This window comes from Copadichromis virginalis, linkage group LG4, assembly GCF_057382275.1.
Source record: "Copadichromis virginalis isolate Kocher_CV1m ecotype Utaka linkage group LG4, C_Virginalis_male_GT1.1, whole genome shotgun sequence".
Classification (NCBI taxonomy): domain Eukaryota; kingdom Metazoa; phylum Chordata; class Actinopteri; order Cichliformes; family Cichlidae; genus Copadichromis; species Copadichromis virginalis.
This window is the reverse complement of record NC_140621.1, coordinates 9,097,797-9,169,885: the sequence shown is the minus strand read 5'-3', so window position 1 is coordinate 9,169,885 and position 72,089 is coordinate 9,097,797. Positions and strand designations below refer to the sequence as shown.

At 42.7% G+C, this 72,089-nt stretch overlaps 2 protein-coding genes across 4 annotated transcripts; both read right to left on the bottom strand.

Annotated features, from left to right (window-relative positions):
• Window positions 1-14,520: 14,520 nt before the first annotated feature.
• Window positions 14,521-26,898, bottom strand: LOC146710769 (oxysterol-binding protein-related protein 7-like). 3 transcript variants are annotated; one of them, XM_085453370.1, is made up of 23 exons: window positions 26,694-26,898; window positions 24,896-25,115; window positions 24,547-24,690; window positions 24,376-24,429; window positions 24,177-24,290; window positions 23,926-24,084; window positions 23,488-23,629; window positions 23,216-23,334; window positions 22,671-22,760; window positions 22,421-22,565; window positions 22,139-22,272; window positions 20,940-21,032; window positions 20,361-20,541; window positions 20,179-20,253; window positions 18,657-18,871; window positions 18,405-18,542; window positions 18,264-18,327; window positions 18,088-18,166; window positions 17,283-17,427; window positions 17,036-17,186; window positions 16,692-16,818; window positions 16,467-16,589; window positions 14,521-15,582 (listed from the first exon to the last, which is right to left on the bottom strand). In XM_085453370.1, exons 2-23 carry the CDS (start codon window positions 25,061-25,063, stop codon window positions 15,474-15,476), a joined length of 2,769 nt encoding a protein of 922 aa, XP_085309496.1. In that variant the 5' UTR covers window positions 25,064-25,115; window positions 26,694-26,898; the 3' UTR covers window positions 14,521-15,473. The 3 variants fall into 3 exon arrangements, with proteins under 3 accessions (XP_085309496.1, XP_085309498.1, XP_085309499.1); XM_085453372.1 differs by having other exon boundaries at window positions 22,421-22,562; XM_085453373.1 differs by lacking the exon at window positions 20,940-21,032.
• Window positions 26,899-46,397: 19,499 nt separating this feature from the next.
• Window positions 46,398-55,753, bottom strand: ube2z (ubiquitin-conjugating enzyme E2Z). The gene is made up of 7 exons (XM_085453369.1): window positions 54,815-55,753; window positions 52,797-52,869; window positions 52,070-52,257; window positions 50,772-50,883; window positions 50,578-50,690; window positions 50,372-50,462; window positions 46,398-50,184 (listed from the first exon to the last, which is right to left on the bottom strand). The coding sequence occupies exons 1-7, from the start codon at window positions 55,264-55,266 to the stop codon at window positions 50,002-50,004; spliced, it is 1,212 nt and encodes a 403-aa protein (XP_085309495.1). The 5' UTR covers window positions 55,267-55,753; the 3' UTR covers window positions 46,398-50,001.
• Window positions 55,754-72,089: the final 16,336 nt, after the last annotated feature.

Here is a 72,089-nt window from a genome sequence, read left to right as displayed (position 1 = left end):
CAGTGCGCCCCAGGGCAGCTGTGGCTACAATGTAGCTTGCTATCGCCAGTGTGTGAATGTGTGTGTGAATGGGTGGATGACTGAATGTAGTGTAAAGCGCTTTGGGGTCCTATGGACTAGAAAAGCGCTATACAAATGCAGGCCATTTACAAATGCAGGCCATTTAAAAGTAACGCAATAATTACTTTTCAAGTAATTAATTACTTTTAGAATAGGGGAGAGTGAGGTAAGATGAGCCAGTGGGTAAGTTGAACCACCCCTTGTATCTAGGTAACTGTGTACATGTTTTGTTATGTGACCATAAATCCAGGAAGCACTCATCATTTCCATCCTGCTATATTAAAGAGGAGCACATTGGAGAAGGGGTAAGTCTGTATTACACAAAAAAATGTTTTCTGCTTGTCAAAGTAAAATTTCTGCATATCAGGTAAATTGACTGTAATATTAAAACAAATGTATCTGTGTCTAAAATGATATATTATACATGTTGGTGGGTTTCTAAAATATAATATCATCTGAAGAAGTTTTCTAAAGATTAGCCTAAATTGCTAAGCTAGCCCGTTTTTTTCAAAGTGGTGGCTATGGGGCAAAGTGAGCCAAAGGCTATGGGGTAAATTGATCCAATGGTTCAACCTACCCCACCATAAGGCACTGAAATTTATTTAAGGCTCTGACTTATTAAATAGTATTTTAGTTCAGTATACTGAACCCTTTTGTTGTATTTGTCATATGTTAACTATTATAGAAAAGATGCCAAGGACCTACAGACGGAAGACCAGCTGGGGCTCAACACCCCTGGAGGAGATTGAAAGGGCAGCGAGTGAAGTCAAGGGAGGAAAGTCCATAAGATCAGTGGCTAAAGAAAGACAAATTGACAGGTCAACCCTCAGGAGATATATTAAAAAGAGGGACACACAGGAGGTCAAATCGGTTGGCTATAGTGGAACAGCTTCAGCAAAGAGAGTCTTCTCTGAGGAGGTGGAGAAGGAGCTAGCAGAGCATATCAAGAAGCTTGCAGAGCAGTTCCATGGCATTTCCCCAAAGAAATGCCGTGAACTGGCATTAGAATTGGCAGGCAGAAACAACATTCCTACTCCCAGCAACTGGACAGAGAAAGGTTTAGCCGGTAGGAAGTGCAAGCAACAACATTTCAGTAGGTTGGCACAGACTAATGTATTTTGTGTAGTTTACTACTTTACCATTACATTTTTTTAGGTAAAGAATGGTTCAAGAATTTTTTAGGCACGCCACCATCTCTCTTGTCGTATGCCTGAGGCAACATCTTTGGGAAGAGCTACAGCCTTCAATAAGACTACAGTTGGGGAGTTCTTTGACAATCTGGCTAAAGTGATCGACAGGTAACAGAATCCAGGAGCCACCATTACATTGGCCTGGTTGACAGGTTTGCAGACAACGAAGTGAGTGCCAGATTTCTCAGAAGAATCCGAGGGATCACTAGCAGTAAGAAACCCACGTTTGTGTTCAAGGAAAATGATGAGGCATCTTTCCCACGCAAGGATGTGCTGAAGAAGCTACCTCAACCTCAACAGGCTGGAGGAACTGCAAGGAGGGAGCAACAGTTCATATTCCCCTGCAACCTTGATCATTGGAATATTGAATAGTTCTTTTGAATAAATGGTTTTGAACTGGTGGTTTGTTTAGAAACCACCAGTTTCCAGGTTTGTTCTCACAGGTTTACAACTGTTAAAATGGTTTGTTTTCACAATATGATCAGTTTTACATTTTAAAAACTACATGGTCAGTTTGCCCCAAGATGGCTCAGTTTACCCACTGACTAGGTTCAATTTACCCCTAATCTGGGGCAAGTTGAGCCAAAGGAGCATTTTTTTTTAATAGGTCATTATTTTGGGCAGCGTCATCAGACATAGATTCTGATCATTACATTTGAAAGGAGACATCCTGAAATAAAGGAATATGTTATCATTCTATTTCTGTGTCATTTTTTTCTCACATCCAGGGCAACATGAGTAAAAAGTGGCTCATCTTACCTCACTCTCCCCTATTGTAACTCAGTTACTAATTCAGTAAATTAGTAACTGAGTTATCCCTTTGGTAAATTTCACAACAAGCTACCCTATATTGCAACCGCAAGCCAAGATGGCAGCAGCATGTCTCCTTGTTGAATGTCTGCTTTGAATTTTTGGGGTATTTTTTTGTTTTTTACTATCTTAAATGGATTTTAGTTTTTTCTAACAAGCTTTTTAAGAGTATTTTAAACTATTCTGTAAATTCTTGGAAAGTGGTCTTTTTTGGGGGGGACCTCTGCTACTACCAGAGGTTGTCTGCACTACACCAGGGCCTGTGCTGCTAGCATAAACCAACTGAGCCTCAACCAGGGCCTGTGCTGTTTTCTGAGGCCATCTCACTGCACCGGGGCCTGTGCTGCCAGCTAGATCCATCGGCACCATCCCAGGACCTGTGCTGCTGGCTGAGGCCATCTGCACCGCACCAGGGCCTAGCTGGACCCATAGGCACCACACCAGGGCCTGTTCTGCTAGCATAAACCAACTGAGCCTCACCAGGGCCTGCACTGCCGGCTGGACCCATAGGCACCACACCAGGGCCTGTGCTGCTAAACCAACTGAGCCTCACCAGGGCTTGTGCTGCCAGCTGGACCCATAGGCACCACATCAGGGCCTGTGCTGCTAGCATAAACCAACTGAGCCTCACCAGGGCCTGTGCTGCTGGCTGGGGCCTAGTGATGGTGAGATGAAGCCTCATGATGAACTGAAGCTTTCCATCCAATTGGTCGACTCATGGTTCGAAGCATTGTGATGATTCATTTGCTCTACTGCGCCATCAAGTGGACAATTCAAGTGAAGCGGGCTCTTTGATTATAATGATGTGTAAACCTTATGTACATCTGGATAATGATGTACTAAAGGTGCTTCACTTTTTAATAAACTAAAAGACAGAAATCAGATTATAGGATGTGTAGTGTTGTTTATTTATATTTTGGTGTTTATCATTTGTGATATTTATTACTGTGTGCATACTTTATTAGGAGAGACAAAATTTAAAAAAAAAAAACATCTCTTCCTTGCTGGTTCCATCGAAGAAGAAATGCACAAGTAACTATGTAGCACGTACGTAATCCAATTCCACAACACGGTGTGATGGGGAATCAGCTGTTTTCCTGCCCATGTTATTTCGAATCTGGCGCGAACCGGTGAACCAGTCCCTGAATCAGTCACGTGGTACGGACTGCCCGCGAGGCCTCGAACGTCACTGCATACGTAATCAAAGCAAGCCTCGATACGCGCTTCAGAAAAACGCCCCCGCGATTACCCGACGCACGATTCGAAGCTTCGACACACAGGACACATCACTACTGGGGCCGTCTGCAGCACACCAGGGCCTTTGCTGCCGGCTGAACAAACTGCATCTGTGTTGCTAGTGGAAGACATCAGCACCACACCAAGGCCTGTGCTGCTCGAAAAGCTTATCTGCAATACATCGGGCGCTGTGCTGTTGATTGAAGCCTTCTACACCACATTGGTGAATGTGCTAGCAGAAGCCCTCTGCTAGCAAGCCACCAGGACCCGAACTTTTGGCTGGAGCCTTACTTGCCATCCTAGGTTTGTGCAGCCTATTTAATTCAGCATCAACAATCATTGTGTTTTGGATAATGGCTTTTTTAATAACTTTACTTTGCTTATTGGCCGTGGGGGACTTTTGGACACTCAATTTTTCTAAAATGAGAACATTTAACAGTGACCCCATTCTGCGAGACATGGTTCCCAGATCTACATGTGTCACTGCTGCTATACATCCTGTACAATTTCCAATGTATTTGGAACAGGACATTAATCATTTTGAACTACAGAAAGATTTACCTCATCTTCAAAACCTTCTTGCTTTGTACAATTACAAAATTAGTTACGAAAAATCCTGCTTTGTGTCAACATTTCACACGTCAAAATCAATAAGTACAAAGCAGAGACTTCTGATCATCTTACTACTGCTCTTATCTGGTAATGTGCAACCTAACCCAGGCCCTGAGCTGCAATGTAGCCAGACACCATCTGAATTTAAATCCTCACCTGGGCTGAAGATAGTTCATCTTAATGTGCGCAGTTTGTTACCCAAGATGGATATGATCAAGATCTGGGTTCAATCAACAGATGCAGATATTGTCCTCATTTCTGAAACTTGGTTGTATAAATATATATCTGATGAACATGTTAGCATGGCTGGCTACAATATCTATCGCACCGATAGACTTAAGAAAGGTGGTGGTGTTGCTGCTTATGTTAAGTCAAAATTTGATGCTACAATAGTTCTATCAGGATCAATTTGCAAACAATTGGAATTTTTGGCTCTGAATGTGAATGTTGCAAAGGGTCTTTGCATAACAGTTGCTTGTTGCTATCAACCCCCTTCTGCTTCCACAGAAGCTCTGCATTCTTTAAACCTTTTGCTGTCCAGACTAAATTATGGGGAGCTTTTTCTAGCTGGTGACTTTAACTGGGATTGGCTCAAAACTGTTTCAGATGATTTTAAATCTTTTTGTGATTTTATCAGTCTTACCCAGCTGGTCAATTTACCCACTCGGCCGAATCTCAAAAGCCCCGAAAAGTCTACCTTGATTGACTTGATTTTGACAAATGTTCCTCATAAATTTTCATCTTTGGGTGTCTTTTGTAACGACTTAAGTGACCACTGTGTTGTTGCTGCTATTAGAAATACTAAAGTGGCCAAGTCACAACATCGTATTATTTTTAAAAGAACTCTTAAACATTTTAATGAGCAAGCATTTTATCATGATTTGTCAAATTATGACTGGAAGAAAATAGGATTGATCCCTGATGTAGAATTAGCGTGGGCATTCTTTAAGGATGGGTTTATGCAAATTGTGAATAAACATGCTCCATTAAGAAGATATAGGATAAAAGGTCGTGAAAACCCCTGGTTCTCCCAAGAGCTGGCAGATATCATTCATGAGCGTAACCTGGCTTGGGCCAAAGTGAGGAAAACAGGCTACCCCAGTGATTGGCTTCTTTTCAGACAACTAAGAAACAGATGTACTTCCTCTATTAAGAAAGCTAAAACAGAATATTATCTGTTTGTCACCACTGAGAACCTAAATAATCCACAGAAGTTCTGGAAAATCATTAAGTCTCTTTCAGTGAGTAAAAGCTCCCACGCTCTACCCACCTATGTTTTTAAGGATTCTGTTCCTGTTTATGATAGGAAGGAGATTATGAATTGTTTTAACAAGCACTTTATATCTTCTGGCTCTTTGACTCTCTGAACCCAGTCTCTGTAAAATCTGGCACAAACCTTCTGGTGTACACTGGTCAGCCATTTAACTTTGTTCCTTTCTCTGTGCAGGAGGTCTGTAAAGCTCTTAAACTGTTAGATCCTAGAAAATCTCCAGGGCCAGACTTACTAGATCCTTACTTCTTGAAACTGGCAGCTGATTTTGTAGCAGAGCCTCTCACAACACTTTTCAACCTCACACTGGATACGAATAAAATACCCTCAGTATGGAAATCAGCTTTTGTTGTTCCTCTATTAAAAGGGGGCGACCCAGCAGTGTTAACTAATTACAGACCAATATCTAATCTATCTGTGCTGGCCAAAGTTCTTGAAGCTCTTGTGTGTGAGCAGTTAAAGGAGTTTTTGCACACAATGCCATTTTATCTGAATATCAATCAGGCTTTAGGAAGAATCACAGTTACTATCACAGCTGCAATTAGAGTGGTAAATGATATTACTATTGCACTTGATAAAAAACAACACTGTGCATCCCTTTTTATTGATTTGTCAAAAGCATTTGACACTGTTGATCATTGTATTTTAAAACTTAGACTCTTCCAGTCAGGACTCTCTGAGAGAGCAGTGGCATGGTTCTCAAACTACCTCAGTAACAGGACTGAGGTAGTAAATCTGACGGTCTATGTTCTGACTCATTTATGTAAACAATCTTAGTCTACATGTGCCAGATGCAAACTTGCACTTCTATGCTGATGATACAGTTATTTACAGCTGTGGTTCAACTCTTGTCCAAGCCATCGACTCCTTGCTGAAAGCCTTTTCTGCTGTCCAGCACTCATTACATCAGCTTAAACTTGTTCTCAACGCAGACAAAACAAAGCTCATGTTGTTTTCTAAATCAAGGAGACGAGCCCAAACAATCCCATCAGTAACCACTCTTGAAGGTAATAAAATAGAGTTGGTTCACACCTATAAATATCTGGGAATCTTAATTGATGACTCGCTTACCTTCAAACCACATGTAGAGAATCTTGTGAAAAACCTGAAGTTAAAACTGAGATTTTATTTTCAAAATAAGTTGTGTTTCTCTTAGAGATGGCACGATACCACTTTTTTATGTCCGATACCGATATCATAAATTTGGATATCTGCCGATACCGATATGAATCCGATATAGTGTTTTTTAATCAACAAAACTGTTTTTTAAATATCTTGCTGCATTTTGTATAAGTTCATACTCAAGTTTAAAACAACAACTACACTAAAGCTATTCTGTTATACCTGTATGCAAAAAAAAATATTTCATAGTTCAGCAATACTGATCAATCTAATAAACTTAAACCTACACCATCCTCCCTATTCTGGTATTTTAAAGAGTACTTAGCATAAATATTAAGCAACCTAACTAATAGGGTTCCAACTCCCAGCAACAACAAAAATAAATAAATAAAAAATAGGGAACCACCCCTCACGCGCCACCTCATGATGCTTAATCAACGTAATCAACCTTAATTTGATGCAGTGTGAAAAAAAATGCACAGAAATCAATTATTTTTCAAGAAATATTAAATAGATTCAACATCTTTCTTCAACAAAATTGCAGACTGCACAGATGGTACCTTCCCAAAGGAAAAAGTACTATAGCTTACTAGGGTATATATATTAGACTTAATAGTTACTATATACAGTAATTGACTTCTATTCATTTTACATCAAATTGAAACTTTGGGTGTCAGATAATTATTTATTAAAAGCTAGACATTTTAAATGAGAATAAGAAAGAAAAGTATGTCTTTGTGCCCCCTTTTCCCTGTTAATGCCCTATCGGCCCCCCTGGCTAAACTTTGCTAGATCCGCCCCTGCACAGTTACCAGCGTCAGCTACGTAGAAAAAGATCCTGGTGTAGAAAGTAATATTAAATACATTCTAACAACAGCTGATCAAGCTTAAACGTGCTGCTGTTGTTCAGCCCCTGGTTTCCTCTTTCTGGTGCAAAGTGGGCCAAAAGCAAACAAGAGACACGGACTCCACAGAAAAGCCGATCAGCTGATCGTTAAGCAGTTTCATGATTGAAGTAGCAGCAGGAGAGGCAGTCGCTTGTTAAGCTTAACGCAGGAATGCTTTACAAACATTCAGAGATGGACTTACACACTTGCTTTACTTCTCTCGGGATAACTTTGTCGGAGATGAAATGCCGGGTTGCTAGCGAAGCTCCAAATGCTATCCAGACCACCGACAGGTCCCGCATGCCACAGCCTCTCTATCACGTGATGCATACTGCTCCGACGTGCTAACGTTCTGAGGTGAGTTACTGCGTGTTGCAAGTTTTGTGAGGTGCTTTCGTGATATTTAATGGATCGGATTACATTTTTTATTTTTCTCCGATATCCGATCCAGTAATTTAGGTCAGTATCGGACCAATACCGATACGTAATATCGGATCGGTCCATCTCTAGTTTCTCTTTTAATACAAAGAAGCGGCTTGTTGCTGCAACATTCTTGCCTGTTCTGGATTATGGTGATATTCTATATATGAATGCTTCTGCTCAATGTTTAGATTAGATTAGATTAGATAGAACTTTATTAATCCCTCGGGTGGGTTCCTCTGGGAAATTCGATTTCCAAAAAAAGCACAGCACCGACAGAAGTTACAGAGTTACAGAATATTATATATATATATATATATATATATATATATATATATACATATATATATATATATACACACACACACACACACACACACACACACACACACACACACACACACACACATATATATAAATACAGAGACAATATAAATAAAATATACAAAGGGGATAAATAGAATAAATAGGAATAAAAAATAAAAATACAAGTGAATTGCACATTTCAAGTATTGAGTCTATTGCACCGTTGACTATTTACAAAAGTATTGCACAAAAGGTATTGCACAGTGAGGTGAAGAGGCACTACAGCTTAGTTGTTCCCCCCTCCTTTGTCCTCCTGTTTCCCCTCCCTCTCCCCTCCAGGGAGGAGTTAAACAGTCTGATGGCGTGTGGGACAAAGGAGTTTTTAAGTCTGTTAGTTCTTGTCTTTGGGAGAAGCAACCTGTCACTGAACAGACTCTTCTGGTTGTTAATGGCCGTGTGCAGAGGATGTCTGGCATTGTCCATAATGTCCATCAGTTTCTTTAATGTCCTTTTCTCTGCCACTGTCACCAGAGTGTCCAGCTTCATGCCGACCACAGAGCTAGCCCTCCTGATCAGTTTCTCCAGCCTGGATGAGTCCTTCTTTGCTGTGCTGCTCCCCCAGCACACCACAGCATAGAAAAGTACTCCAGCTTACCTGCTGCTCTCTGGCAGGTAGCTCCAAGCCCTCCTGGGTTTTAAATGCACCTTAGAACACACATACATCAACATTACAATGAGCGGGTGGAGGGAGGTTCGGAGTCTTCTCTCACCCCCGTTCTCTGCGACCTGCTGGAGCAGGGGGGCTAGGACTAGGAGGAGGAGTTGGCCGTCCGACTGCGGTCTGGAGTGTGGAGCCTTCCTGCTGCTGCGGAGTCGGGGCGGTCTGCCTCCCCCCACCGCAGGGAAAAGGGAAACACCACCTGGGTCTGGGTGCAGTTCCCCCCTCCAGGGGCGGGGGCACCTAGACCCGGTTTGTAGAGTACGCTTGGGGAGTGTGATCGTGTGTACAACGTCTCTTTATGTCTGTCTCCACGTTGGTTGAGTGTGGAGTAAGTGCATATGAGAGCATGAGGGTGGGAATGGATGTTTGTATCTGTGTGTGCCTGTATGTCTGTGTCTATATGTCAGGTTGGGTGTCAGGCGTCACCTCTCTGGGGACATCTCAGGCCCTCCAAGGTTTGGAGGCCTATCTCCCCCTACCACCACTTCCCCTGCCAGTGGCGGACCCCCTCAGAAATCGGTGCGTTGGTGGTTCTTTGTGTCCGGGGATGGGCGTCCAGGTACACACCGGCTCACTCCTTGGCGGCCGCTTATCGGGGCCTGGAGCCTGGGGCTCGCTCGGGCCACTTCGGAGGTGGGGTGCCCCCGGCCTCTCGGCCTGGGGCTCGGTCACTCAGGCGCAGCTGGCTGCCGGCGGAGCTCACGGGCGCGTCACTGCAACTCCCCCTGGCTTCTGCTCCGCGGCTGCTGAGTGAGCCCTCATCTGGGACTCTCCTCAGCTCTTTCCGGGACAGTGGCGCAGCTGCCCCTCTGTTGGTCTTCCTTGGTCTCTTGTGTTCCTGGGGGCCTCTGGATGTCTGGAGTTTTGATCTCCTCCACACCTGCTTCACGCCCTGGAGGACGGGGCTGTGGCCCCCCCACACCCTCTAGCAGATTATTACATGAAGGAACCTTTTAAAAAAACAAAAAACAAGCGCGTCCATGCTCACAGGTGTACACACGGGTGATCACACCCACAAACTACACCCTTTTTGGCTCCTACCTCAAAGCACACTGTGTTCTGTTGATCTTATGTGCTGCACAATAATGTTTAACATTTAGTATTTACTGTCATATTCCCATATATCATTGTGATGTTGTTTATTCTATTACTCTTGTTCTCTTCTGCTTGCTTTCTTTTTTCTTTCTCAGCAGGTGATCCAGGTGATTGATATATGCATTTTTTTTTCTCTGCCCGTTCTGTTGGTTTTTGTCTTTTGCCCTTCTCCCCCGTCCCTCTTCTCAGCTGTTTCTCTTTCCCTCTTTCTTTCTCCCCTTCTTTCCCCCAGTCAAGTCTGTCCCGTATTCAGTAAGTGAAAATAAAATAAACAATAAAAGGTGAATCAAATGGACCATTACGGCAAGGCTGGGATGGTCAGTTTGGTAAAGTAAATCCGTTGGGCATCTTTCTTTGCCTTTAGACAACAATTCTGATGGCAAAAGAGCCAAACGGGACAGGCCAAAAAAAAAAAAAAAAAAAAAAAAAAAAAGAAAAGTACTCCAGCAACCACCGACTGGTAAAACATCCTCAGGAGCTTCCTGCAGATGTTAAAAGACCTCAGCCTCCTGAGGAAGTACAGTCGGCTTTGGGCTTTTTTATACAGGTGCTCTGTGTTGCATGACCAGTCCAGTTTATTGTCCACCCACAGCCCGAGGTACTTGTACTTGTTGACCACCTCCACCTCCTCCCCCTCTATCTGAACCGGCAGTGGACCTGCTCTAGACCTCCCGAAGTCCACAACCAGTTCCTTAGTCTTTGAGGTGTTGAGTTGCAGGTGGTTTGTGTGACTCCATGCGACAAAGTTCCTCACCAGACTTCTGTACTCCTCTTCCTGATCATCCCAGATACACCCCATGATGGCTGTGTCGTCTGCAAACTTCTGAATGTGGCATAATTCAGAGTTGTAGCAGAAGTCAGAGGTGTACAGGGTGAAGAGAAGAGGGGACAGCACAGTTCCCTGTGGTGCTCCTGTGCTGCTGACCACTGTGTCAGACGTGATGTCCTTCAGCCTGACGTACTGTGGTCTGTCGGTGAGGTAGTCAGAGATCCAAGCCACCAGGCAGGGGTCCACCTCCATCCTGTTCAGTTTTTCTTGAAGCATACAGGGCCGGATGGTATTAAAGGCACTGGAAAAGTCAAGAAACAGGATCCTGACCGTGCCTTTTCCCCCATCCAGGTGTGAGTGGGCTCTGTGTAGGAGGTACAGGATGGCATCCTCCACTCCGACACCCGCCTTGTATGCAAACTGTAGTGGGTCCTGGGCATGTTGTACCTGTGGTCGGAGGAGGTTGAGGAAGAGCCGCTCTAGAGTCTTCATAAGATGTGACGTCAGTGCCACCGGTCGGAAGTCATTCAGCTCATTGGGCCGGTTCTTTTTGGGGACCGGGAATGTCTTCGAATGGTTGATTCTGTGTATCATGCTTCTCTGAGGTTCATCACTAACCGTAAATTTCAGACTCACCACTGTGAGTTATACTCTCAGGTAGGATGGCCTGCTTTGGTAAGTCGGAGGAACTGTCATTTATACAGTTTTATATATAAGGCGATACTTGGGTTGCTGCCTTCTTATATATGTTCCCTGCTTGTAATGAAACATGCTGGTCGGTATTCTCTTCGTCCGCATGGTTACTTGTTGCTTTCTGTTCCATTTGCCTGAACTGAACTTGGTAAAAGAGCTTTTGTCCATTTAGCACCCTTGGCCTGGAACAAACTGCAGAAGGAATGGAAAATGACTGAATTCATTTCATTAAGTGATTTTAAATCTAAACTACGAATCCTTGAGGCCAAGTCCATAACATGCAACTGTTTCAATTAGATTGTCATTTTAACTGACTTTTTATTTTATTTGAATTTTATTTTTTATTTTATTTGTATTCTTTCACTTATTGTTGCATGTGTGTTGTTGCTGCCTGTGTTTGAGTAATTTCTGTAACTGTGAGACATCTGCTGCTGCCTATCTTGGCCAGGTCTCCCTTGAAAAAGAGGTTTTTAATCTCAATGGGATCTTCCTGGTTAAATAAAGGTTGATAAATAAATAACTTTTTTGAAGTAGTAACTAGTACTGTAATTAATTACTTTTTCAAAGTAACCTGCCCAACACTGGGGATGAGACAATATTATTTACTTGCACTTAATAGTTTCAATACCTGGGGCCCGTTCTTCGTACCTCGCTAAGTAAGTTAGCCGGATTTGACTGTTGACGATTTCGCGTGATCCTGGATCGTTCGGTTCTTCGAAGCCCATCCGGGACTTGCTGTCATAGCAACAGAGCCGTAAGCGTAAACCTGCTCGGGAGCAGGTTTACTTTATGTAAACAGGATTAGATCGCGGCCACTCAGGTATTTCCGCTTCATGTATACGAAAGCAACAGCGATATTCCACCACTGTTTCACCATAAATAAATATTATCAATGTAACTAAAGATAATGCAGCACTTGATCCTTTTATTGATGTCACACAGATACATACAGGTCATTTCCTAAAAAAGGGAAATGTACTATTAACATTCTATTACATGTATGTGATTATTACAGATGTAATTCAGATTTCAGAGTAGTAATTGCAATTTACTTCGTGTAATCAAGATGGGAGACCACGGCTATAAAAGCGAAGGTGGATTTGGGAAGCCTGTTGCAGCCATGTCCTGTCCGTATACGCGAGCCACCCATTGCGGAAGGTGCAAGATTGATAAGGAGAGTCCTCAGAATTCAGCGTATATTGCGGGACAGACAGGATCCTTTAGCTCAGCGCGACAGTGTGCTCATAGAGAGATATCGATTTTCCCGTGAGGGTATTATTCACTTAACCAACTTGTTGACGAGGGGGTGCAGGACCACCACCTGTCTTTTTTTGCGCTGCCCCTTTTCTTGGTTGCTGTTATAAACAAACAAACAGATTATTTCAGGGTCTCTGTCCAAGAGACGAAAAGCAATATAAGTGATCAATATTACCATTCTGTAGAATATTCTTATATTTCACTTTTACTTGTTCCCATGTTCTAGTGGGTCCTGTTGTGGCTCTAATGTGAAAGGGGATATAATATAACATAATGTAATATAATATAATGTAATATAATATTGGATAATATAGTGTGATATGATAAATCTACCCTACCACCTACTGGTGTTGGCCAGAGGGGCCGATGGCGCGATATGGCAGCCTGGCTTCTGTCCCAGGGCAGCTGTGACAGCTACCAGTGTGTGAATGTGAGAGTGACTGAATAGTGGCATTGTAAAACGCTTTGGGTGCCTTGAAGAGCGCTATATAGATCCACTCCATTATTATTGTTATTATTAAATTACTTACGAGTTTAATTTGTCAGCAACTTTCTGCCAGCCCTCTCTCCTTGCTTTTGCAGCCTTTGCAGTGTTCCCTTGTGTTTTAATTAGACTCTGAAACTCCTAAAATCCCTCACTCAAGAGTTCTTGCTCTGCTGCCGAAGAATACCGAGCGCGCTCCTTCGACATTTTCGCCGACCAATCAAAGGGTTGCCGATCAATGTTTCTACTATTGATGCGTAGCCCCTGTTGGGCCACCCAGTGATCTCACATTACTTCATCCAGCTATACTAATCGTCAACAACAGGTGTGTTCGGGGAACCGGAATAGCGAGCTCAGAGTTAGCGCGATGATTTGATCTTGGATGTGTCATTTGATCTTGGATGTAGTAAGCGACGTACGAAGAACGGGCCCCTGGTTGCGCACTCAGTGCCGTTTATCTCTATAGCTGCACATTACTGCTCTGAAACTTTAAACTGGATCAGTTTAAACAGAGCTTGCTGTTTCACAGCCCGATAGTCTGTTTGTCGCAGATCAAAGTGAAATTAATTTTATTGGCTGAACAGGTATTCTTGGTGTGTATTTGTCTTTCCAGCTGTGTAAAAACAGACAAATAGGCAGATTTTGGCCTTTTGGTCACTGCTATAGGGTCAATACTGTTTATTTTTCACCAGGCTAATAATCACAACAACATTTATAACAAACACATGGATATTCCATTAACAATGCAAGGCTTCATTCAGCAGTTTTAGTAAGGTGTGCCTTAACAAGCTGCACCAGCAGAGAATCCACGTTGCACTCAAAACATACTTTACATAAAAGAATCTATGAAAATGGAGTGCTTGATTTTAAACCCAAACTCTGAACATAACCTGCTGCCTTTAGTTTTTAATTCTCTCAGCAGCTTGAATAAAACAGTCATTGCATTGTTCACTGTCAAAAGGAAAAACAAAAAGACAAAACCAACAAAATTTTACACCCACACACAGGTCTGAGGAATCTTCCAGAAAATGGTGTCACATTTTCTGGAGATCTGCAGGTCAGGTCAGCAGGTGGTGACGGCATGTCTCTTGATTTCTAATCTGGAACCAAACCTGCTCTGGAGCAGATTACGTTCACAGTTTAAGTTACCATGGTGATTTACCCCGATAAGAAGTGAACCGCATTAGTACAAAAAAATTACCTGAATAAGCCAGAAGCCGGTTTTGTTGTAAAGACCTCTGGACAGGAGCAGGTCATGTGTTCAGCATAAGTTGTGATTTAGCCAGGTAAAAAGAAGTAGTTCACTTTCATGACAAAACTGACAAGGCCACATATCTTGCCAACTGTGTATAGTAAACCGCTTCGGTGGATGATAAGAGATTTAAATATGCTGCTACTCAAGAATATTAAGAGTTTCACTTCCTGGTGAATAAGGGAAAAAAAAAAACAAACAAATGTTACAACATGTACACCTGCTGTCTACGTGTTAGCATGCTTCAGTTGCTTGTGTGTGCAACATAATGACAGCCGTGAAAGATAACCAAACAGGAGCATGAGTCAGCACTGGAGGATTTCACAACAACCACAGTTGCAAATATTCACATCTTTATAAATACAAGTCCAGATTCTAGGCAGCAATTTTGTAGTGCAGTTTAGTAATGAACAGAAGTTTAATGTTGATCTAGAACCTTTTATTTGAAACTAAACCACTGAAAGAAAACATTCACAATGATTTAACAGCCATCTCTTTTCCTTATTAAAAAATCCACTATTGAAACATAAAAACCCTTCACTGATTCAACTCACAGTCTAAATGTCTAAGAGGTGTTTCAGCTCATCAAGGACAGAGAAATGAAGAATGCTGGGTTGAAATGGCGCTTGATTCATTCTGGTATATGGATTCACCAATGTGACCCAACACAACATGCATACAGACTTTGTTTAAACAGTAAGACCCACTGAGAACAGCACCAGTTCACCTGCAAAATACCACATAAGCCCCTCTACAAGAAAGCATTTAACACTTTGAGCCTGATATTAAAATTTACAAACACATGACAAAATGTTATAAATCAACTACTATTTACATCAAGAAAACATTTTACCCAATTTTTTCCTAAATGGCAGCAATTTAAAATAGAATTCAAGTTAAGCTTTGCTTCTTAAACATAAATGATAATATTTCAGATTTTCTTTATGGCAGAGAAAGGCAAAAAGGCAGGAAAGACATCTGGCTTCATCTAAATCAGTCTTCATTTGTACCTTAGTAGCATCTCATCTCTACACTGGAACCAAAATGAAACTAATGAGAGGTTCATTTATGCTTCTTAAAGCCCTTTCCCTCTATACCCTTGCACCACTGGTAGTAGTATTTTGGCCCTTTGGTCACCGCTGTTGGGTCAATACTGTTTATTCTTCACCAGGCTAATAATCACAAATAGTTATAGCTGATTACTTTTATTGACGACGTGTTCATTCTGCCATTATGTGTTCACATGAATCCGCTTTTATTCAGCCTCATGTTCAGGTGGGTGTAGATTTCTACCACAGATCCAGATTTTCAGTATTGGCAAAGCCAGGGTCTTTGCGGAGCATCCAGTATGTCCCATTGTACAGCCACACCTCTCTGCCAGCTTCATCCACCGATTTTCTGGGAAAACAGACCAATTAGTGACATGCAACACTGGAATGTCATTCAACCTGGAAACATTAATAAGCCTAAATAAATAAAAATACATAGATTTCTGTGGGAAACTACAGACTCTTAGAACACTAAAGAATGTGACGTTTATAATCACATCCAAGAACCTCTTCTGTTGACAGTATCAGTGAGGCAGCCGATCACCACAAAACAAAAAACAGAACAAGCTGCTGATACCCAACTATGTTAGGCATCAAACATTTTATTTAAGCTCTTATTAGTTTCAGTTTTATTTGTCATATGCAAGTTAGCACAGGGTCAACATTGCAATGAAATGTGTTTGACGAGCAGCAGTCACTCAGCAGCATGATACAGTAGAAGAAAATATAATAAAATAATAAAAAGATAGCCATTAGCCACTGACCTAACAGTTTAGTTAGGTCTTTAAAACCACCTTAAAATTAAGGCCATCCTATACCCTGTCTGGGAAACAATCCTGGATGGTTTTTTTTTTTTTTTTTTTTTTTTTTTTTTTTTTTTTAACTAAATGGGCCCCCCTCCCCCTCCTTTTAAACTGCCATCATGTTTATTATTTAGTGCTTTAAATACCAGCTTTTACCACCATTATTGGTTGGACAGAGTAATCTCTTTCCATCTTGTGGTCTTTGTTACATTCAAAATAATATCCAAATACTCCCATATTAAAAGGCATGCGCTTGAGCAAACCCCACATCTTGTAAACAGATTAGAAAATGACATTTATATACATTTCCTACAGAAAAAAGGCTGATACTGAAGAAAAGGACACCAGATGTGTTGCTGCTTGAATTATTAACTAGACTTTTGACAGTCCACCACAAAACCAGAACGAGGCAACGAGGAAAGCTTCTCACCTGAAGAACCTGGGGATGTGTTCCTCCCCTTTCTTGGCCATTTCTTTCCTCCTTTCCCTTTGGTTCTCCTCCACCTCATCCTTCCTTTTATCTGCTTCTGCTATTTTTCCCTCCTCCAGGAGCCTGATAGAGCAGACAAGAGTAAGGAATTGGAGCGCACAGAAGATGGTGCAGAAATGTCTGTCAGTCTACCATAGTTTAAATTAAACAAGATCTTGTGGATACCTCTGGTCCGGTCTGAAACGTGTGTCCGTAGGTGGAAGGACAGCCTTCAATTCTGAAGTCAGTTCATTAAGTTCCCTGGCATAACTTGAGAAGCCATAGAACTTGACATAGTCATCAGGCTGTACATCTGTATAGAAAAGGATATCGTGGATATTTAAAGATCTTTCATCTAAAACTTGAACATAGTTGACAAAACTCAGCGTTTGTGTATAAAGTAGATTAGCTTAATCATTTGTGGAAGAGATCAATGAGTCAGTCTTGGCTCAGGTTGACGGTGGTCTTTACATGAGTCATAGGATTGGAGTAATTTGTGAGGGATTTGAGCGCTGAACAGTGGTACTCACTGGGTTTCCAGATACATTTTGGTGTAGGTAGTGTATCACAGAAAATGCCTTCATGCCAGAGACCTCCGAAACGATGAATCACTGACCCAGCCTGGTCCAAAACCACACCCTGCACCTCATTCTTACTGCTGTCCGAGCTCCAGTAGCGGGACTGGGATGAAAAGATGAAGGCACTTAGCACAATTTCAATGCATTACATGGACCTCTGGCTAAATTAGAAAAAATATGCATATGTGCATGTCCTTACCTTGACAAAGGTAATCTTGCAGGTGCACACATCACTCTTTGTGTTTCTGATGGTCACCTCACCATAGTGCTCCAAAGAGCGTTGCTGACTCAGGACATTGTGGATACATGTAACGGCCTTATTCCATTCATAGTGATCACCATAACTAAACAAAAAACAAATTATACTGTGATCATTGCATAATGAAATTGAAACAGTTTTTAAATGTAGATGAGATCGTAGATCGTACAGGCTCAAATTGTATATGGATTTCTAGAAATGCTGGTGCCTTGTGACAGCAAACTGCAAACCAGCCATCCTTTGCTTTAGTCCATCTTGTTTACTTTTTACTAACATTTTTAATATTGTCACTTCTGTGTCAGCATTTGTATCCAAAAAGCCTCAAGATAATTTTCAAGGTCTCCCACTCATCCGATCAATCTTCTAGCCTGTTTGCATTTCTCCTTTTTATCTGGAAAAATCACGCCTTTGAAAAATTAAGCCAACATGCAAGTGCCAGAAACTGCACTTCCTTCAATGGACAGTTTGGTGAAATTGTCCAGCTTTGGAGCAACATTAGGCCAGTTATTTATTTAAAAAAAAAAAACAACCAAAAAAAACTAAACAAACACGCTTTTGATCAGTCCCTTTTTTATAAAAACATTATTGTATGTAAAAGTTTCAATTATTCACCAATCTTGATATAGAGCAATGATTCTTTGTCATCTCTTGTACTAGTGTATGGTGTTGTATACTACTATTAATATTAAAACACTGTCCCTTTGTTTCACATCTTTTGTGGTTAAAAGTGGCATAAAATCATCACCTGGGTAGGGTAACATTAACCAGTCCAGAAGAGATGATCTCCACAGACTTGCCCCAAAACTTGTACTTCCATCTCTGATCTGAGAGCAGAATTAAAGAAGGAAAAGCTGCAGTGTTAGGTCTGATTGCTGTATATCTGGGACTTGCTTAAGAAACCAAAAAACAAAAACAACACACCTTGCCAGAAAGTGAAGTTTTCTGACTCTGCATGGCAAGCAGAGATGGGTGGATGGTGACTGACCTGAAAACATAAGACAATACAGCATTAAAGTCTGTTCTAAAACACCAATAAGCCGAATCATTATGTCTTCAGGTTACCTGTTCACTAATGTATTGGAATCCTTTGTCTTCTCTGTAATTCTCATACGTTTCACCCAGGACAGGGTTGAAGGGTTTGTAACGATTCCTCCAGGATGCCCAGGCATAACCAGAGATGGAGAATGCTGCTACATAAACCTAAAAACAAACAAGACAAAAACAATTTTTTCCTAAATCCTGAACAAGCCTTACACCAAATTCAACTTGATTTGACCCCCAGCGGGTCAGAAATCATAAGCAATCCCAACACACCATCCTCTCATATGGATCATCAATGTTGCTGGCAATGTCCAGCAGCTCAGAGTACTCCAGTTCTTCACTGAGCCTCTGCAGCAATGAGAGTGGCTCATTGAGAGCAACTGGCATAGACACTCTGGACAGATCCTTGCCAATGTTGTTGTAGAGGATGGTCATAATGCCAATGTGGCTGTTGTCTGCGCAGGGGGCAGGCAGGGTAGTGCGACGACCTGCATGGTAACACCACAAAACAGCGTAACATATTAAACAAAATGGATGATTAAAAATACAACACACACACACACACACACACACACAACAACAACAACACCACACACAAAATGAGATAAACCTGGTCAACTAACCAAGAATAATCACAATATCCACATGTTCCAGGCCTCACTGGTGGTGCTTCCAAAACCTTTTATGGCAGCGGTCCTCAATGCCCGGGCTACGGACCGGTACCGGTCCGTGAGTTGAGGCTTGGGTATGAAATTTATGGTTTTAATCGTTATTTTTAAACTCTGTTTCCCTGGGTCTTTCCCTGTGTGTTATGCATAAATCTTCTTTTTTTGGTACCGGTACTGGTTTTATTTTGTTGTATGTATCCACGACATCTTAAAGGCAGGTCTGTGAAAATGTTGTCAGACAAACTGGTCCGTGGTGCAAAAAAGGTTGGGAACTGCTGTTTTATAGCATGTTTCGAGATTCTTAAGATCCTTATTAAATTACAGGCCATACATGGTTAGAAATGTTGAAGGTCTCCCAAATGACAATTAAATAGTCTAGTATGGAAACTGCCACGCATCAACATGCAGAGCCCTCCGGAGGATTATTGGCAGCTCTCTACCCAGTCTACAGAACATTTACACCTCATGCTGCATTCGTAAAGCCACTAGCATCATGGCTGACCCGCATCACCCCTCCCACCAACTGTTTACTCCTCCTCCATCCAGAAGACGACTCTGCAGCATCAGGAGCAGGTCAGCGAGATTTTTTTTTAATTTTTTTATTTTTTATTTTTAAACAGTTTGCCACTTTGATCCAGGAGGACATCATTTTACCCCACTGTATACTTGAGTGTATATTGTAGAGTTTTATTGTCAACCCAACAAAGCTCTACTGGACTAAACATAATTGAGGTAGGTTTTGGAGTCATGGGTAGCACCAGTTATGGCAGAAACTCACATTAGCCCAGATAAACTCATATTAGCCCAGATAAGCTCATGGCTGTCCTGCTGCCCTTTTCCATGGGCAAGTGCCATTTGGGACATAGGTTTCAGCTCGGATGAGCATGCTTTGCAAAGCGGCTTGCAGCAGCAGCCATATACAGGTGAAGCAACTCAAATTCTAAGTGGTTTTGACAAAGCAACAGTTTGGTTCCAAATGTATACAGGCTACTTCACGTCTGAATTTTGTGTGAATCAGAAGCACGATTAGCAGCCATGTCTGTCCTACTGTTATCATTCCTTTCATATTAGCGGTTACCATGTTGAAATATAAATTTACAGGTTTGCTTAACAGAAGATTACTTTACCAGTATCAGGAGGCACTGGCCGTGGCTTGTGACTTGCGCTGTTCAAACTTTCTCTGTAGTTAAGAGTAGCAGCAGCTGTGGAGGACAGAGGAAACAATGACTTGATGTTTTTGTTTCATGTTAACCTTTGTTGTGACACAGAAAATCGTGCAGTGGCGATTTATTTGAAAGTAAATACTCACAATGTCCTTCTTCAGGCTCTGATGTGCTAGTGGTGGTAATGTCACTCAGGCCCGATTCATCAGAAGCCTCGGCCTCTGACGAAGTCTCGCACACTATTACCTCGCTAGCATCAAAATACTCTGCCATAGAATCTGCCACTGAAGGTGGACGGTTACTGTGACGACTTAAGGAAGGCGTTCTCTGTAAGGATGAAACATGGTTCCAGCTATAGTTTGACCATTTAAGTCCAATAAACAAGTCTACCTGTAAGTGCTGCGAAGCTGCGAAGTAAATTCAGAACAGTGACGACTGACATGCACAGTTATTTCCAACAGGTGCTACCCACACAACTTGCTCTGTAACAATTGTAGGTGCAGCTGTCCCAACTGTGAATAACAGCAGCACCACCACCCACGTCACTAGACTGTAAATCATTCCATGTTTTCCTTCTTTTGACCAAAGTTTCCCACAATCTTATAGCTTCAGTCAGATAAAATTTCTTCATGATCCTGAGCTAGAATTCAATGTTAATCAGGATGATTATCAGTGACACCAGAAAAAAATAAATAATAATAATGCTACACACATACACTACACACCTGGTCTGGACGGACAGTGCAGAAGGATTCTTCAGAAGAGTCAGAGGACAGGGAAAGCGAATGGACTTTGGTCAGATGGGACTGTATATCAAGCTGCATGCGCGCAGGCACACATGCACACAAGCCATGCAGGAGAAGTGCAGAAGAAACACACAGGATCAAAAATGCATGCAGCGAATATCACGCACACTCCAAAGCACAAACACAGCAGAGGTGAGGCAAATATTACTTGTTGCCAAGTGCAGTTGCTCTCCAGTACAGTAAATACCAGCACAATCAAACTGAATTATGTATAATATCTTAGCAAGGACAGAGCTTTTTAGTGGGCCAGGTAGGACTTTAGTAAATGAACTTAGTACAGGTTAGGAAAGGTCCCTTCAGACATTTAGTATTTCTGAATTATCCATCACTGTGGATATAACTATTAACAAAACACCCTCTCAACTATTAACAAAACACCCTCTTGCAAAAAAAAAAAAAAAAAAAAAAAAAAAAATGGATCTTTATCAATCAATTCTTCGTAGAAAAACTTTATTTACCCTTTAAACTCACTAAATTATGGTTAGTAAACGACTCTAAAGCGATTTTGAACAAGAGGGTGAAAGTCTCACCAGTTTCCAGTAGAGTGATATAACAGTAAATAAACAGGGTAATAACATACATTTATTAACCATGGGATATGTTCATCACTGTGGATATCAAGCAACTATTAACAAAATAAAGCCCAAAGTCACAGCCGCTGATGTTCAAACATGCAGTCACATGCACCATGGTAAGAAGCCAAGGGGAAAGCAAGAAGTGTTGCATAAGCACAGTCAGTCTGACAGCAGGAGCCAACAAGTCCCTAACCTGACTGCTTTGTTTCAGTACGCGGCAGTCGTTTTATATGCATATTTGTGTGTGAAAAGAAAGGAATACTTGAGGTGTGTTCCTTTAAGTTCCACCTGTATTAACTTGTGCCCGTCTTACCTAAAAACAGCCCAAACCTGCTCAACAGTATCACTTAGGGCTGGGCCCATTGTTGCCGTTTGCAGGGCTACACTAAGATTTAGAGTGTTGGAAAGACACTAACTGGGGTATGGTGAAGGATCTAGTCTGTGTTTTTATCTGGTTTATGACATCAAGAATTAGAAGTCAGGTTAAGTTTGCTTCCACATAGGCCAGAAGTGTCCATGTTTGTATACATATGTGTCTGTTACCTCAGACAATGTGCTACAGATGGTAGCGAGCTGCTGTGAGGTGTTCTGCCGCATGTCTGGGCCGGTCCAGGCTTGCCTCAGTCTCTCACGCTCCAAGGTCAAAACCTCATGAATGGACTTCAGAGAACTGTGAACTGCAACACAGCAAAAGTGTAAGTGATAGATGAGGATTCTCACACTCTCAGCAATATGTCAAAATGTGTCAGGGAATATGTAAAGGGAAAAAAAGTCAATGCTAATGCAGAGAGCGTCAGACTTAGCCAAGTGGCAGCAAGGCCATACCTCTCTGAGAAGCAGTGCAGATCTCCTGGTGGAGCTTCTTAGCTTCAGGTGAGGTGACTTGAGGATTGGACAGCTGAGAGTAGACGTAGTTTGGAATGGACTGTACAGAAGTGGAATTTGTGCTCAGATGACTGGAAGTGAACTGCTGGAGATGAAGAGAAAAGGAAAAGAGTCACAGAATTGGATGAGGCTAAAAAGTGGTGAGCTGTCTGATGGTACTGTAACAAGACATTAAGTAACAAATTCCTACCATTCCCCCCATGGCCTCAGCACGAGACAGAGTCCTGGAGTGACCCGGCATTCGCCCATTCTTTTTCTTGGGTTTTTCCAGGGAGAGATTCTAAACACAGAAGTACAAAATTATAGCTTCTTTTTCCAGACCATTTTCTTTTGCAGGTTAGGGTGGAGCAATTCTGAAGCTGAGAATGAAATCCCAACAGCATTATATCACAGTTCCATCCTATAGTTTATATATGGTGCTGTTAAGGCTAATCTGGTATATAGTTGGTTAAGATAGTGAATGACCTGGAAAAATATTTCAGAATGAGCAATTATGGGTGTATTTTGTTTAATTTCTTTTTGCATTTCCTAAAGAAAAACTATGGTGAAGTGTTACAGCCTTTTTACTGGATGCCTATTGTGCTTGATACCATAAATTTTAAAGCCCATTTAAAACATTTCAGATTTTTGCTTAGATTAAACATCAAACTTTGTGTGAAATTACTTCTCACCCCCCGGTTGTTAAATATTCTTTGACAAGTGACACACATTCACATTTGGGACCAGCATACTTGCCTGCATGCTGATTCGCATCTCCAGGTCTGTGTTAGTGATAGGGTAGCCTCCTTCCAGCCAATTCAGTCTCTGGATAAGTTGAGCCAGTTCTGTCAGATCTGCCTGACAACGAGCCAGTTCTGATAGGCAGTGGGTTAAAGGTCACAGTTTAGAAATGGAACGAAGAGACAGGCACACCTACTGATCAAATCTGTATTCATTGTTAAATATGGAGGACATATGATCAAGAATCAGGCCTCTCTTTCTGGCGCCATCTCTAATGCAGCTCTCACCATTGGAGGTTGCATCTATGTCGTGGGTCTGCTGCAGCCAAGCTGATACCTTGCTGGTCACACCTGGTTGACTGGCAACAGCTGGGGCAGGACTTGCCATCTCTGGATGGTACACCGATGCAGAGCTGGCATAGTGAGGAATCTGCAGGATCATATATCAAGGTTAAAAGAAAGCACTTTCACAATTACAGTATCTGTGGGCAGCTGCTGTTTTTCAGACTACAGTGATCATGGATTACATAAATACCATTTTCTGTATTTTTTTGATAGTCAGCTGTCTAAAGTATTATCATCCAAATTATTAATACTCAAACATTTTTTGGTCGCAAAAATGTTCACCAGTCTATCTGCGATTCTCCATTTGATTGGATTCCTATAGCACAAAGTAAATTTCCTTTCAGCTGTGGACAGTTTACTGGAGCAGGAAGTTATACTGACTGTTGCTCTGCTTTGCTGAGAGAAAGCCGGGAGAGTGCTCTGTCCCAAAGAAAGCGCATGAAGCACACCACGGTGGACACTCATGGCCTCATTTTTTCTGAACACACGATGGGCACACAGCTTGGTCAACCAGATGTAGAAAATGTCGTGACTTTTTGCCTAATACCAGAGAGAAGAGAACTTATTTAATTTGGATACATCCGATTCTAGCCACAGTAAACACTTGACTCATCCTGGAACCAATAAGTTACCTTGAGGTGATACAGGTTGTCTCCAGCATCCAGGTCTATGCGTTTGGTCTTCTTATTCACAGACATGACAGCCATGCTGATGTCCAGAGAGCCATGCAGCTTCCCTCTTTGAATCTAAACACAATGGCAGAGGACATTTAACACTTTATTCTTCATCAGAGCGTATCATTATTGTTTGATGTTTTTGTGTTGGACTTACATCTTGCTGGGTCTTTGAGTACTTGAGAATGCCTTTCTCCAACAGAAAGTACCTCTAAAAAGAGAGTTTGGCAAATTAGTTGTGGATAAAAATCTTCACTGTTCAACCCTGCAGGATTTACTACAGTTTCACTGAGAAACTGGAAGAGCAAAATAGTTTAAATTCTCTCACTTTGTGCCAGCCTTTGAGCGGATATTTTCTCCTTTTCATCAAGTAGCCCTCACAGATCCCAGGAATACTGAGGTCTCCAGATGACCCTGGAACCAAGCCCCTGTCAGCATGCTGCAAGTCATCCACTACCTCCCAGTGACGAGACTGATAGAGACAGAAAGCACTTTAAAATTACATTTATGAAAACACAGCTTTTAGTTTCAGGTGTCAGTCAATTGGAGGAATTCTGTGATATGGATTGCAAGAGGGGGCAGAAATGGAGAAAATCTCTGGAAGCCCATTTGTACCAAGTGGGTTACAGTTTTATCTTTTACTTTACAATATAATTAGTGTCTTTTTTTCTTTTTACCTGTTTTGAGTGCTTGCCAGAACCTGTGCTGCTGCTCCGTGAGTGGCCAGGTCTGAAAGTGCTTGCTGGGGATTTGTCAAGGCCACTAATCACTGACTGGCTGCTACTGAGAGGTGGTGGACAAACCTGAGGGTCCATTGGTGCAATGTAATGAGAGTAGCGTTGCATGGAGAGAAATGACCTTCAACCCAAGTTGTTTCTCATGGCAATGTACACAGTGCTGGGGGGACAAGAAAAAGCTTCATGACAAGTCAAAAAGATGACATACAAATGTACAACATCACAGTCACAGTCAAAGCAAAATTAAAGCCGAGTTGGAAAGGTGGATAACAGGAATGACACAAGCAGAGTTTTAAAAACCTTCTTCTAAAAGAAACAAATGTATCCACAGACATGCAACTTTCGACTTTTAAAGTAATATGTTTGAGAACAAAAGAAGCCTGGGTGGAACCATGATTCTAGTTTGTCCAAGAGTTACAAGTGGTCCTTTTACAGTACAAACAGAAACAAATCTACAGTCTCATTGTTTGTCTAAACTGCAGGCATAAGGCAATATTTTATCTGTGCCTGTAATGATGTCACCATTAAGTTCCTGACTTTAACAACATTAAAGTCAGGAACTGAGAAGATATAATTGTCTCACCAAACGTAAAAACAAAAACAAAAAAAACAAACATTTTAAAACCATTTTAGAACTTTAATCTTAGATTGGCTCGTAAAATTTAATGTGGATTAAGGATCAAGACAAATTATTTGTTATGAACATAGAGGTGACAAATTAAAGGTATTATGAAGCCATCAACCATATACTCAGACCATCTGGTAGCCCTTACGCTATGGGGAGCATTTTCCTCCAATGGTCCGTGTCCATGTTTTCCCTTAAAGGGAAGGGCACCTGCAATCAAAAGCAGGATTTTCCTGTAGAGGAAAGGAATGACCGCTAAAGGGACTTCGGGAGTTTTATTTGACTGCCATGTTTGTGTGTGAGATATCATACTTCCTGCTACTGAAATCACGAGGTATGAAAGAAGTCTAGATCTTACTAGTCTGTTAAGTCAAGCAGGTGGACAATTAAATGCATAATTTAAAAAAAAAAACCCAACAGTCTTATGGTCCACTGAGCCAACAGTGGTTCTTCCTACTCGATTTGGAAGGGAAGTCGGAAGACCCTTACACCCAATTCCAACACTTACATTTGTTTTTTCTCATTCAGACAGATCAGCTTACATGAGGAAGAATCACTGACAAAATTCCAGTCTGAAATTCCAAGAAGTCTTAACCAGAGACTGGTGTCCGTTTATTGCTTAAGGCATGCAGCTTGAGCACATAATCTGTACTTAAAGGAAATTTGGATTTGCATGTGACTGCATGTTTTCTCTTCAGGGTGGAACAGTTGCACCTTTACCCTTCTCTCTCTGTGGAATATTAATCACATATTAATCTTAATGTCCTACTTGGGGACAACTACAACTATAGAGAATGTGATCAATGCCTGACACAATCTACTTAGTTTACAGATGATTCAGGTCTGACTTTCAGTATATGGATAGAAAAACCTCCATCAAAACTAAACTACTAACTAATCATGGCTTACATTTGGGTGATATGACAGCAAATACAGGATTGTATATCGTAAACAAAAATATAAAAGTTTATCCATACAATCAACAACAAACAGTAAAAAAGTAGACAACTACATCAACAGTAATATTTGTGACTATGTATCTATGTAGAATGCACATAAAAGTCATATAAAATAGTGGGAAGGCACAGAGACAAAATAGTAAATGAAACACACCTGTGTTGGACTGACAAGCTGCAGCAGCAGGACTCCACAGACAGTTCCTTATACCTTCTCCCAGAAACAATTGTAGAGCTGTAAAATGTCTTCTGTGGAGAAAAATCACAGCACAGAGACTTTCCTAGGGTGTTCCTTCACTGTGTGATCTCCCTGCTCTTGTCCTCTGAGTTAAACAAAAAGCAATACCACACCTGACTGATGATGTGCTTGTTAGACTGGTGTAAATCAAAGCCAGTGGGTATCTGGGCGGGGCTGAAAGCTAAGGAACATGACCTGACCAAACAGGCCTTCCAACTTTGTCATCTCAAAGATGGCATGCGTTAGAACAGATTTGCAATCAACAGATATGCCAAAGTCTTGAGTTACTTTCAGTAATTAGCTCTGACCTACAAAGGTCTTAAAGAGAGTAATGAGCTGACAATTCTGTCTGATATCAGAGTGGTTTTCTGAAAGCAATCTGCTGAAAATGTGAATGTCAGTGTTTTCATCAGTGAGAAAGTCATTTTCCTTTAATGTCTGTATGGGTTCTCAGTCTACCAGGTACCATGGTAGCCCTTTTTCACAACTTGGATGGGAGGTGACTCTTCAAGAAACTTAAAGAAGTCCAGTTGCTTTCTTTTAAGCTCCTTCGCATGCATACACACACAGGCAGACACACATGCACACATATTTTGCTGCCCCAAACTACTCAGTAAATCTGAAACAAAAAGGAACCCCCTGCAGACTTGGCTTCAGGATTAAAGCCAGAGTTACATTTAGGTTTGGTACTCTGTTGTGATGGTCAAATGTAGAGTTAAGGGGGCCATAAGATTATGAGTATTGATTAATATTTATCACTGAATGTCCTCACAAAGATAAGTAAACATACATGCCTGAGTGTTTTGTGTGCTTGTAGGTGTGTGTGTCCCCCCTGTACACAGAGTGAGGAAGACAGCAATAACTCCACTGGAAACAGAAAATTATTTCTATCTTACAACTGCGGTCTACATACACTCATCATGGATGTCGTGGTATTTGGACGTTATAAATGATTTCTTTGAACTGTTCTTTTTATCAAGATTTGAGTGCAGAGGTTTGACTTTATTTTTGATTTTCTATAAGATACATACAAGGTCAAAAATGTAGAAATAAGCTTAAAGACACTGGTACAAAAATAAAGGAACACATAGAAAACACAGATCTTAAAGGAAAAAAATCTTGCTGGGTATATATTGTTGAAATGGACTGAGTAATATGTTAGGAATGAAAGGATGCCATATTTTTTTGATGGAAATGAACATTACAGAGGACTAGAAATGCGCCTCAAAAATGAAAGTGATAAAATGTGGCAGATTAGTCCATATTGCTGAAATTTGGTGCAGCTCAAAATGGTACTTTGTATGGCCATCGTGTGCGTTTAAGCATGCCTGACAATATTGTGGCATGCTCCTAATGAGATAACAGATGATATCCTGCTAGATCTTCTCCCAAATCTGGACCAAGACTGTCTGAGGTGGAAAGTTACAGACAAAATAACATTCTCCATAGTTTCTTCACGCTCTATCCAAGAACACTGCACCAGTGCTGGGCCTGCCATTTCTGGTATTCTCTGGCAAATGCCAGTTTGGCTCCATAGTGTTGGGCAGTGTTGATAGGCCATGTAAAACCAGAGTCATGATAAACAATATATACGCTGCATTTTTTCCTGAATAGTTTCGTCACGTTTAACGACAGCGCTAGCAAGCACTCTCTGCTTATGACCAAAAAACAAAACAAAAACAAAAAAAAAAACCCTGCCCTTTCCTGTTGGTGGAAAAATGCACCATGCCATGATATTTGGTTGTTTAGGAAGAGGGGGAAGTTTTAGGAGTGACAGCAAGAGTGAGAGTGAGAGAGAGAGAGAGAGAGAGAGAGAGAGAGAGAGAGAGAGAGAGAGAGAGAGAGAGAGCAGAAAAAGAGAGAGAGGGCGTTTTGAGATGTGAGAGATTTATGACATTTAGCGTGTTTGGAGTGTGTAGTTAATGTGTTGTCTTTTGTAGTTAGTGTGTAGTGTTGTGGATAGTTTGTGTTGTGTGTCAGAACAATGAGGCGACTGCTTTCTCCAGGTAGAGAACAGGAGTGATACACCTGCTGCTGTCAGACCTGCAGGCATCAGGCTGTGATGTTCTCCTTTATAGTGGACGGAAATATTTGGAGTGGCACAAATAATTTGTGTGGCATCTTATTGAATGTAAAAGGTAAATGGCTGCAAATAGCTTTGTTGTTTCCAAAACTTGTACATATGATTTTAAAATTGACAATTTATATTTGCATTTAAAGTTGTGAAATATGATTCATTTAACATGTTTGTGGTTGTTACAGTAAAAAATATAACTTTTTCTACTCGGATTTTATGTTTTCTTGTCAGATTTTAGATCAATTGTGTTAATACAGTATGTCAAAATGAAATCATAACTGTAGATTCAGACACTTGAGGTTGAGCTGAAAAGAATGATACCAAACAAGGCAAAGTAAATAGTTTTTAAAGGTGAAATGTACAGGGAAAATCACAAGTAGTAAAAAATGGGCAATTATACCCTGGACCTCAGAGGTTTTTTTTTTAAAGTAACGCAATAGTTACTTTTCAAATAATTAATTACTTTTAGAAAACTGTAACTCCGTTACTTTTTTGAAGAAGTAACTAGTAACTGTAATTAATTACTTTTTCAAAGTAACTTGCCCAACACTGGTTGTGACGCAGGAATGTTACTTACCACCAATGTTACTTGCCTTCCAGCTGAAGATAAAAGCAGTATAGGACACTATTACAGAGCACGTACCTTATATTAAACATTTTTGTCATTCAGGAAAAGCTCATGGTTGTTGAAGAAGTAACTCATGTACCTGTTCCCCATCTTTGTTTGCTAGATATCCACACCGTCATGTCCTCACAAAAAAACACAACAAAACACAACAAAAACAACCTTAGAGCTGATGGCATAACCCAGGGATAATGCTTATATTTTGAGTCATGACAAGGTCAGAGGAAGATTTCAGATCAACTATGTCAAGTATGTGGTCTGACCATTAAACCAGAGTTTGTATAGTTTCTGTGCTAAAGCCCCAAAAACATGTTAAAAAAAAACCCTATGAATTTCACTTTGACTGGAGAAGAAGAAATTACATGGTATAAATGATAAAACTTACTGTTTGAATTCTGCAGAGAAACTACTGCCAAAAGGAATGTAGAAAAATGATTTGAGTGATAACATTATCCCTATGGCACTTTTATGAATTTTGATGCTTTGTGCTAAAGTGTCCTCAGGCAAGATACTGAACCCCAAGTTGTTCTCTGATGCATTTATCAGAGAGTGAATATTGTGTGAGTCCATCATGACGTAACCATAATGTGTATGGGAAACATTACACAGCCCAAGCAAGCCAAATATGGAAGTCATATTTGGATTTAATTGAAAGATGCAGACTGTTTTGTTGTCTGTGATTAAAGCAAAGTTGTCCAGAACAATCTGCCATCCTGTCTCTGTGACAACACTTTAGACAGGTTTGAGACATAATATGACTGGTTTTCTCTCTCGTCACTCCTCCATTTCTCTTTTCCCTCCTCCCTTCAGGAATGTGCCAGAACAACATGCACAGGCTGTTGGGCAACATTCGAATAAAGGGATACTTTAAGGCCAACTGAGCACTGTTTAAATACCAGAGCCTACTAGAGTATATAGAGTTATATACAGAAACAAAACAATTAACTCATGTCAAACAATAAGATATGTATTTTTGTGTGTTGGGTGTAATCCTTTTAATGGTTACTGGGGATTTATCTTTCAGCAAAAACTCTATTTTATAGCTACGTCAAAACTGCAAACCTCTCGAAAACCCTGAAATATAACCTACAGCATAACCATTACCTATGGCATAACCTGGTGTGTAACTGCCTAGAAATGTAACTACTGTACATGTCTGATAGCTGCAGTTTGAAAATCTTGATTTATCTGTTGAGTACTGTTGATGCATTTCTGGCTACTTTTTTCCCTCAGTTATTGAAAATGTAATTGAGAGACAATCAAGAACAATCAAGACAATTGAGAACAATCATCATCAGGAATCATAGTCTACGATTTAATTTAAGGACACACAAATCTCAACAAATTAAAATTGAGGCCAACATGGAAGTGTCAAAAATGTCTTCTGATGACCACTTGGAGTTGGCTCCACACTCCCAAGCTAACAGTAGCACAAAGAACGTGCAAAAAGCATTTTATGACTCTGTGGATAGTTTCCCCTTTCATTTTCATGGTGGGTAATTTTTTTCTGTGAATTCAAACAGGACTTGGTTAATTTGATTGATTTAGTGTAATTATCATATTTTAGACCATCTAAGTTTGTGCTTTAGTTTTGCTGAGCAAAATTCCAATATTTTATTATTTATTTTATTAGTCTGTTGCTTAGCACTACTTCCCTGGACAGGGAGGAACACTGGTTTGAGCAGGGAGTCAATTTACATGAAAAAGGAAAGACCATCTCTGAATCAAGGATTGGGCATTGTTCATTGGTCAATGACCAATGGTCATGACAATTTGCATATTAATGACAATGAAACTGACATCACGTCCCATTGTTAGGCTACGTCCACACTAGCCGGGATAGATTTGAAAACGGCGTTTTCGTCTGAAAACGCTCCGCGTCCACACTAGCGTTTTCAGTCGTTTTCACAGTGTTGTGCGTCCACATTGAAACGACAGAAAAGGCTTACGTTCCAGTACTGCGCATGTGTGAAACGCAAGAAGATTCGACCTGCCTCATTAGTCTGCCGCTTATTTACTTTCCGGCTCTTTGAAACGTTGCGGCAGAATGCTGAGGAAAAGCAGAGTTTTTTAAATGGATTAACAATGAGGTGGAGTTGTTGCTGCGAGTAACACAAAAGTACAAAGTTGCAAAAGTGAGTGAGAGTTAAAGAATTTGAAGAAAAGCTATCTGTACAAACTGATATTAATCTTTTTTTTTTTTTTTTTTTTTTTGGCCTGTCCCGTTTGGCTCTTTTGCCATCAGAATTGTTGTCTAAAGGCAAAGAAAGATGCCCAACGGATTTACTTTACCAAACTGACCATCCCAGCCTTGCCGTAATGGTCCATTTGATTCACCTTTTATTGTTTATTTTATTTTCACTTACTGAATACGGGACAGACTTGACTGGGGGAAAGAAGGGGAGAAAGAAAGAGGGAAAGAGAAACAGCTGAGAAGAGGGACGGGGGAGAAGGGCAAAAGACAAAAACCAACAGAACGGGCAGAGTAAAAAAAAATGCATATATCAATCACCTGGATCACCTGCTGAGAAAGAAAAAAGAAAGCAAGCAGAAGAGAACAAGAGTAATAGAATAAACAACATCACAATGATATATGGGAATATGACAGTAAATACTAAATGTTAAACATTATTGTGCAGCACATAAGATCAACAGAACACAGTGTGCTTTGAGGTAGGAGCCAAAAAGGGTGTAGTTTGTGGGTGTGATCACCCGTGTGTACACCTGTGAGCATGGACGCGCTTGTTTTTTGTTTTTTAAAAGGTTCCTTCATGTAATAATCTGCTAGAGGGTGTGGGGGGGCCACAGCCCCGTCCTCCAGGGCGTGAAGCAGGTGTGGAGGAGATCAAAACTCCAGACATCCAGAGGCCCCCAGAACACAAGAGACCAAGGAAGACCAACAGAGGGGCAGCTGCGCCACTGTCCCGGAAAGAGCTGAGGAGAGTCCCAGATGAGGGCTCACTCAGCAGCCGCGGAGCAGAAGCCAGGGGGAGTTGCAGTGACGCGCCCGTGAGCTCCGCCGGCAGCCAGCTGCGCCTGAGTGACCGAGCCCCAGGCCGAGAGGCCGGGGGCACCCCACCTCCGAAGTGGCCCGAGCGAGCCCCAGGCTCCAGGCCCCGATAAGCGGCCGCCAAGGAGTGAGCCGGTGTGTACCTGGACGCCCATCCCCGGACACAAAGAACCACCAACGCACCGATGTCTGAGGGGGTCCGCCACTGGCAGGGGAAGTGGTGGTAGGGGGAGATAGGCCTCCAAACCTTGGAGGGCCTGAGATGTCCCCAGAGAGGTGGCGCCTGACACCCAACCTGACATATAGACACAGACATACAGGCACACACAGATACAAACATCCATTCCCACCCTCATGCTCTCATATGCACTTACTCCACACTCAACCAACGTGGAGACACGATCACACTCCCCAAGCGTACTCTACAAACCGGGTCTAGGTGCCCCCGCCCCTGGAGGGGGGAACTGCACCCAGACCCAGGTGGTGTTTCCCTTTTCCCTGCAGTGGGGGGAGGCAGACCGCCCCGACTCCGCAGCAGCAGGAAGGCTCCACACTCCAGACCGCAGTCGGACGGCCAACTCCTCCTCCTAGTCCTAGCCCCCCTGCTCCAGCAGGTCGCAGAGAACGGGGGTGAGAGAAGACTCCAAACCTCCCTCCACCCGCTCATTGTAGTGTTGATGCATGTGTGTTCTAAGGTGCATTTAAAACCCAGGAGGGTTTTTAATCTTTAATAGGGCTGTCAAACAAACCAACTGCTGTATAATGCCCTCTGCTATCTTGGTTTAATTGGTCATATGACTGCACGTTGGAGTCTATTAGATAGACTGAACTAAAAACCTTTGCTAATTCTGTGTTATTTGCCATAAGGTTTTCAGAGTCATTCATACCAGAGTAACTTGTTAGGGTAATATATATCTTCAATATATACTTTGCTTAACTTTCTACAGGAATGACTATACCATGATTATGTAAAGGTCCAGAGCCTCTCTACATTATCTGAAAAGGATACAGTGCTTCTAACGTCACACAAAACAAAGGTCACTGTTACTGAGGGAGCCGCTGGTGAAGACTGTGAATCCTGTTTGATCCCTGTCATGAGCTTCAGTCCTCCTGATGTTTCTGAGCTGATGTCAACAAAACATCTGGCACAAGACAGCTGTGATGGTCTGAAATAACAGTGTCTGAAATATTCACACCAGCCTGTCTGACATCATCAACCATGCTATGTGTCATTCTTGAGCTTTCATTCTTTGTGCCTTGAGGGGACTGTTGTTGTGATGTGGCGCTATATAAATAAAATAAAATTGAACTGAATTGAAATTCTTACTCTGATACTCCGTTTGAACTTAAGCAAGCTGTCTTGATTATGTCTATATGGCTGTCTATGCATATAGACTTGCAATTTCTATATGCCTAAATTGCTGATGTGAAAGGTTAATTTGATATTTGGGTTACTGTAACAAGTTATGGAATAGGTGAGCCTAATAAAGTGGTTGCTAGACGTATATAGCGTGACTTAACTGGACTATACAGCAGCGGTCCCCAACCTTTTTTGAGCCACGGACCGGTTTATGCCCGACAATATTTTCATGGACCGGCCTTTAAGGTGTTGCGGATAAATACAACAAAATAAAACTAGTACCGGTACCGAAAAAAAGAAGATTTATTTATAACACACGTGAAAAGACCCAGGAAAACCAAGTTAACGATAAAAACGATGACAAAATAACGCTGAAAACCATACATTTCAGACCTGAGCCTCAACTCTCAACGACTCACGGACCGGTACCGGTCCGAGGCCCGGGGGTTGGGGACCGCTGCTATACAGTATTTGATGTTCTCAGATTGTATATAGCGTCTTTGTCTGTTTTCTGATGCTGAGTTTAAAAGTATAATTTTAGCTTTTCTCAATTTCAGCTGTTTGATAAATTTTCCATAAAATCCACCACTTTTCATTTTTGTTTCTGAACATTTTTACTCTAACTTAGACCTACCTTGTTGCAGAACTCTCCAAAGTCAGTTAGGTTTTGAGGAAAAAAACTAAACATTTTGATGACTTCGTCTTTAAAAGGGGGGTGAAAAATATTTAGTCGTTGAGTGAATTAAAGTCTGAATGTATAGAATGAGAAGTGAATATACTGAGTAAAGTCTGAATATATTGAATAAATCTTGAATATACTGAACCAAAGGCTAAATATTTTACATGAAACTTGAATATATTGAATATATTACATATTGAATACACATTGATGTCACTAAGGCTCTTGCACCATCTAGTGTTTTTACTGTTTAAGTCATATAATGTAGTTGCAAGAAGTTGCACTATGAGCCATTCCCCATAGGATCACTTCCTGAAATCCACAGTAATGAGGAACTAATCAACACCCTGGCAAATGTATGTTCTGGCCAGTAACAATGTCCCATATCACACTAACGATGAAGAAATCTTTTCACTGTTTTGTTGTGGAAGACTAAAAAAACCTCTCAGGTTCATGCAACTCCTGCTTTTCAATCTAACATGCCTTCGACATCACAGGCATCCCCCACAATAGTTCCTATTTATAATCTCTGAACTTTTACTCAATAGGGCAAAAGAGATACGAACAGAAATGCATTGAAATTATTGGTGGAAAATTTTCAACTGCTGGAATAAGCGAAGTAAACAAAATATCATGGAGAGGGTTAGTGTGTGCTAGACTGAAAGCATGTGTTTGTGGAGACTAAACTGTAAACAACAATTACTCATTTTTAATTGTGGAAATGGGCTATTTATTAATACTTGAAACTCCGTAAGCTTCATCCGCTAACATTGCATAAAAGCAAAGCACATCATTCAACTGTTACAATACATCTTTCTTCCATCCATCCATCCATCCATTTTCTTCAACGTATCCAGATCAGGGTTGTGGGGGGGCTAGAGCACACCCCAGCTAGGGAGAGAAGCTGTTAGGTTTGTGTTTATACAAACTGGAGCTCTGTATTTTTTTTAATTACATTTAAATAAATGAATTATTATCTCAATATACTTGGCTTAATTCTCACATCATAAAAACCATTCTCACCACTTTTAATGCAGGTCTCAAAGCAGTTAAGGCATTTTCCAATGTGATGTCATGTGTACTACAGACATTACAAAAATCAAAATGTGTTTTCACATTTCTCAAAAGATGAATAATCAGTCAATAAAACTCTGTGATGAATGAATAAAACCTTCCCACCATCTTTAAAAACTTAGTCATTAAAAACATTTAGATTTTTTCCTCAAATATCTAATCAACCTTTCACATTAGCATCAACTCAAAGCATTTAGGCATGTAGACATGTAGTGACATGTGGTGTCCTGTAGCTCAGGAGGTAAAGTGAGCTACAGGACACCACATGTCCTGTAGCCCACCAACCTTCTATTAATCAGAAGGTTGGTGGTTTCCAGTCTTCATGCCAAATATCTTTGGGCAAGATACCAGTCCCAGGGACTAGAAAGAGAGAGCAGATTTCTCCTGTATTGGCTTCCCTTCATTGGCTCCCTGTTAAATCCAGAATAGAATTCAAAATCCTGCTCCTCACATACAAGGTCTTAAATAATCAGGCCCCATCTTATCTTAATGACCTTGTAGTACCATATCACCCTATTAGAGCACTTCGCTCTCACACTGCAGGCTTACTTGTTGTTCCTAGAGTATTTAAAAGTAGAATGGAAGGGAGAGCCTTCAGTTTTCAGGCCCCTCTTCTGTGTTTGGATTCAGGAGACAGACACTATCTCTACTTTTAAGATTAGGCTTCAAACTTTTCTTTTTGCTAAAGCATATAGTTAGGGCTGGACCAGGTGACCCTGAATCCTCCCTTAGTCATGCTGCAATAGACGGAGTCTTCCCAGGGATTCCCATGATGCATTGAGTTTTTTCTTTCCAGTCACCTTTCTCATTCACTATGTGTTAATCGACCTCTCTGCATTGAATCATACCTGTTATTAACCTCCTGTCTCTCTTCCACAGCATGTCTTTATCCTGTCTTCTTTCTTTCACCCCAACCGGTAGCAGCAGATGGCCCTGTCCCTCCCTGAGCCTGGTTCTGCCGGAGGTTCCTTCCTGTTAAAAGGGAGTTTTTCCTTCCCATTGTCGCCACAGTGCTTGCTCATAGGGGGTCTGTAACTGCTCCTGAAGGTTTTTCATGTTTGAAGTAGAATAAAGAGCCACGCTCGCACTGATGTTCAGCCAGTATTTTAATCTTCTTTTCACCAGCAAACACCGTGAAAAACTATGGTGAAATGATCAATGAAAAACACAGATATTACATCAGCAGAACAAAAATTACAATTCAAATAAAACGTACACACAAAGTAAATGCACCGACATACCGTGTGCGCCTTTCTACTGAACATTCATGAGCAATTGTAGTCCATATCGTCCATATTTCCACCTTTACACAAGCCAGCCTTCTCTTTCTGACTCAATCCTTCAGTCTCTGGTGACATGTGCGCTTAATTGAGCATCACCCCAAAGCATGCGCACCACAAAGCGCCACACTCAGGTCCACCAGTAGGCGGCGACAACACAACATGAATCCAGATTAAACACCAAATTTTGAACATTGCAATCACATAATAATTACATTTCAATGCGACGGCTACAGGGTCTAATGATTGCTGGGTTTTTCTCTGTATCTATTATTGTAGAATCTACCTTACAATATAAAGCGTGTTGAGGCGACTGTTGTTGGCGCTATATAAATAAATTGAATTGAATTGAAGTTGCTATGCAATACATCCATCATAGTATGAATGTGTGTGAATGTTAGATCGAAAGCACTTAAGCATAGAAAATAGTACTTGTATGAATGGGTGAATGAGTTATGTTGTATAAAGTGCTTTAAGTGCTCCAGGAGAGTAGAAAAACGCAATATAAGAATCAGGCAATCCATCAGACATGGTCAAGACAGTCTGAAGTTTAAACAGGCATCAGAATTAGGAACAAAATAATTGAAAATTATATTATAGTGTCTAAAATATTCACACCAGTCCAACACTGTGACATCACACATCGCACACCACACCACATTGTTGATGTCAGGTGGACTGGAATATTTTACACACTTGGGTTTACAGGGAATGATCTGAAATGAGAAAATATAAAATATAGCACAGATCCCCGTGGAAGTCGATAATTAACCTATGAGTCAAACCAATGTAAGCACAGTACCTTTAATACCTACGATATGCTATAATCTCTCTAATAAAGTATTATGGTCAAAATTATGGAACGCTGCACTGAGGTCTACTGGAACAAGCACAGAGATGACACAGACTAAAAGTATGTATTTCTATTTGTTGAAAGAAAACCTTTGGCAGGGTGTTACTGTATTTGATTAATATTTAATTGTAAGATGTTACCAAAAAGTTAAACTACTGTTAGTTTTGTTCTTACAGTTGTAATTTCTAAAGAAGTTATCTCAACCATTCCCACTGATAAGACGCAGCTCCATGAATGTTGGTGATGAGATTATCTGGTGTGTTGTTACCCAAGATGTTTACAAAGTTGAATGTTCCATCTCTGGGGACACCCTCACAATGTTGTTGTCACTATTGATTAAAAGGAGTCTTTCTCGAGTGGAACATCTGCCAGTGCCAGTGGCAACATACATGGCTTGTCAATTAGTTCCTCTGCCAGTGTGACACAAATGCCTTCTCTGCTAATAACACCTCCATTTTGCTTAATGGTCCTAGCCAACCCAGTGTATCCATCAGGTCCTACAGGTCTCTCTTTTGTGCATTTTTGTATTTTTTTTTTTTTTTGAGCTACCCTTCCGCTCTTCATATTTTGCTGTGCCCCTAATGCCTTCCTTAAATAGGGTAAAAAACAAAAAAATGTGTGCCCCCTGGAGCCCAAGTGATGGTAAGGTGGGCCATTTATATGGATACGGATATGGAGCGGTGTGGTTCTCATCTTCTCCACCCCCAGCCGCCGGCAGATCTCCCCGAAGACCTTCGATTCAAAGTTACGCCCCTGGTCACTGTGGAGCTCAGCCGGGACCCCAAAACGGGTGAACATCTCCTCCACCAGCTTCTTGGCCGTCGTCGCTGCGCTCTGGTCCGGCACCGCCTAGGCCTCTGGCCACTTCGTGAAATAGTCCATAGCCACCAACACATACCGGTTCCCTGACTCTGTGACAGGGAAAGGCCCTAGGACGGCCACTCCCACTCTTTCCATTGGGGCCCCCACCAGATACTGCTGAAGGGGGGCAGTGGAGCATTGAGTTGGGCCCTTCTGTGCCGTGCAGGTGTCACAGCAGTGCACATGAAGTTCCACATCCCGTCGACAGCCAGGCCAGTAGAACCGTCCCCTGAGACGGCGGAGAGTTTTGGCATTCCCATAGTGGCCGACCCCCACCGAGCCGTGGACAAGCTCGAGCACCTGCAACCGCAGCGACCGAGGCACCAACAGCTGCAGGAGATCTCTGCCCTGACCGGGGGCCCGCCATCTCCGGTACAGGAGGCCGTCGTGGGTCTCCAGGTTGTTGTACTGGGAGTAGTAGGCCTTCACTTCGGGCTCCTGTCCCGACACCCCCGTCCAGTCTGGGCGTTGCGCCGCCTCCAGCCAGGCCCCCACCTGAACCAACGTCACAGTGGCCTCCTGCTCCCGCTTCAGCTGCTGCGTGGTCAATGTGAGCCATCCCCCTCCGCTGACCGCGGCCTGAGCAGTAGCCACCCCCAGCGCTTCCTGGGCCCGCTCCTCCTGTCGCAGACAGTAGCGGCACTCGACGGCCATGCAGGGCCGTCTGGAGAGGGCATCAGCGTTGCCATGCTGTCGACCTGCCCGATGCTGGATCTCAAAGTCGTAGCCCTGAAGGACCTGCAACCAGCGGGCCATCTGACCTTCTGGGTGTTTGAAGTTCAGGAGCCAAGTCAGAGATGCATGGTCAGTGCGCAGGAGAAACTGGCAGCCGTGCAGGTATGGCTGGAAGTGCCGCACCGCCAGCACTACGGCCAGCAGCTCCCGCCGAGTCATGCAGTAGTTCCTCTTGGCTCGCCCCAGAGCACGACTGAAGTACGCCACCACCCGTTCTCCAGCCTCGTCCTGCTGGGAAAGGACCGCCCCGACTCCTACATTGCTAGCATCAGTGTCCACAATGAAAGGTTGCCGGGCGTCGGGATAGGCCAGGACTGGGGCTCTGGTGAGAGCCTCCTTCAGCTGTGCAAAAGCCGCAGCACAGGCATCCCCCCAGCCAAACAGCTGTCCCTTGTCAGTCAGGCGGTGGAGGGGGCTGGCCATCGTCGCGAACCCCTTGATGAACCGACGATAGTAGGAGGCTAGGCCCAGGAAGTTCTTTGACGTTCGAGGGAGTCGGCCAGTCCCGGACCGCAGCCACCTTTGCGGGGTCGGTGGCGATACCTTGAGCGCTGATCACATGGCCCACGAACGTGGTCTCTCTCGCCAACAGCCGGCACTTCGCAGGGTTGAGCCGCAGCCCAGCTCGTCGGATGGCACTGAAGACCTCGCTCAGGTGAGACAGTGCACTGTCGAAGTCACCACCGTGCACCAACAGGTCATCCAGGTACACAACACAGCGGCTGCGAGGGATGTTCACGAGCACCCTCTCCATCAGCCTCTCAAACGTCGCTGGCGCATTGCAGAGCCCAAATGGCATGACCCTGAACTGTTACAGCCCCTGTCCAATGGTGAATGCAGTCTTAGGCCTTGCTTCGGGGGCTAGCTCCACCTGCCAGTAACCGCTGCGTAGGTCGAGGGAGCTGAACCAGCTGGAGCCGGTAACGTAATCTAGGGCCTCGTCGATCCGCGGAAGCGGGTACGAGTCCTTCTTGGTGACTGCATTGAGACAGCGAAAGTCCACGCAGAACCTCGGGCTGCCATCCTTCTTCCCCACCAGAACCACGGGTGCCGCCCATGGGCTATTGGACGGCTCGATCAACCCAGCCGCAGCCATCTCATGGATCTTCTCTTCCGCTACCTGCCATTTTGTGAGGGGCAGCCGGTGTGGGCTTAGACGGATGGGCTGAGCAGAGCCGGTGTCGATGGTGTGCTGGACCAGACTCGTCTGCCTACAGTCTTTGTCACTGGCGGCAAAGATGTCCACATTCTCGTCCATGAGGCACCTCAACCGCTGGCGCTGGTCGACGTTGAGACCTACGCTGCTGCGCTGCCAAAGGTCATCAACAGCCTCGATGGTCTCGGTCGAGTGAGGTTTGTTGGGCTGAGAGGCTGAGGCTGAGGCGAGTGGAGATGACCCGGAGCCACCAGCATCCGAAATCTGCTGAGCGGCAGCTGCCCGACGCCTGTCTCGTGTGGTCCCCTTCGCTCCTTGCTTTTGGCTGTGCTGGAGGGCAAAAGTCTCTGCGCCAAGAGTGATAGCCAGCTTTGCGGTGTCAACGCAGGCCCCCCAGCGGGTCAGCAGATCAAGGCCGATGATGCACTGGTCCTGAATGTCAGCAAGCCAGAAGTTGTGCACCAGCTCCAGATCCTTCACTCGGATCCGCAACGGTTTCTTCCCCCGCATGTCAGTTCTCTCTCCCGTCACTGTCATCAGCTGGGTGTCGGTGGGTGACCAACCCTTCACAAGCAGCCCGGACGTTCCAGGGAGCACACCAGGTCGTATTAGGGAAATGGTAGACCCCGTGTCCACCAGGGCCCAGCATGGCTGTTCCTCAACACAGCAGCTCAGGTAGAGTCCCTTGAGGTGCCCGACTCGGCCCACCACCGTGCATTGTCCTTGGAGGGGGGCAGGAAGCTGGAGCGGTGGTCCCCTCGCTACACCGGTCCCTCCCCGTTTCCCTGAGGCTGCGTAGTTCTGGTCTTCGGGGCAGGTGCTGGGCAGTCACGCGCCACATGGCCAGGCTCATCGCACCGGTAGCAGCGGTTGATCGGTCAACGAGGACGCCTCCGGGGCACCGAGGGTTGCAGCTGGCATATCTCCGCGACCTCCCCCTCCCCGTCGCAGTCTGCAGCTCTGATTTGGGGGTAATTTGGGGGGGCACCTGCTGGTTAGGTCGCGAGGTGAGCACCAGCTCGGTCCTTTCAGCCTCAAGGAGCACCTCACGGAGAGTTTGAGGCATGGCCAGGCGGACGTGTTGGCGTAGTCGCTCTGGAAATGAAGCGCCTTGAGGCGACTTTTGTTGTGATTTGGCGCTATATAAATAAAATTGAATTTAATTGAATTGAAAAAGTCCTCGCAGAAAAGCATGCAAGCTAAGCTCCTCATGGGCTGCTGCTGGGAACTCCAGGTAGCCACGATGAGCGTACAGCAAGCAAAGGCGCCCAGGCTCTCCCCCGGCCGACGGCTCCGGTTGGTCAGCTGCTCCCTGCTTTGATCAGTGGAGTGCCGCTGCCCGAATCGCCTCTCGAGTGCCATGGTGAGGGCCTGGAGCTCATGCTGCTCTGCCGGGGCTAGGTCAAGGAGTACCTGCAGTGCATCTCCTTCCAATGCTAGTGCTAGGTGTGTGGCAGCCTCTTCATCGCTCCAGCCACTATGCCTCACGGCTAGCCGGACTTGTGAGAGGTAGGGCTCTAGCGGGGTTAGCCCGTTGTATAGCCCGGTACCTTAGCTGGCGTGGTAGGCATAACTGCTCGCGGTTGGGGACACGGTGTGTGGGTCGACAGAGGTAGCCCATGAAGTATTGCCCTAGCGTCTGTCCCCCGTCGGGGGATTTACATGGCCGCTCGCTTCCTCTCTCTTCAATCACCAGCTTCCCAAGCAGTGAATGCTCTCCTCGAATGCTTGCTCCAGTCTCGGAATGTCTCTCTCCATTACGGCGAGGGTGAGCAATCCCACTTCTGACACCAATGTGGCGAGCTCAGACAAGGAGGAGACGGAGGTATCGTTTGGTCTTGCTTCCCGTGAGCTAGCCAGGGAGCACAGCCGTTTATTAACACAGGCAGACCAGCACACCACAACAACAACAAAAAAAGGCGCTCTCTCACCCGGAAACACACAGTCGCAGAGAGAGCGTCACCTGTAACCATGACAACAGAACAACAAAACATAACTGTCAAAACAAAACCCCGAACAGCCCTGACCCGCTACAGTATTTAGAAAAAAAGCATGGCTTATATACAGTGTTGGGGAGTAACGGAATACATGTACCGCCGTTACGTATTTAAAATACTAAATATGAGTAACTGTATTCCGTTATAGGTACCGTTTAAAAAGGTGGTATTTAGAATACATTTACTTTGTTGAAATAAATGGATTACACGGCGGTACATTCCTGTTTCATATTGTGGCGGGTCATCACTTGCTACTGAAAACAAGAAGGGGCGGGTCTGGCAAAGTTTTGCCAGGGGGGCCAGGTAGGGCATTAACAGGGAAAGGGGGGCACAAAGAAATACTTTTCTTTCTTATTCTCATTTAAAATGTCTAGCTTTTAAAAAATACTTATCTGAATCTTACAACAAACAATTGATAGACTGTTTTGATGGCATATATACCATCAAAACAGTGTACATCACTGTCACAACAGCATTTGTTTTCATTCAAAGGCTTTATGATTTTTCCTATAATGGCGGGCCGGTCTCTAATCAAAATGCCCGGGCCGATTTTTTGTCCCAGTCCAGCCCTGTATGCAGTTCATCTGCAGTCTAGTGTTACCTACATCTTCCTACTCGGAAGGCAGAATTTCCGAGTTCTGAGTACAATTGAAAGCACCACGACTGCAGTTTTCATTTTGGATGTTTTTCTTTCCCCAAGCCTTGTCTGTCCTGTGTGTAGCAAGTGAAAATAAAATTTAAAAAAAAAAGAAGAAGAAGAAGAAACAATGCCCATGTTTAGAAAAAAAAAAAGTGGTCCTAACGGTGCGTTCACACTGATAGACGTGACCAGAGCGTCAGGTTTACATGTAAAGTCAATGGAGAAGCGCGATGACACGCAACTGGGGGTCCCGCGAAAATTCAGAAGCAGATTTGCGTCACGAAAACGTGCGAATAAAAATATGCGCGTCAGTTTGTGTGGTGAATTTTGTGCATTCGCACGTATCGCATCTACCGCTTGAGTTGGAAACATTTGAACTCCAGCGTCAATTCGCGCAGCGACAACCAATCAGGAGCCTGGTGACGTGGCTCTGACCTAGTTCAAAGGGGCAGGTCCAGCCAAAGCCCTTCATTCTTCATTCAATATGGAGGAAAGGCTAATAAACGCGGTTGCAGACCACCCGGAGCTGTACGACATTGTTACGGCCCGGCTCTGCTAGGCGACAGAGGATATAACATAAATGAGCTCAGAGGCAGGAGGGTTAGATAAAAAGAAAAACAGAAGATTTATTACTACAACTGAAAACCGTTAGTGAAACAACTCACTAGGCAATGGGGTGTTTTAAACAAACGAAAAAACCTCATATATTCAAATAACACTAGTGGAACACAAATCATCTAAAAATCAGTAACTAATTACTGATTACTTCCCCAAAAAAGTAATCCCGTTACTTTACTGATTACTTATTTTCAAAAGTAATTAATTGCTTAGTTACTTAGTTACTTAGTTGCTTTTTAAAAACACGATTTACAACCTGAAGAGGTGATAAAGCGATAGATCTTTCAGCCCAATTCTACTTTTTCTACATAATCCATCATACAAAATGTAATCAAATGGAAAAGTCACTTTTTTTAACTTGTTTTATCAGTTTTAATCTTTTAACTTTATGCATCAAGCAAAAATTTAATTATATGCAACATTCTCTGACTTGAATAAATTAGTTTAACATTTAAACCTATTTTCTACACATTCCAGCACATAAAATAAAATATTTTTTGTGTTTACACTCAGTCTTTCAAATAGATGCAAGTAAAACACAGCAGAAAATAAATAAAGTCAAAGACTCAGCGGTCCTGTTGCTCTATTTTCACCTGTAAAGCAGGACTGCGGTAGGCGGAGGTTTACCCTGGTGCAGGTGTGCCGTGGTCAGTTGAAGAATCCGCAAGTTTCTCTATGAATTTCCCATTACGTGGTAGCGCACTCAGTGCTTGCTTGGAAGTTTAGGGTTTTTTTTCGCTGTAAAAAGAAGTTTTCTTCCCATGCACGATGGACGCTAATGTTTTTAGTCAGTACTTCCACGCTTTAAACGCTGCACGCTCATACTCTCTCCCACAATCGATATGTGATCCATTATTGATCTGCACACAGCTGTTGTCACTAACGGCGCACTCGCTTACGTCACTGTCGTGAGACATTCTCGCAAAAAATCACGGTTTTAGTAACGCAGTAACGCAGCGTTAGTAACGGTAATCTAATTACCGTTTTTGCAATAGTAATCCCTTACTTTACTCGTTACTTGAAAAAAGCAATCAGATTACAGTTACTGCCCATCTCTGCTGGTGACCCCTGTTATAGAGTCTGACAGCTGCAGGGATTATATACAAATATTCAACTGATTCTATACCAGAATTAAACCAGGTCTAAATAAAAAAAAAATTAATGTCTTTATAAGATAGACCTTCTCAGTATCACTACAAAGATTACCAACAGTGGTCCTCACACCACAGTTTGATATCAGCAAACACCGAGAAAATACATTGATATGACACCACAGCCATGCTATCATTGCAAACACTGATAACATAGCATAAATCGAATTAAATCAGGACTTGATGAGACCTTCTGAGTATCACTAGAAAAATTATAAACAGTCGTCTCCATACCACAGTTTGCTATCAGTAAACACCGACGGCATTTACTGATAGCATACCACAGCCATGTTTTCAGTGTATAAACGGATAGTTTCACATATATTAGCACAGGCATCAATAAAGGACTACTGTATTAAACACTTTTAGTAACCTCAGGCAGACGGACAGGTGCTCTGCAGGTGGGATTGAGCTCCTGTAGTTGGTGTCTAGGCAGGCGATGCTTGGACCAACGCGGGACAGCAGTTCCTTAAATTGGGCGAGGGAAAGTGGCCGTCATCCAGATGCAGCTCCAGGAGCAAGTGGTGAAACTCACCAAACTGCTCACGCTTCTGGAGGACCTGATGGACCCAGGTACAGCGAGGACGTCCTTTACGCCGTTGCTCTGCTCTCCACAGTAAATAGAGAAGGGAGACTCTCTCTTCCAACGCTAGATCGACAGCTGCCATCTTGCAAACATACCGTCTGGCACTACTTCCTCCCACATTTCCGCTTGTAATAATTCGCGTTGGACGCGCATCGAGGTGCGAATGTGCACGCGTCAAGCTAGGGGCATCTGGCGCGTTTTGGTTGCGTCTATCGCGTTTGGTGTGAACACACCGTTATAGTTCTTGTTACATGTGCTAACATGGAGGAGGCAAAGTTTGTGACCTGTACAGCCAGAAACCAATGGGTGATAAAAAATGTTGGGCACCCATGTTTTCTACAGTCATTGCAAAAGACTTTAATCCTGGACCCTCAGATTCAACCTGATGTTCTAACATCTGAGCTACCCAAGACCTGCAAATCAGTTCATAGGTGTAATTTGCTAAGAACATTCCTTAAAAAAGGCAGTTTCTGTGAGATTGCAAGCCTTGATGCTCTGGAAGTTTCATTTGTATGAATTCATCACATCAATATTTATGTTGTAAATGTTTTTTTACCTTTTACAGGTTAGGAAATATTGCAAAGTGACTGGTAACATTATTTTATTCACACAAAACATCATCATACCTGAATATTCTTTCCTGCACAGGACATCTATGGCTATATGCAAAGAATAAGTTAAAAAATCGAGTAAACACAGGTGTTTTCAGTGGATAGTTCTACCTTTGAATGAACTAAGACATTATGGAGATCCTTTACTTTTACGAACTTCTGTGATTTGGTTTTTCCTTGACAAAAAAGATGGTGTTGGAGTCCAAACTCGAGTTATGTAAGAAAACAGGGAGTTCACATCTAACCACATTCATTAAAACAATAAAATAAAACCAAATTTAGGGAACAACAACAAAAAAGACCAGTCATATGCATCAGGACTGAACAGCACTTTATTCTATGCTTTTCCAACACTTCTGCACAATATCACCATGCTCAAGACCTGTTGTGAATCCAGGCATTTTTGAACCACAAAAAACACTTTAAGCACAGCACAAGCAAACAAGGATATAATCCCTGTTGTTCCTTTCAGGGCATGTTGAATTGAACATTTTGGCAATCACAAAACTTTGCTAGAAGCAGCTTCTCATAACCATTCGATAACAAAAAGGAATGCCCTATGTTAGAAATGCCATTATGGCAATCAAACAAGAGTCTGACACAAAGCTGAGGGCAGAAACTGACTCCATCAACACTGCAATTAAACACAAACTCTGTAGGACAATGGAAGGCAGAAGATAGTCAAAACACTATAATGTTTTAGTCTAGAGAGATGAATATGAGAGAATGGCCATATGATTTTCTTTCTCCTTGATGATGAGACTCGATCATGAATGTCTGTTAGCTTAGCACAAGCTAGGAAACATGTAGCATAGCTCTGTCCCAATATCATATCCAGTATACTCAGAGCTATTAATGCCCAGATAAATCATGAATGGATTTTATGAAAGTTAGATATTCTCTTAATGGGTGAACTTGTTTTTTCTTCCTTATGATTACAAGCTAAATATCCTACCTACCACCATTCTGTATGATGAAAATGTACAAATGCAGTCTGGTTTGGGGATTCCAATCACAACATTTTAGTTGCTCAGACAGTAAGATGCAGTTGGGAATACATTGCATATAAAAGGTGGACACAGCTGCCCTGATGGTACCCACTGGTTTTGGGCATAAGATTATTAAAGCTAGCAAGCTGCTTAGCAAGCTGCATCCATAACCTGTGCAAGTGCAATGCTTATTAGTACCAAATAAGAGCCCGAGAAAACAAAGTTTTAAAGAAAATACTAGAATTTCAAACACCCACTTCTTGGATGGCCTGTCCCACAAAGCAGGTGATATTATTTGTCAGATAAATTTCAAGCCCTAAAAGACAAATGCAGGGGAAAGTTCCAATTCAATTCAATTTTATTTATATAGTGCCAAATCACAACAAAAGTCGCCTCAAGGCCTCCAGTGACTAGCATTAGCAGAGGTGATGCCTCAGAGATGCCCTTAACTTCATGCTTCTACAGAATCCAGCACTTTGCCACAGCTCCAAGTTGTGTTCATTTTTAAAACCTGAAGGCTGCAGCTTGATTGTGACAAATAGTTCCACCTACATTTTATGTAGGTTTATGTAGCAATTAAATTAGAAAACACAGTTTTTTTAGTTACAGAAGTGCTGATAACCTTTTAGTCATTACATCTCCACTCGAAGAAAGTGTGACTTGCAACTTTTCCGTTAAGCTAAGCTGCAGGTGGCTTAAGTGTAAGTGATTTTTAATTCTTGTGGATGTGTTGTATTTGACACATTAATGCATGTTCATGTATTGCATGTGAATTTCACCCTAACATTGGAATTTAACTATAACATTACATTTTAACCAGTAGTTGCTGCCTCCACAGTGACAAAAATGATCAGTATCGTTGGGAAAAAGAAAAAAAAAAAACTTGATTAAAGCAAATATTGCTTTATTGAACAATGGAAATGGCTATCAAAGGAAAGGTTTTGGTAAGAATTTGAGCAATGAAATGAAACAGCATCTTTGTAGCAATCGTGTTGATGTAAAAGTACACATTTACCACAGTCAGAAAAACAACTTCACAAGTTTACTCATGGGACAGCTTAAGAGCACAATGCACCTTCTCATTCAACTCAAAGAACTTTCAAAAATCGCATTTTATTTTTTTTAGTGCCATCAACTTATATGCAGCAGGCACAATGACAAAGGATATCAATATCATTCCTCTTCTTCAGAGCAGATCTTAAAGAGTTAAACTGAAGCTATTACAAGCTGCAGTCATTGAAGTGAAAAACAACTGGGTATCGTTAATGTTACAATAGTTTGTTTTCTTGCCAAGTTGTAATGTGGGTCTAAGTCCTGATACAAACATGGCCTACAGAAAAACACCAATAAACTGTTTACCAGGATGAAGGTGCTCATCTGAAGCATCATTACATTGACCTAATGATGTCCTGAAATGAAGGCTTTTCCGCCACCACACACACATTTCTTTCAGTGCAAATATGAGTATTGTATAAAGACAGAAGGAAAAATCTCAGCATGTCAACCAAGCATTTTCCTCCTCTCTCTGTGCCCCTTTGTTTCCCCAAGAGAAAACCCTCTCATTGAGTTCAGAGCATAAGCAGCAACACCTGTCACTTTAGTACCTTGTGATTGTGTAACTCCAATGGTGCCGTGACTGTCATTTATTGGTGAAAAGCAGAAACCTGAAATAACAAATGAATATTAGTTCACTGCGACAGCTACCTTCAAGGGTTGGATAATGGAGAAACAACTACCAAAGCATAGAAAAAGCCTGAGAAGAACAAACTGGTTGGGTTAATTCACTGTCCATACAAGAACAGAGTTTTGTATTCCTTCCATTAATTTCCCTGAATTAAAGTTAATCTAGTGAAAGTGTGAGACAATTTGGTTTGAAAAATTGACTGATTAAAAACAAAAAAAAAACAAACCCCAGCTAGGATTACAAATAATGCATCGTACATATTTTAAGGTATTGTTAGTCTGATGTCTGATTACAGCAAAGAAAAATAACAAAAAGGCATAATGATGTTAATGGAATTAAAATGTCTCCTTCTCTAAGCACCAATTCAACAGGACAATTAGAGCTGAAAGCTAAACAGAACTTTTTGTAGAGGCTAATACACAAGAAATATTGTAGAAATCCAGAGCTGCTGAATTTTATTTTATTTTATTTTTTTTATTTTTTTTTTTTGTGGCCTGACTGAAGAAACAATTGATGTTAAGTCTGGAAGAGGTCTGGCATGGCTTTACACTTAGAGGAGACAAGGCACTGACTCACAAATCCACTGCAGTCACTTTCTCCATCTTCCGCGTTACACAGGATAACTTTGCCTTCCCTCTTGAAATCAAAGACGGGGAGCACCTTCTTTGATCTTACCCTGCTTCAACCAAATCAGGCCAATCATCCTGACATTCCCAGGATAAGGTCCTTTGATTTTGCTTAAACCAGCTCCAAGCTTCAGGCCTCCTCTTCACAGGTCCCTAACAGACAGTATTTCATTGGTGTGGAAAAGATAGAAAACATGTTTGTGCTTGGGGATCAAAGTGGAACATCATAGAAGGTTCAAGCCGTCACTATAACCTTTTCTTTTCACAAGTATCCAGAATGTCAAATTGAGCTTTTAGAGTCGCAGATCAAAATGGTAACTGGCTAGCTACAAGTAGCACAAATCCAAAGCTGCAGGTCAAGCTTTCCAGCACTTGGCTTGCAGATTGCTGTTTTTTTTTTGTTTTTTTTATTATTTTCAGCAAAAAGGAACCACCTCTTCTTTAGTTTTCTGTATTATTTATACAATAGATACTCGATTCCAATCGTATTCCCAAGAAAGACTCACATCGTCTTCCGTGATGTTGCTCCGATGCAGCAAAAGAAACAAAGATACACAAAAAAAACAGTTCTCTTGTCTTTAGTTTTCGGCTACAAGTCTAGCACTGTCCAAGAAGTCAGGGCTGTGAGCTGCCCTGACTGTCGGGGTCTGTCCCTGAAGAGCTGGTGTCTGAGTCCGAGTCGTTGTCATTGTGGTTATCCTCTGCCAGGTTTTTCTCTCGCAGTCGTCTGTGGGTTGCGCCGAGACGAGCCAACAAGCCCTGGTAGTCGAAACGGCCACGCTTCTCCCCAAATGGGTCCTGGAAAAAGGCAACGTCATGTTTGGAAGAGGAAAAGATTGCCATTTATAATCTTTACTTTCCCGGCTCACACAGTGCTGTCACAAAGTCATGTGATATTGCATTATTGACATTAAGAATGATTTTATACTGAAAGCACTGTTTGATTAGACAAAAATAATCCAACAGAAAAAAAATAAATACTCACCTGCATGTTCTGCCCCTGCAGATGCAATCTCTCTTTGCAAACGCCCTCGTAGAAATCATAGTATTCAAGGAAGGACTTCTCCATCACACTCCTAAAAATAAACACATTCACACACTTGATACATTTAGTTAACAGCTAGAAAACAAAGATGGAATGCAAGTGATAAAGGAAAATAGAAAGAAGAAAAATAAAAATAAGGATCTCACAACAAAGCTTCAGGACAAAGAACTTTTCCCTCCAGCATGTCACACACAGCCACTCTCATGGTTTCATGGCGGATGCACTCATTGTAATTCTTACTGTCCCCTGGGTGACGCTCCTGTGAAACAGAATGACAAGGTGTGATGGATTGGTGGCGACATAAAACTCTCATATATCTATATCTCTTTGTTGACTGTACCTGTTCAAAGCCAGGTTCATTGTGATAGGGGTTCTCCGTCATCAGAGACTGGATTGAGATGAGCACAGATGAGATACTCTGAGCTGGACTCCATGCCGGCCCTGTCCATGTCCTACACGCAAAGATCACAGAAACAGTTTGTTGCATTCTTACAATGGGTTCTTGCATAATTTAAAAAAAATAATCTAAATCATTGATGTAAAATGACTTATTTTAAGACCTAAAAATTATGAATCACAAATAAAGTTGTAAATTTTTGATAACATATATTTACAAACAAACCGTGGACATCTGACTAGTTTTAAATTAATAACATGTATTCCTCACTGTGAGGATCTATTTCTTTTTATTATTAATGTGTAAAGGTCAGTGTTCTAATTATGTTCACCATGTCTGGTGAACATAATTAGAGTGAAATTGCATGACCAATAGTGGGAGAGAGAGAAAGCATTTCCTTTGTAGGATCTTTTCAGTTTTCAGTCACACTTTAAAAGAAAGAGAAAAAGTCCATCTAATGCAGGGGTGGGCAACTCCAGGCCTCGAGGGCCGGTGTCCTGCAGGTTTTAGCTGTATCCTTGATCCAACACAGCTGATTCAAATGGCTAAATTACGTCCACAACATGTTTTGTAGTTCTTTAGAGGCCTGGTAATGAACTAATCATTTGATTCAGGTGTGTTGACCCAGAGTGAGATCTAAAACCTGCAGGACACCGGCCCTCGAGGCCTGGAGTTGCCCATCCATGATCTAATGGCTCAGACCAAGGATTTGTCCACTGTCACAAACAGACAATATCCAGCTTTTTGTCTCAAGTGTCTGACCAATAATATTGGACTAGCACATGCCTAATGTACGAGTATTCGACAGACAACAATCCCTACAAATAAGTATTTTAAGTGTTTTTCCTTTTCCTTTTAGATTTTGGGTTGCTAGTTAGACAAAACAAGGCATTCTGAGATATTACTTTGAACATCGAGTTTTAACTATAACTAATTCGAGGTTTTGCTAGTTTACTCACTGATCACTTGCTGGTCTAAAAATAACCTCTGCATTGGGCAATGTTTTTGTTTGGGCATTTTTGCTTATTTTCCTCAATCTTTAAAAAAAAAAAAAAAAAAAAAAAAAAATTGTATCCCATGTAGAGTGCAAATTGAATATGTTGACCCAGACTTTTTCCTTTTTTTTTTTTTTTTTTTAAATAGGCTGCTTATGGCCCAGCTGATGAACAGAAACGTATGCAGTGAACATGGTAATTCTTCATGAGTTCCCTTGGAGACTAAAGTTAGAAACCATGACTCACCCCAGGATGCTGAGGCATACTTTGCCATTGCGGTAGAAGTTGGGATTGAAACGGACAGTGTTGTGCCCAGTGGTGATGAGCTTGACCCGTGGTGGATGAATTGGATAGTCAGGGGGACAGCGGAACAGGAAGAGGAAGAAGCCACCCTCATATGGCGTGTCAAATGGCCCTGTGATCAGGGCATGGATCTGAAGTCATGAGGCACAGGAGTGGGATTAAAGGATGAGAGAAAGACAGGATGGGGATTCATAAGGTGGTCTAAAACGATGTCTATAGGCAGAGAGGAATGCTAGGAAAGAACAGACCAATTAGCAAAGAAATTTAATCTAGAAAACAAATGACTCGTGCTGAGTCATTATCAATTTTTTTGACTCTGATCTAAAGGTTTTTCTCCATTAGTAAATGGTTGCTGTCAGCACCGGTACAACTCCAGTTGAATGGAAAACACCACTGAGGTAGTCACAGTTTAAAGGACTCTTCACTTCGCTGTTTTGCACTTTTTACAGCTATACCACTTCTTTCATTTTTTATTTTTTTATATACAGCGCCAAATCACAACAACAGTCGTCTCAATGTGCTTTCAGTACTCCAGAGGAAGTCCAGTGCTGATCCTGATTTCCATCAAGCCCAGGAATAAGAAGCCTAGTGAAATCTGATTGGCTATCAAGTTAACATGTTAATGATGTCAAAGGTTGGTAAATCTTTCAGACTGTACTTTGCCTTTTACCTTGGTCATGTCCTGAGGATCAGGGACCACGAACATCCCTGGTGGAGGTTCCTTGTAGATTGACATGATATCCCTACAGACAAAATAAACAGATGAGGTTTGTGAAACACTGAAAACTGGAGAGAGAACCCACAAAGAAATATGCCCCTAAACATTCCAGCAATCCACTAGTAAAACAGTATGTCCTGGAGGTGAAGGATCTTAATATTTTCAGAAATCTATTATAAAAAATACATTTAAGTACAGTACTGAACTCTAAAGTTGCTCTAATGTGAATTTTTCGAACATACTAACGCAGTCATTAAAAAAAAAAACCAAAAAACTACCATAGTCAAGTTGGCAATTACATGCAGTGTGTTTCTGATAATACAGCAATTAACAGCGATAAACTGCATCATACAACCAGCTGAGTCGAGTCCTCTCGACTTGTAACAAAGACTCATTCAGACTGATACCAACATGTTGGCAGTCTGTTTGCATTTATATATTAGACAGGAATTATTTACCAGAGTTGTCATGATACTAGAATTTCCAGAAAAAGACTCAAAGGAAACAAGAATGTTCAAGCTATCCAGCTGCTTAAACAGGTAAATTAAGTGAAATAGTACATTTCATTAATTTGGGTCAAGTGATTCCTCAATAACTTTATTTTTTGTTTATTAAGCAACAAATTAATGACATGTTAAAAATCAAAGAAGTGTGTTCATGTATGTGTGGGTCAAACTAAAGCAACATCTTTAAACATAGGCTGAGTGCACTATCGTCTAAAATACTGCTCAAAGGGATTTCAACATACCCAGGGTATCTCTCAGTTTTCTGGATTTGTTTACCGTAAGATTGGTAATCGCAATAAGCCGTCTCAAAAATCAGGTTATCAACTTGCAAAGTTAAGCCAAAGTTTTCCCTGCATGTTTGTGTAAACCAGGTGGTGTTGGCAACATCTTATCTAAAACAGGAGTTTCAAAGGCCATATGACTCTTATTCCACAGAAAACAATCCCTATAAATGCCACCAATTCAATCAACAATATTATTAGATGATGATAAAATTGTGATAACAAAAATATATAAAAAGCATTGAAATTATACCAGTAACCAACAACTGCGAAGAAGACACATGGTTAATGCTGCAGAAAATTATTAATCTGGTTATTTAACACACAAAGCCCTATAAATAAACTTTTAAATTACAGTTAATTATTTATCACTGAGTGCACTCTCAGTGCTGGTGTTTATTTCTGAGGTGATGGCTACACATTAGAGCTCTGAAACTTTGAACTAGTCCCACTTAAAAACCCAGGCTTAGTTTAAAACGGCAAAACATGCCACAAATAAAAGACTGAGTGAAAATGTGGTGGTTTCAGAAAGTTTTAGTTTTTATTCTTTCAGCTACAGACACAGGGGTGTTGAAGGGTTTGAAGCAGAGCAGTTTAAGTAGTGTTAAGATCATTAATCCTTCTAGAACAATAAAATTGCTGTAAAACTCTCTGCTTCTAACATAAAAAAATAAAATAAAATAAAACCATGGAATAAAGCTGTATCTAAGAATCTATATTTATTACTGATGCTCATCAGTGAAAGCCAAAGACTTTACACGCTATTAAAACAAAACAACAACAACTTCAGACCCTCTGTGTGACCTTCTAGGGAATGGTCAATTTTCTCGATAACAGATTCCTCAGAAGGCAACGATTTAACACCTGCTGGTCTCTAATCTCGAACTTGACCTGCTCTGGGGGAGGTTAAATTCACATCATAAATTACCATGGCGACAAATTCTGGTACGAAGTTAACCCGAAAACAGATAGTGAACAGAAGAGCCAAGGTTAACCCTGTAGTTACCTGGGTCAGACGAAATCTCGCTTCTTATTACAGACCTCTAGTTTCCCAAATGTCTCCGTCAAATGTGACGTTTTAGATGCTGTTAAAAACTTTACGGAAAGATTTCACTTTCGATTGCAGGTCTAGATTACGTAAATATGCCCACCTCCGTCAGAGTTCTGTGTTTCCTAGAATTACCTCTTTATCCTCAGGATGCACTGCTGGGAAGCTTTTTCGTTGTCCCAATCCGTGCTAAGAGTTGGGTCCCAGGAAGTGGCATTGATTTGAGATAGGAGGCCCGCTCCTGCCGCCCCTAGCCCAACACCGGGGAGAGGCGAGGAGGCATGCAATGTGGGAGACACGGCCACGACTGGTGGTGAAGAGCCGGGAGTCAATGTGTTCCCAAAACTGACCGGGGTAGCAGTGACAGCGGACATAGGGGCCACCACAGCTGTTAGGCCACTCTGCGCGGCGACAGCAAGAGGCGGAGAGGTCGGGTTGGAGCTGGAGTGCACACCGCCAGTTGCCGACATTCCCACCGACAGAGAGTTAGACAAAATCGGAAGCTGTGAGGCTCCGCTCCCCTGTCCCGTAGTAACGTCTAAGCCTAGGGCACTGCTGCTGGACTCATCTCCAAAGCTGTCCGCCATGGCCCACAAGCTAACAAGCTACAGTAAACCCGTTGGTGTTGAGTAATTTATATTTTTCTCCCGCGCAGCATTGACAGTAGAGTTTCAAGTTACCTGCTTCCTTTGTTGCCCAACGCAGATCAGACAGCAAAGAAACCGGGCAGAGGCGAGGCCAGAAAGCAAGGCAATTCTTCCCAAGACATAATGGATATTTATCGTTAGCTTGACTGTTAGCTTTACCCCCAGGCCTCCAAAAAACTGCTCGGTCTTCAGCAAAATTGCCACGTCACAGTGTTACGGTTACTACTGCCCTCTGGATACTGGTTCAAACCATTAAATCCCCAGAACATTTGGTTTATTACCAACCACATCCCTACCAGTCTTTTACCATCGCAACTTTAGGAGCTTGTATTTGTCACCAGTTAAGAACACGGAAATAATAAAGCCACGGCACATCCGGGCAAAAGTTTTCAAAGTAAAATTCCTGAAAACAATAATACAAAACAACAACAACAACCCACCATCATTTCAGCTTTTGCAGCTAGCGTTTAAGCAAGGCCCAGCTCAAAACTTCCAAAACAATGGGAAGTTATTGTGCCCTCACAATCAACTGACGGTAAAGTGAGCCGTCATTTGTGAGCCGCGGTCAAGCCAGCCGCCTCCTATCCGCCGCATAAATTTCCTTGCGCTTTTACACCAGTCTTTACGGTAGCGCCTTTTCGCTTTATATCCTGATTGAAAGCCTAGACTCGCGCACACACGCACGCGCGTGAACAGTCACACGCACGCGCGTGAACAGTCACACGCACTCGCGCACACAAATTACAATGGAACAGCCATCGTGACAGTCTGGTTGCATATTCAAAAATTCATTAAAAATCATTCTTAAAAGTTGATGCCAAGCTTTCAACACAATCCTCTTCTTGGACACCTACTTTACCTCTGGGCCAGTTTTTACCCAGATTTACTGTAATATTACTCAGAAATCACAGTAAACTCATATTCAGTGCAATACAGTCAATGCACTACAATTATGTTTATTTCAAAAATTCATTAAAAGTCATCCTGAATAGTTGAGGTCCAACTTTCAACACATCCCTCCTCTGGGACACCTACTGTACCTGTGTGCCAATTTTCATCCAGATTTACTGTAGAATTCCTCAGAAATTAAAGGGTACTTGTATTCAATGCAATACAGTCAATACAATAGAATTATGTCAATTTTCAGAAATTCATTAAAAATCATCCTGAGTAGTTGACGTCCAACTTTCAACACATCCCTCCTCTAGGACACCTACTGTACCTGTGTGCCAAGTTTCATCCAGATTTACTGTAGAATTCCTCAGAAATTAAAGGGTACTTGTATTCAATGCAGTCGGCCAATACACTACAATTATGTCAATTTTCAAGAATTCATTAAAAATCATCCTGAGTAGTTGATGTCCAACTTTCAACACATCCCTCCTCTAGGACACCTACTGTACCTGTGTGCCAGGTTTCAGCCAGATTTACTGTAGAATTCCTCAGAAATGAAAGGGTACTTGTATCCAATGCAGTCGGCCAATACAGTAGAATTATGTCAATTTTCAAAAATTCATTAAAAATCATCCTGAGTAGTTGATGTACAACTTTCAACACATCCCCCCTCTGGGACACCTACTGTACCTGTGTGCCAGGTTTCAGCCCGATTTACTGTAGAATTCATCAGAAATTAAAGGGTACTTGTATCCAATGCAGTCAGCCAATACAATATAATTATGTCAATTTTCAAAAGTTCATGAAAAATCATCCTGAGTAGTTGATGTCCAACTTTCAACACATCCCTCCTCTGGGACACCTACTGTACCTGTGTGCCAAGTTTCATCCAGATTTACTGTAGAATTCCTCAGAAATTAATGGAAACATTTATTCAAGCTAATACAGCCAATACACTACAATTGTGTCAATTTTCAAAAATTCATTAAAAATCATCCTGAGTAGTTGACGTCCAACTTTCAACACATCCCTCCTCTAGGACACCTACTGTACCTGTGTGCCAAGTTTCATCCAGATTTACTGTAGAATTCCTCAGAAATTAAAGGGTACTTGTATTCAATGCAGTCGGCCAATACACTACAATTATGTCAATTTTCAAGAATTCATTAAAAATCATCCTGAGTAGTTGATGTCCAACTTTCAACACATCCCTCCTCTAGGACACCTACTGTACCTGTGTGCCAGGTTTCAGCCAGATTTACTGTAGAATTCCTCAGAAATGAAAGGGTACTTGTATCCAATGCAGTCGGCCAATACAGTAGAATTATGTCAATTTTCAAAAATTCATTAAAAATCATCCTGAGTAGTTGATGTACAACTTTCAACACATCCCCCCTCTGGGACACCTACTGTACCTGTGTGCCAGGTTTCAGCCCGATTTACTGTAGAATTCATCAGAAATTAAAGGGTACTTGTATCCAATGCAGTCAGCCAATACAATATAATTATGTCAATTTTCAAAAATTCATGAAAAATCATCCTGAGTAGTTGATGTCCAACTTTCAACACATCACTCCTCTGGGACACCTACTGTACCTGTGTGCCAAGTTTCATCCAGATTTACTGTAGAATTCCTCAGAAATTAATGGAAACATTTATTCAATCTAATACAGCCAATACACTACAATTGTGTCAATTTTCAAAAATTCATTAAAAATCATCCTGAGTAGTTGATGTCCAACTTTCAACACATCCCTCCTCTAGGACACCTACTGTACCTGTGTGACAAGTTTCATCCAGATTTACTGTAGAATTCCTCAGAAATTAATGGAAACATTTATTCAATCTAATACAGCCAATGCACTACAATTATGTCAATTTTCAAAAATTCATTAAAAATCATCCTGAGTAGTTGATGTCCAACTTTCAACAGATTCCTTCTCTGGGACACCTACTGTACCTGTGTGACAAGTTTCATCCAGATTTACTGTAGAATTCCTCAGAAACTAAAGGGTACTTGTATTCAATGCAATACAGCCAATACACTATAATTATGTCAATTTTCAGAAATTAATTAAAAATCATCCTGAGTAGTTGATGTCCAACTTTCAACACATCCCCCCTCTGGGACACCTACTGTACCTGTGTGCCAGGTTTCAGCCCGATTTACTGTAGAATTCCTCAGAAATTAATGGAAACATTTATTCAAGCTAATACAGTCAGTACAATAGAATTATGTCAATTTTCAGAAATTCATTAAAAATCATCCTGAGTAGTTGAGGTCCAACTTTCAACACATTCCTTCTCTGGGACACCTACTGTACCTGTGTGCCAGGTTTCATCCAGATTCACTGTAAAATTCCTCAGAAATTAAAGGATATTTATATGCAATTCAATACAGCCAATACACTACAATTATGGAAATTTCAAAAATTCATTAAAAATCATCCATAATAGTTGAGGTCCAACTTTCAACACTTTCTTACTCTGGGCGTCCTACCGTACCTCTGGGCCAAGTTACATCTCAATTCACTGTAATCTTTATCAAAAATTGAAAGAACAATTATATGTCAATGCTGGATGTGTGTCCTTTCAAAGTGACACTAAATAACAGAACTCAGGCACATCAGGGAATAATCCAAAAGGCGGATTTATTAAACAAAAACAACATACAAAATATCTCTAACCCATACTACATAACCTAAAAAGAAACAAAGGGACACTTAGAAGCACAAGGAAACAATACTGAAAGGGCAAGAGACACAGTCCAAACATAATCCACAACTAAAATGCCAAAAGAACAAGTCATCCCACATAGCAGACGGGTCTTGCCTGGATCTGGTGTCAAGCCGGCACTGCTGGCTGACTTCTGGCATGGTAAGATGGCACTGTTTATGTGATGGCATGCCACATTTGGCCTGATTGGGTGAATGTGACATGTTGTATAGAGCACTTTGAGTAATATGGGTGAGTAAAAAAGTGCTGTATAAGAATCAGTCCATTCACTGTCTGAACAGAGTTTCGTCATGTTACTTTTGCACTATTATGTTCCAGCACATGTTGTTATTACATGGCTTACATGGCTAAGGTACACATTAGGCTGACATCTGGGGCCAGAGCTGAAACTGTTCTGGGCCAGCACAGGGCCAGCAGTGTGTCTGCAACTGGCCTTGTGCTGGCTCATGTGTGGGCCACCTCTGGTAAACCAGATCTGGGCCACCATAGGGCCGTCATTCTTTGCGGTACGCAGGCCATGTGTAAGCACATTGTGTGTGACAGATCCAGGCCATACCAATTTTGCTATGTGGGAGGAATTATGTAAAAATAGAAACATCATAAAAATGAAAATGAACATAAAGTAAAATGTACTGAAAAGAACATCAGTATGGCCATCATTATTTGCTTGGAAAGTCTAAAGTTCCATGGCTTTGAACAGCCAGAGAACGCAATGCCCAGCTTAGAATGACTAAAAGTAACTTCTTTTAACATTCTGTCATTCTGCTTCTATATCAAAAATCCACTAAAAATAGTCATTTGAAAAAAAATATTCGCCACTTTTCATCAGTTTGGGTTCCTCTGTTTATAGCAATTTTTAGAAAAGAACCCAATACCTTTGTCACTATACAGTTGTACAGTGAGATACAGAGCATCTCCTACTCATTGCAAACATGCTGGGAGGGTGGCTCTATCCGCCTTAGTGCAGCTGCTGTACCATACTGTGATGCAGTAAGTTAGTAGGCTCTCAATGGGCGAGTGGTGGAAGGGTGAGCTGTAGTCCACAAAGAGCATTCTGGCGTAGCTCTGCCGCTGTTCTAGGTGACTCAGCACCGAGTGGAGGGTGATGGCATCTTCTGTGAATCTGTTTGCACGGTATGCAAACTGGTGGGGGTCGAATTCTGGGGGGGGGGGGGGGTAATCCTTGGTGTGCTGAAGGACTAGTCTCTCAAAGCATTTCATGATTACCGGTGTGAGGGCCACAGGGCAATAATAGCTCAGGCTTCTTTGGTACTGGGATGATTGTGGCTGATTTTAGACAGGATGGGATGGCTGCTTCATCCAGTGAGAGGTTGAAGATTCTGGTGGAGATGAGGGTGAGCTGGTGGGCACATGGTCTTAGCACTTTACCACGTATTCCGTCTGGACGCCTTCCTGGGGTTCACTGCTAGGAACACTCATCTGACATCGTGCTCCGTTACAGTGAATGGAGCGGTGCAGGAACCAGGTGAGGATGAGGATGGGAGCAGGGCTGAGGCAGATGAATGCTGCTGTTGTGGTGTTTCAAAGAAGCTGTTTATGTCCTCTGCTAGCTGCACACTCAGGTTTTCTGTTTTCACAGTTCTGCCTCTGTGGTTTATGATGTCTATTATTCCATGCCATGTGTTGTTGCTGGACAGGTGGGACCCCTTTTCAGGTCAGCTCGAGCAGACCTGTACAGAGCTCTGTCAACAGACCTACAGGGAGTGCAGAATTATTAGGCAAGTTGTATTTTTGAGGAATAATTTTATTATTGAACAACAACCATGTTCTCAATGAACCCAAAAAACTCATTAATATCAAAGCTGAATGTTTTTGGAAGTAGTTTTTAGTTTGTTTTTAGTTTTAGTTATTTTAGGGGGATATCTGTGTGTGCAGGTGACTATTACTGTGCATAATTATTAGGCAACTTAACAAAAAACAAATATATACCCATTTCAATTATTTATTTTTACCAGTGAAACCAATATAACATCTCCACATTCACAAATATACATCTCAGAATCAGAATCGTGTTTATTGGCCAAGTATATGTGCAGACACATACAGGGAATTTGGTTCCGGTAGATGGTGGCTCTCAAGCACAGCAATGTAAATCTTACACACACACACACACACACACACACACACACACACACACACACACACACACACACACACACACACACACAAGTGTCTATATATACACATTACACATACATACACAAAGCTATGTAAACCAACTATAAATAACGAATCTAAACTTATATACATAAAATACAGAAATGAATGAGGTGGAATGAATACTACAAAATGTACATAAGGTGCAGTTGCAGTCTGGCAGTGGGAGCAGTGTGACAGGTCAACTGTTAAGAAGGGAGATGGCGAGGGGAAAGAAACTGTTCCTGTGTCGGGTGGTCCTGGTCTGCAGGCTTCTGTACCGTCTGCCAGAGGGCAGCAGATCAAAAAGTCTGTGTGCAGGGTGTGAGGGGTCTGCGATGATTTTCCCTGCCCGTTTCCTGGTTCTTGAGAGGTACAGATCCTGGATGGAGGGCAGGGGGGCGCTGATGATCCTTTCTGCTGCCCGTACAGTCCGCTGCAGTCTGCTCCTGTCCTGTTTAGTGGCTGCTCCATACCAGACTGTGATGGAGGAGCACAGGACAGACTCAATGACCGCAGTGTAGAACTGGATCAGCAGCTCCTGTGGAAGACTGTACTTCCCCAGGAAGTACATCCTCTGCTGGGTCTTTTTGAGGATGGAGTTGATGTTGGTCTCCCACTTCAGGGCCTGGGAGATGGTTGTACCCAGGAACTTGAAGATCTTCACAGTCGACACAGGGCTGTCTGATATGGTGAGGGGGAGCAGAGTTGAGGGATGTCTCCTGAAGTCCACTGTCATCTCTACAGTCTTAAGAGTGTTCAGCTCCAGATTGTGCTGACTGCACCAGAGTACCAGCCGCTCAACTTCCTGCCGGTATGCAGACTCATCACCATCTTGAATGAGGCCAATGACAGTGGTGTCATCTGCAAACTTTAGGAGTTTGACAGCAGAGTTATTGGAGGTGCAGTCGTTAGTGTAGAGGGAGAACAGTAGTGGTGAGAGGACACATCCTTGAGGGGCACCAATACTGAGGGACTGGGTTTCAGAGGTGATCTCCCCCAGCCTCACTTGTTGCTTTCTGTCTGTCAGGAAGCTGGTGATCCACTGACAGGTAGCTGGTGACACGCTGAGCTGGGAGAGTTTGGAGGAAAGAAGTTCAGGCACAATGGTGTTAAAAGCCGAACTAAAGTCCACAAACAGGACCCTGGCATAAGTTCCCGGGCGGTCAAGGTGTTGCAGGATGTAATGCAGCCCCATGTTCACTGCATCATCCACTGACCTGTTTGCCCGGTAGGCAAACTGCAGAGGGTCCAGCTGGTGGCCTGTAATGTCTTTCAGATGGGCTAACACCAGTCGTTCGAAGGATTTCATGACCACAGACGTCAAGGCGACAGGTCTGTAGTCATCCAGTCCTGTGATGGTGGGTTTCTTGGGAACAGGGATGATGGTGGAGCGTTTGAAGCAGGAGGGAACTTCACACAGCTCCAGGGATCTGTTGAAGATGCGAGTAAAGATGGGAGCCAGCTGTTCAGCACAGGTTTTGAGGCAGGAGGGTGAGACGCCATCTGGTCCGGGGGCTTTCCTGGGCTTCTGTTTCTGGAATAGTCGGCTCACATCCTGAGTGTGTATTCTTAGTTTCAGGGAGGAGGAAAGGGGGGTGAGAGGTGTGGTGGAGGTCGTTGAGTCTGGGTTGGAGAGGGTGGTGGTGGTCGTTGAGTCTGGATTGGGGAGGGTGGGGGTGGTCGTTGAGTCTTGATTGGGGAGGGGCAGGGTGAAGGGGGGAGAGGTGGAAGGTGTGTTGGGGGTCAATGTCTGAAGCAATGTCCCTGGGGAGGGGAGGGTGGGGCGTGGGAGTCTGTCCGTCTCAAACCTGCAATAGAAAGTGTTTAACTCGTTGGCCAGGTCTTTGTTTGCTTCAATAGTGGGTGGGGGGCATCTGTAGCTGGTGATTTCCTGCAGGCCCCTCCACACTGATGCAGGGTCGTTGGCTGAGAGCCGTTCTTCCAGCTTCTGGGAGTAGATCCTTTTAGCTGCTTTGATCTCCTTGGTCAGTGTGTTCCTGGCTTGCTTGTACAGGACCCTGTCACCACTTCTGTAGGCGTCCTCCTTGGCCTTGCGAAGATGTTGGAGTTTAGGAGTGAACCATGGTTTATTGTTGTTGTATGTGCAAAAGGTCTTTGTTGGCACACACACGTCTTCACAGAAACTGATGTATGATGTCACAGTGTCCGTGAGCTCATCTAGGTTCTCAGATGCAGCTTCAAAAACAGTCCAATCAGTGGAGTCAAAACAGTCCTGCAGTTCATGCTTTGCTGCGTTAGTCCACTTCTTCACAGTTTTGACTACAGGCTTGGCACGTTTGAGTTTTTGCCTATAAACTGGAATAAGATGGACCATGCAGTGATCAGAATGTCCCAAAGCTACCCGAGGCACAGAGCGATAGGCATCTTTTAGAGTGGTGTAGCAGTGATCCAGTATGATGTTGTCCCTGGTGGGGCAGTCTATATGCTGTCTGTATTTAGGGAGTTCGTAGTTTAGGTTTGCTCTGTTAAAATCCCCAAGAATAATTGTAAAGGAATCCGGGAATTTCCTCTCCAGGGTAGTAATCTGGTCAGCCAGCTCGCACAGTGCGTTGTTCGCGTTGGCCTGTGGAGGGATGTAAACTCCGACCAGCATGAAGGAAGAAAACTCCTGCGGTGAATAAAAAGGTTTACAGTTGATGAGAAAACTTTCCAAGTGTGGGCTGCAGTGTTTCTGTAACACTGTGACATCAGTACACCAACCTTCATTAATGTAGAAGCAGACTCCACCACCCTTTGTTTTCCCTGAGAGCTCTGTTTCGCGGTCCGCCCGGTGAAGTTGGAAGCCCGGCAGATTTAAGACAGCGTCTGGGACTCGCTCACTGAGCCAGGTTTCAGTGAAGCAGAGGGCAGCAGAGTGTGCAAAGTCCTTGTTAGTCCGGTTTAAGAGCAGTAATTCGTCGACTTTGTTTGGAAGAGAGCGGAGATTCGCGAGGTGAATGGAGGGGAGTGCCGTGCGGAATCCTCGCCGACATTCAAAAACAAAACAACAACAAATCAGCGACCAATATAGCCACCTTTCTTTGCAAGGACACTCAAAAGCCTGCCATCCATGGATTCTGTCAGTGTTTTGATCTGTTCACCATCAACATTGCGTGCAGCAGCAACCACAGCCTCCCAGACACTGTTCAGAGAGGTGTACTGTTTTCCCTCCTTGTAAATCTCACATTTGATGATGGACCACAGGTTCTCAATGGGGTTCAGATCAGGTGAACAAGGAGGCCATGTCATTAGTTTTTCTTCTTTTATACCCTTTCTTGCCAGCCACGCTGTGGAGTACTTGGACGCGTGTGATGGAGCATTGTCCTGCATGAAAATCATGTTTTTCTTGAAGGATGCAGACTTCTTCCTGTACCACTGCTTGAAGAAGGTGTCTTCGAGAAACTGACAGTAGGACTGGGAGTTGAGCTCGACTCCATCCTCAACCCGAAAAGGCCCCACAAGCTCATCTTTAATGATACCAGCCCAAACCAGTACTCCACCTCCACCTTGCTGGCGTCTGAGTCGGACTGGAGCTATCTGCCCTTTACCAATCCAGCCACGGGCCCATCCATCTGGCCCATCAAGACTCACTCTCATTTCATCAGTCCATAAAACCTTAGAAAAACCAGTCTTGAGATATTTCTTGGCCCAGTCTTGACGTTTCAGCTTGTGTGTCTTGTTCAGGGGTGGTCGTCTTTCAGCCTTTCTTGCACTGAACATAAGTTCCCTGCAATTTCTGAAGAATATTACAGTAAATCTGGCTGAAACTTGGCCCAGACGTACAGCAGGTTTCCCGGAGGAGGGATGTGTTGAAAGTTGGACCTCAACTACTCAGGATGATTTTTAATGAATTTCTGAAATTTCCATAATTGTAGTGTATTGGCTGTATTAGATTGAATAAATGTTTCCATTAATTTCTGAGGAATTCTACAGTAAATCTGGATGAAACTTGGCACACAGGTACAGTAGGTGTCCCAGAGGAGGGATGTGTTGAAAGTTGGACATCAACTACTCAGGATGATTTTTAATGAATTTTTGAAAATTGACATAATTATAGTGTATTGGCTGTATTGCATTGAATACAAGTACCCTTTAGTTTCTGAGGAATTCTACAGTAAATCTGGATGAAACTTGGCACACAGGTACAGTAGGTGTCCCAGAGGGGGGATGTGTTGAAAGTTGTACATCAACTACTCAGGATGATTTTTAATGAATTTTTGAAAATTGACATAATTGTAGTGTATTGGCCGACTGCATTGAATACAAGTACACTTTAATTTCTGAGGAATTCTACAGTAAATCTGGCTGAAACTTGGCCCAGACGTACAGCAGGTTTCCCGGAGGAGGGATGTGTTGAAAGTTGGACCTCAACTACTCAGGATGATTTTTAATGAATTTCTGAAATTTCCATAATTGTAGTGTATTGGCTGTATTAGATTGAATAAATGTTTCCATTAATTTCTGAGGAATTCTACAGTAAATCTGGATGAAACTTGTCACACAGGTACAGTAGGTGTCCCAGAGGAGGGATGTGTTGAAAGTTGGACATCAACTACTCAGGATGATTTTTAATGAATTTTTGAAGATTGACATAATTATATTGTATTGGCTGTATTGCATTGAATACAAGTACCCTTTAGTTTCTGAGGAATTCTACAGTAAATCTGGATGAAACTTGGCACACAGGTACAGTAGGTGTCCCAGAGGAGGGATGTGTTGAAAGTTGGACATCAACTACTCAGGATGATTTTTAATGAATTTTTGAAAATTGACATAATTGTAGTGTATTGGCCGACTGCATTGAATACAAGTACCCTTTAATTTCTGAGGAATTCTACAGTAAATCTGGATGAAACTTGTCACACAGGTACAGTAGGTGTCCTAGAGGAGGGATGTGTTGAAAGTTGGACATCAACTACTCAGGATGATTTTTAATGAATTTTTGAAAATTGACACAATTGTAGTGTATTGGCTGTATTAGCTTGAATAAATGTTTCCATTAATTTCTGAGGAATTCTACAGTAAATCTGGATGAAACTTGGCACACAGGTACAGTAGGTGTCCCAGAGGGGGGATGTGTTGAAAGTTGGACCTCAACTATTCAGGATGACTTTTAATGAATTTTTGAAATAAACATAATTGTAGTGCATTGACTGTATTGCACTGAATATGAGTTTACTGTGATTTCTGAGTAATATTACAGTAAATCTGGGTAAAAACTGGCCCAGAGGTAAAGTAGGTGTCCGAGAAGAGGATTGTGTTGAAAGCTTGGCATCAACCTTTAAGAATGATTTTTAATGAATTTTTGAATAATCAGAATCAGAATCAGAATCAGAATACTTTATTGATCCCTGGGGGAAATTATTTTTTGTTACAGTGCTCCATTTTAAACCAACATTAAGACAAGACAGACAATACGCTAACTAAGAATAGTACAATATATACATATATATACATACATACATACATAAGTCACTTATAAATAAATATTTGGAAAAGAAACATGTGTAGCTGTAGCAGCAAACAGTGTGTTAAGTGGATGCGTTGTACAGGGAGATGGCCACAGGCAGGAATGATTTCCTGTGTCGTTCAGTGGTGCTTTTCGGTAATCTCAGTCTCTCACTGAACGAGCTCCTGTGACTGACCAACATGTCATGGAGTGGGTGGGAGGTGTTATCCAACATTGTCTTTATCTTGGACAGCATCCGCCTCTCCGACACCACCTTGAGGGAGTCCAGCTCCATCCCCACAACATTGCTGGCCTTACGGATCAGTTTATTAAGTCTGTTGGCATCTGCGACCCTCAGCCTGCTCCCCCAGCATGCAACAGCATAGAGGATCGCACTGGCCACCACAGACTCATAGAAAATCCTCAGCATTTTCTGGCAGATGTTGAAGGACCTCAGTCGCCTCAAAAAATAGAGACGACTCTGGCCCTTCCTGTAAAGTGCTGTGGTGTTTTTAGCCCAGTCCAGTTTATTGTCAATGTGTACTCCAAGGTATTTATAGTCCTCCACAATGTCAACACTGACCCCCTGGATTGAAACAGGGGTCAAGTGTTTCCTGGTCTTCCTGAAGTCCACGATCAGTTCCTTGGTCTTTGCCACGTTGAGCTGCAGATGATTCTGCTCACACCACGTGACAAAGGAGTCGACCACAGCCCGGTACTCTGTCTCATCATCCCTGCTGATGCATCCAACCACCGCAGAGTCATCAGAAAACTTCTGAAGATGGCAGGTCTCTGTGCAGTGGCTGAAGTCTGTGGTGTAGAGGGTGAAGAGGAAGGGGGAGAGGACAGTCCCCTGTGGTGCCCCTGTGTTGCTAATCACCTTGTCAGACACACACTGTGGGAGACGTACATATTGTGGTCTTCCTGTCAGGTAATCAACAATCCCGGACACCAGAGAAGCATCCACCTGCATCGCTGCTAACTTATCACCCAGGAGGGTCGGCCTGATGGTGTTGAAAGCACTGGAAAAGTCAAAAAACATGACCCTCACAGTGCTCGCCGGCTGGTCCAGATGGGTGTAGACACGATTGAGCAGGTAGATGATGGCGTCCTCTGTTCCGAGACGAGGCTGATAAGCGAACTGAAGGGGATCCAGATGTGGTCTTACTATGGGTCGCAGCTGGTCCAGGATGAGCCTTTCCAGGGTCTTCATGATGTGGGAGGTCAGTGCCACGGGCCTGTAATCCTGGGGGCCACTGGGACGAGGCGTCTTTGGTACAGGGACGAGGCATGATGTCTTCCACATCACCGGGACCCTCTGCAGACTCAGACTCAGCATAAACAGTTTATGAAAGACTCCACACAGCTGGGGGGCACAGGCCTTGAGGACAAGGGGACTCACTCCGTCTGGTCCAGCAGACTTGCCTGAGTGAAGTCTCCTCATTTGCATCTCAACCTGGTATTGAGTGAAGGTGATGGGTGGGGGAGGGGTGTCAGGAATCTCACAGGAGGCAACATGTGAAGAGAGAGGCTGGCACAGTGGTGTGGCTCTGGATTCCAGGCTGACTGCAGGTGAGGTTGTGGGGGTGGGAGCAGACACTGTGGTGTCGAATCTATTGAAAAACAGATTCAACTCGTCGGCTCTATTCTCACCTCCCTCAGCTCCCCTGCTGTTGGTTGGCCTGAATTCAGTGATGGTCTTCATGCCCCTCCACACCTCTCTCATGCTGTTCTGCTGGAGTTTCCACTCCAGCTTCCTCCTGTAATTGTCCTTAGCCTCTCTGATCTTGTCCTTTAGTAACACCTGGACCTTCCTCACCTCCTCTTTGTTGCCCCCTCTGAAAGCCCTCTTCTTGTTGTTGAGGAAGGCTTTGATGTCCTTAGTCACCCACGGCTTGTTATTTGGGTAACAATGAACAGTCTGAGCTGGAACAATGGAGTCGGTGCAGAAAGTTATGTAGTCTGTGATACACTCAGTAAGCCCATTGATGTCCTCGGCGTGAGGCTCACAGAGTGTTTCCCAGTCGGTCACCTCGAAACAGCCCTGTAGTTCCGCTATTGCCTCCTCTGACCACCTCCTAACAGTCCTGGTGGTCACAGGTTCCCTCCTCACAATTGGCACATAGCGGGGGGTGAGGTGAATCAGGTTATGATCTGACCTACCAAGTGGGGGGAGGGAGGAGGAGCTGTATGCATCCTTGACGTTAGCATACAGTAAGTCTAAAGTTTTCTCTCCCCTGGTGGGACAGTCCACATATTGTTTGAATGTTGGTAGTGTATTGTCCAGTGATACATGGTTGAAGTCACCCGAGATCACAATAAAGGCACTCGGGTGCTGAGTCTGTAGCCGAGCTATGGCAGAGTGGATAGTGTCACATGCAGCTGTGGGGTTAGCAGAGGGGGGAACATAAACAGCCACCAAGATGACGTGAGAGAATTCCCTGGGTAAATAATACGGCCTGAGTCCAACAGCACACAGTTCAGTGTCCGGGCAACAAATCCTTTCTTTGATTGTTATGTTGGCAGGGTTACACCACCGGTTGTTAACTAAAACAGCAAGCCCACCTCCTTTACGCTTACCGCTAGCGATGCTGTCCCTGTCCGCCCGAACAGTGTGGAAGCCTTCCACGGAAGCATTCTCATCGGGAATGACCTGGTGCAGCCATGATTCGGTGAAACACATCAGGCTACACTCTCGGTATTCCCTCTGACTCCGTACCAGTGCTGAGAGCTCGTCGATTTTACTTGCCAACGATCGCACATTTCCCATCACGATAGACGGCAGACACGGTTTAAACCTCCTCCTCGCTTCGAGCCTCCGCTGTCTCACCGTCACCTTTTTTCTTCTCTTCTGTCCTTGACCTCTGCATCCCCGATGTGTTTTCCTCCAAATTTCAGCTGGTACTTCTGCGGGCACTTCTGCGGGCCTGGCCAGCGAGCCGGCCGGCATCAGGGCGATCAGCTGATCTCTGGAGTAAACAGTCCGTGCGTGTAGGAGATGTGCCGCGGTCCCGTTCCATGATAAAAGTAACAGTTCCACGGCCACCAGAAGAACAAAAACTCTCTCAATCCACATGATTGAGTAAGAGATAGAAAACGGAGGAAAATACAAGTCAGAAAAAAAAAGAATACGTAAGAAAAAAGAGCTAAACTAAGAGAAAAGCAGGAGCGACTGTAACAGGCTGCACGCTGGTTGGCGCATGCGCAACCAGACTGTCACGATGGCTGTATTGGGCTGTTCCATTGTAATTTGTGTGCTCGAGTGCGTGTGACTGTTCACGCGCGTGCGTGTGCGCGAGTCTAGGCTTTCAATCAGGATATAAAGCGAAAAGGCGCTACCGTAAAGACTGGTGTAAAAGCGCAAGGAAATTTATGCGGCGGATAGGAGGCGGCTGGCTTGACCGCGGCTCACAAATGACGGCTCACTTTACCGCAGTATCAAACCGTCCTAGTCTCTGAGTTTTGTGATTCTTCATTTGCAGAAAATATCTCAGTTTGTCTCCTCCTTTCCCTCTGTAATCTAAAACAGAGATAATATGTCTTGGATAATTTGTAAGATATTTTTGTACTTTTTAAATATACGTTTTGTTTTTTGTTTCTTTAATTTGGAGTTGGAAAATGAGTTGAGCCGAATGCTTTGTGTCAAAGATGGTTGCCCTTCCAATGCATAGACTCAGCCCTGTAATAAAATCAAGACTTACATTTATTCTAATGGTCAGCACCTGTGAAGTATTGTAGTTGCAAAAGCTAAGTCCTATTCTATAAAAGTCAGTTTGGAAAACAGCCCTCAGCTCCCTTGACCTATAATCAGAGTAAACACTTACTGATGAGTAAGTAAAAAAACACAGTAAAGAGCTTAGGCAATAAAATTAGATCAGAAAATGAGCTTTGTCCAAAAGGTGGCTAGGATTTCCCTTAGAAATACGGTGAGGAGATTAGTATTTGGCAAGGGTTAGGAGTGGAGCCACTGCTCCTTCACATCAAAAGGAGCCAGCTGAGGTGTGTGCCTCCTGGGTAAGGTGTTTCGACCGGGCCTATCCTAACGGCAGGAGGTCCCGGAGTAGACCCAGGACCCACTGGAAAGAATATATCAATTATATGGCCTGGGAATGCCTTAATATTTCCCCAGATAAGCTGGAAGAAGTATCTGGTGAGAAGGTCTGGCGTTCCCTGCTTAGGCTCCTGCCCCCATGATCCACTGTCAGATAAGGTATATTTTCAATGTTAACTTTTATTGAAGTGGTTGTCATGTGTTTTCAAACAGTGTGCATCATTCACAATGCACGGCACATAGTGCCACACCTTTCAGTCGCATCTTATTTGCTTTTCGGATGTTAATTTTTCCCATTTTGATAATATATTAACATGTTTTGTAGTAACATGTTTTAATATCATTGGAGACGTTTATCATCAATGGGCGTCTCCCATTTTGACCTCAGGACTTCCAGACCATACTCGGCACAGATGTTTCTGTACACTATGCTAGCATCTTGCACCCTGCTGTTATGTGCTGGATTGTCTCAGGGGCATCTTTACATAGCCTGCACCTGGGATCTTGTCTTGTGTGAAAGACCCCAGCCTCTATGGATCTTGTGCTCAGAGCTTGTTCCTGTGCTGCCATGATTCGTGCCTCTGTGCTGTCTTTCAGTCCAGCTTTATCCAGTCACTGGTAGAGGAATTGGCTGACATCCAGAAATCCTATCTGGTGGGGGAGACCGGGGATAGTTGTAACGTGGGTCAGTTGTAACACTTCCAATTTCTCCAATCAGGGCTAAGTTTCAAATAATGTGACTCATCCTGTGCATGCCCAACTCAGTTCTGCTATCACATGTGAAAAATCAGCACATTTTGTCAAACACAGACAATTTAACACGAAAAAAAGTAATTTGTATGCCAAAAAGTAAGTTTTTCTACTTTATTTCAATTTCTAATAGCATTATCTGCTTTGCAGTTAAACTCATCAAACTTAAATTGTGTTATTTGTATGTCTATGGGGATATATTCTGTGTAGGTCTTTAGTGCTAATGTTTTAGCCGTTGGCTGTAATGTTAGCTAGTTCATGGCTATAGGAGTCTGGGTCAGTTGTAACAGCAACAGTCTGGGTTAGTTGTAACAATAATGCAGATGTTACAACTTACCACACTTTTACTTTAACTTATATTAAACAAGTTGGGGCAGCGACATCAGCGAGAGAGGTTCACTGGTCGCATTTGTATATGCGGTTAATGCCATTGGCAACACAATTCCTCCACTGTTTGTGTTCCCACACATACATTATGCAGACCTCTGTGTCAGAGATGGACCAGTAGGAAGTACTGGTAGTGGAAATAAGTCAGGATGGGTGCAAGAAACAGATTTCCTCATCTTTCTGAAGCACTTTGCAAACCACACCAAGGTAAACCATGATAAAAAGTAATGGAATTGCGATGCTGGTGAACAACTACATTTTTTCAGCTTCATTGTTATGTTCAAAATTGGTGCAAGAGTTGTAGGTTATAATGCCCACTGAGCCAATGAGGCCAAA

What these genes read in the sequence shown, in the direction of transcription:
- LOC146710769 (XM_085453370.1), bottom strand. Translation starts at nt 25,063, where the DNA reads ATGCAACGCTACTCTCATTACATTGCACCAATGGACCCTCAGGTTTGT. An exon ending in CGCTCAAAGGCTGGCACAAA is followed by an intron (nt 24,430 to 24,546) that starts GTGAGAGAATTT and finishes CTCTCTTTTTAG; the next exon opens with AGGTACTTTCTGTTGGAGAA. An exon ending in CATAGATGCAACCTCCAATG is followed by an intron (nt 23,335 to 23,487) that starts GTGAGAGCTGCA and finishes ACTGCCTATCAG; the next exon opens with AACTGGCTCGTTGTCAGGCA.
- ube2z (XM_085453369.1), bottom strand. Translation starts at nt 55,266, where the DNA reads ATGGCGGACAGCTTTGGAGATGAGTCCAGCAGCAGTGCCCTAGGCTTA. An exon ending in ATGAACCTGGCTTTGAACAG is followed by an intron (nt 50,691 to 50,771) that starts GTACAGTCAACA and finishes TCTGTTTCACAG; the next exon opens with GAGCGTCACCCAGGGGACAG. An exon ending in TGCAGGGGCAGAACATGCAG is followed by an intron (nt 50,185 to 50,371) that starts GTGAGTATTTAT and finishes GCCTTTTTCCAG; the next exon opens with GACCCATTTGGGGAGAAGCG.